Genomic DNA, 71,797 nt, shown 5'->3' with positions numbered 1-71,797 from the left:
TTAACATATAGAACTCAAATTTTGTACCTATTGCAATTTAGTCTTTTTAGCTAAATTGAGCATTCAATCACTAAAATTTCTTAACAAAATTTTTACACAATTATTCTATCATACTGTAGACCTTAAAATAGTAATAAAATAAATATTTCTATTTTAGATTTGTGGTCCCGAAATCACAGTTTCAATTTGACCCAAAAACGTGCTGTTACATCTTTAACTTTTTCAACAAAATTTCAACAGAAGTAGAAGAATTGCCAAAAAGCCTACTATTCCTTTCATACAAAATAAAGTACATAATTGCATTCCATGCAAGTTTGAGTAGGCAAATAAGGAACAACTTACCTTTCAAACAAGAAATTGCCCAGTTAAATTCTTGAAGACACATACCAACAGACCACCTGATACCACATAAACCAAAAACAAGTTGCCACAAACCTCGAGAGTAAGCACACTAAAAGAAAATATGATTTTGAGACTTGGAAGAATCAAAACATAACAGACAACAATGATTAGAAACCATACCATGACTAAACAATTTGTCGCGAGGGGGAAGTCTATTTAAGATAGCTATCCAAGTAATTGTAGAGTGTTTAGGCACATGGAGAGGGAACAAAAAGAGCTTATGCCAAGAGACCTTAGTTGTTTTAACTTGAATAACTTCCCATAGCTTATGAGTTGACACAATTGTCCCAATCAGAAAGTTTCTCAAAGAACTAATAGTAATATCCTTAAGCCACAAAAATCTCATTCAATTCCAACTACTAGCTAAGTTGGCAGCAACGAACCAATAAGAAGCACCTTTTAAAACATATTATTCTACCCAAACAACCCATAAGGAGCCTTCAGAAGCAAGTAAGGCTCAGATATGTTGTAAATACAAGCTTGGTTCCATTCAATAAAAATTTTCAAGCCAAGCATTCCTAAGACATTTGCAAACATAAAATATCCCATTTTACTCTAGCATCAAAAGTAAAAAAGTTACTACCTTTCCATAAAAACCTAGACCACAATTGGTCCACCTGTTAAAGAATGACATTTTGGCAATAAAAACTGTCTACACCAATAGGCCTGCTCACTGAATAGCACTACCTTTATCAGTTGGAGTCCGCCAGCATAACTAAGAAGCAAATGAGACCATTGAAGAATTTTAGCCACAATCTTCTCCACAAGCGGCTTATAATCAACACAAGAGAGCCTCCTAAAGACTAAGGGAATTCCAAGATAACAAACAGGGAGAGTTCCAGACTTACAACCAATAATATTTAAGATGTGAGACACCTCTTCATTAGATATCCTTGCAAAAAAAACTCATTCTTGGAGGCATTAAGCTGAAGACCATAAATAAAGTAGAATTCATCCAGAAGGCACTTTATCCCCAAAACAGAGTCCACATATCCCTTCACAAAAATCAAAAGATCATCTGCAAAAATCAGATGAGTAAATTTAACTTTACTATATTTAGGGTGAAACTTGAAGATACCATGGCGAGCAGCAATCTCCAACAGTCTAGACAACACTTCCATTGCAATAACAAAAAGAAAAAGGGAAAGAGGATCTCCTTGCCGCACTCTATTTTCCCCTTTAAAGTAGCCCACCAAACTGTCATTAAGTGAAATAGAAAAGTAAGGTAAGGTGATGCATGCCTCATGTAACACACCTAACCCTTATCCGTCACCAAAATAGGTTATAAAGCATTACCAGACTTTTTTTATGAAACACAATCATTCCATGACAATTAACAAACATATCTAGAATCAATCATATATCATTTATATTGTCCCTTATATGAGCCCTCAAGGCCCAAAATACACTTTAGAAGTAAGTCAAGACTAAACCGGATACTCAAGAAACTTTTAGCGAAATGACAAAATTTTACTTAAGAGCAAGGGACACACGCCCATGTGGCCAGGCTGTGTGAGCCACACGGCCTGGAGACATACCCATGTCTTAGGCCATGTGGGCATTCAATGTGAGGCACACGGCCGTGTCCCAACCCGTGTCCTTACCCATGTAACTCTCTGACTTGATTTACACGGCCAACCACACACCCGTGTGTTAGGCCATGTGAAAGGTGCAGAGGCCACACAGACAAGTCACACGCCCGTGTGCTAGGTCGTGTGTTAAAACCTAGGCACTCTATTTTGAAATTTCAAGATGTAGGGGACACACGGCCAGACCACACGTCCATGTGCATGGCTATATGTCACACACGGCTGAGACGCACGCCTATGTCTCTACCCATGTGGAAAAAAATAGACCATATTAAGGTCATTTTTCTCACCCTTTTTGATGTCCACCTACACACAACTTTTAAAAACACTAATATATTCCAACCAAACAACTAATACAAGCCAAAATATGTATTAAACATAATATGTTATCCCAAAGCTCAATTGCCTAAACTCATCAAAATAACTCCATTCATTAGTTTACCAAAACCTACTACTAAACATATGCATACAAGCATTTTTGTATATTTATATGTGTCATTCACACCTCTATTTCAAGTTTAGCTCTTTTCCAATCCAACCTTATACATGCCATATAAGCCCTAAAAATGTATAATAAAATCTACCGGGTAATCTGAATAGTTTAGTCTGATGTGTTGATCCGATCTTCTGAACTTCTTGAAAATCTACAAAGAACATTAAATAACATAGGTAAGATTAATAAAGCTTAGTAAGTTCATAGGCTTTAAATATAAATCTTACCAAACATACTAAATATTTCATTTAGACTAAGCATTTCACAAACATTTCCTGCCAATAACAACTTCGATTGATGAATTCAATTGATTGAGCTCAATAACAATAATTACTTAAGTTCTTCCACACTAATTCCATATAATACTTACCAATCATTGTCAAATTAGAGAACGTCTTACGAATTTGAGTACATCGTTTTCTTAAGGCCATAATCCAACTATGGTCTTACACATATATTGTCATGGCATTGCCATGGTCTTACATTCATAATGCCATAACCCAGTTATGGTCTTATCATCTGGATGCCATAGCCCAGCTGTGGTCTTACACATATATATATATAGTGCTATGGTCCAACCATGGTTTGACGTTCACGATGACATAACTCAGTTTTGGTCTTTTCACTAAAATGCCATAGCCTAATTATGGTCTTACATTTAAATATTTCCATGGTCGAACCATGGTCTTATCCGTCAATTCATTTTGTGTCACGGAACGATCATACTCAATCCTGCGTTCTACTTAATTTGAACTTTCAATTCAATTTCCATATTTTTACAATAATCATAATTCAATACCAAAAATATGAAATAATACATTATATCATTTCTAGAATAACAATTAATCATGAAAATCCAACCATATGAACTTACCTGTGCTAATTTGTAGAATTTATTGTAATTCAAGGACTATTCAGCTAATTTTCCTTTTTCACGATTCTTCTTTGGGATCTTGATCTATAATATAAAATTATTCATTCATCAGCATCTAATTCAATCCTAATTCACTTCACAATTTATGCCATTCAATTTTCAAAATTACACATTTACCCCAATTTTATAGTTTTTACAATTTAGTCCCTTATCAATTTTCCGACCAATTGAGCTAATTTTTCTCAATTAGAAATTTCTATAATTATTTTAGGCTACTATACAACTTTTGATATTCATAATTTCGTACTAAACCTTAATTTTTAACCTTTTTACAATTTAGCCCTAAAAATTAATTTATATTAAAATCACTTGATAAAATCACTTGATAAAATTAAAGCTTAAATTCCATGTTAATTCATCATAAAAACCCATAACTTATCAATGGTAACTTTCAAAATTACCCATATAATCAAAAACTAATGAAATAGACAATTGGACCTAATTGTAAAAGTCTTAAAAACACAAAAATTACAAGACTAGAGCAAAAATTGAACTTACATGGTGCAATTATAAGAAAAACCAGCTTAGAGGGACTCTTCAATGGCATTTTTGGCTGAGGAATTGTGAAGAATTGTCTAGATTTCTTTTAATTTGTTGTTTTATTTACTTAGTTTGTAAAATTTCCAATTTTACCCCATTTCTCTTAATTTCAGATTTTTTTCTTGTTAATGCCACCCTATCCATACCGTTTAGGTTAATTTTCTCTTTTAATCCTCCCTCATTTAACACTTGAGCTATTAATCACTTTAGCAAATTTTGCACCTTTTTCAGTTTAGTCCTTATTAATTAATTAACTATCAAAACGTTAAAATTTTCTAAAGAGACTTTAATACTAACTTATTGACACTCTGTAAATATTTATAAAAATATTTACAGCTCAATTTATGAAATCGAGATCTCTATACCTTGTTTTCGAGACTAATTAACCTAATAATTCTTTTAAATCACAAATTTCACTAATTCAAGAATGTTTCTAAAATCACACTTGACTCATAATTATTAAATAATGATAAAATTTCCAAATTCACTCATCAGATTTAGTGATCTTGAACCACTATTTCCGATATCACTGAAAATTGGGTTGTTACACCTCAATCCAATTCCTAAAAATTTCTGGGAATTTTAAAGCCTTCAAAACCAAGAGAAGAAAACACCAATTGACTGAATCAAACTCCTTCTGCAAGTCAATCTTGAGGGCATAACGAGGAGATATATTTTTTCTACCATAACCCCTCATTAGCTCATGAGCCAAAAGGGTGTTGGCAACTATACTTCTACCCCTTACAAAGGCAAACTAGCTCAAAGAAATAATTTCAGGCAAAAAAATAGATAGTCTATTAGCCAGAATCTTAAATATACCTTTACAAATTGTATTGCATCATGAAATTAGCCTAAATTGCTTAATGAGGGAAGGCTGAATACATTTGGGAACAAGGGCAATGGCAGTGGCATTAAAAGTAGGGAGCATTTTAGAGGCGTGAAAAAAATAATGAACCGCTGCGAGAACATCTGGCCCAACAGTACTCCATAAAGACTTATAAAACTTATTTGTAAAGCCATCAAAGCTAGGGGATTTGTCATTCCCTTGACTAAAAATAACTTCTTTAATTTCTTCATCAGTAATAGGTTTGACAAGTCTTGCTACACATGATCGAACAAAGATTGTTGTAAAAGATCAAACAAAAGTTGATCAGAGCAGGAAATAAAAGGATCAACCTCACCCAACAAGCCCTTGAAATAACCCACAACCTCATCAGACAGTTGAGTAAAGGAAGTCAGCTGGTTGCCTTCAGTATCCTATAAAGCCCGAATGGTAAACTTATTATGTCTAACAGCAACAGCTGCATGAAAAAACTGAGTGCTTTGGTCACCCTCAATAAGACACTAGATTTTTTCTTTTTATCTACAAAAGCTAGCCTCTGCCTTCTAAAGCACCCTTAATTCAGCTGAAGAGCCTCAACCTTCTGATGGACCTTAACAGGGCAGTCAACTGAAAGACTGAAAAGTTGTTGTGATTCAAGCTCAGCTCTCTTCTGTTGAACTTTCCTAAAAATATCACCAAAATAAACCTTATTGAAGTCCCTCAACCTCCTTTTACGCCTTTTCAATTTGAGAAAAAGGCACCTCATGGGGTCACCTTAAATTGGAACCTGCCAAGACTCTGCAACAACAGAAAGAAAATCCTCATGCTGAATCTAAAAATTAAAAAAATTTAAAAGGATTTGAGGGTGTAGACAAAGACTTATCAAACCAAGCAATAGAAAAGTACTGATCTGAAACCACAGGCGCTAAGAATTCTGCCTAAGAAAGAGGATAAGCCAACAACCAGACAAGATTTATGAGGACCCTGTCAAGCTTCTTGACAATGAAATTAAGCTGTTGAAGATTTGACCAGGTATAAAAAGGTCCAACATACCCTAAATCTGTAACATCAAGGCTATTAACACAATCTTGAAATTCCCTTATGTCAGAAATGTAACATCCCGAAATAAGGCCTAGTCGGAATAGTCATTTCGGGACCATAAATCTGATATCAAAATATTTATTTTATGATTATTATGAGGCCTAGGATATGAGTATATGCATGTGTTAAAGTTTCATGAAGAAATTCTAAGTATAAAGTGTCCCATTGAAAATTAGGGACTAAATTGAATAAATTTCAAAACTTGGATTCTAGAAGAAATTTGTATGAAATTGCTTTAGATTATGAATTAGAAGGTCTTGGAGAGTAATTTGCCCAAATTCTAAATTTTTGGACAAAAATGGGCTTGCATGGATAAAATTTTAAAGAAAGGGCATAAGGGCATTTTGGTCATTAGGCATTTTAATGAAATAAAAAAGGAAAAATGGAGCAAAAATATGTTCATCTTCTTCCCATAGCTTCTGAAATTTGAAGGACACCATAGCTAGGATTTCTTCAATTTTCAAGCTCAATAGTAAATGCTCCCAAGCCCGCTTTTTCATGTTCTTTGTATTTTTGAAATCCCAGTAACATTTCAACCCATATTTCATGCTAGGGATCATGTTTGAAAATTTACCCATGCATGAGTTGCTTGTATTTTGATGGATTATGGAGGGATATGAAAGATGAATGTGTATTAAACATCTTTTCCTAGTTGATTTTCATGAGAAACCCTTATAAGGACCATTTTGCAAAAGATGTAAATGTGTGGTAGAAATGAGAAAATAATGGATAATGTGGGCTACCATAAGAGATAAAAATGTTCGGCTAGGCTTGAGTGAGATAGAAATTGCATGTGTTTCATTATACGAGCCTAGGGACTAAATCGTAAAAAAATGTCAAAGGTTAGGGGCAAAACGGTCATTTGGATCGGGAGGTAGATATTAAACTTGAAATGTACAATGTGGGGTATTAATGAGTTAATTTTGCTGTTATAGACCCTGAAGAACAAATTCCGAAGGTCGATCGTGGTAAACGTAAGGTTTCGAAGTAACCGAAACACCATCCCGAAAGGAATACCAGGTAAGTTCAGATAACTTAAAGTAAACCTCTAATATGCATAATTGAATGATTTATGAATGCATGATGATTGCATTTATTATTAGCATGAAATATTATCGAAATGCATATTGATGGTAGAATGTGAAAAATGCCTCGGATGAGGTTGACAGAGGGAATTCGATGGATAAACCCTTATTGACATGTGAACTGAGATCCTGCATGTGTTGCAGTAAGGATTTAGAATCTGTGATCTCAAGTATATGAAAAGGATCTAGCCCGAACCGGTGTTCCTTTGGATGATCGAGCCTCCCGAAGAATATATGTGCATTGGATTTAGCTCAGACGGGTAATTCGATTAGGGTCTGAATTTAGCCTAGACTGGTAATTCAAATCCGAGCTCACTAAAGGTGTTTGTTGTTATAAGAGATTTAGTCTGGACTGGTAATCTTGACAATACCTTATGAGTTCATATAATAGAGGATTTAGCTTGGACTGGTAATCCTGCCATATGATGTGAGGTTCGCGGGAATGTATATATGAAATGATCATTCTTGTGAATTGACAGATAATGGGTATTCCATCGAGATTTCCTAGAAACTCAATGAGATTAACATGGGATATATATGTGTGAATGAAATGTCGAATGATGAGCTCATCTAGTTAAGTTACATGATACATGATTATGTGACTAACTTATTGATTGAGTGCATGTGATAGGAAATTATTTCATAATGGATGATTTCATGAATTAAGTATGGATGTATGCTAATTACTCGGTAAGTTTACTTTCCGGTTATTCAAGCTTCTAAGCATGAAAATGTTTACCCCCTCTCTTTTTCCTGTTTTACAGAGCTCGAAGACTCATAAAGATTGGAAGACGGTTGGAGAAGCAACACACTATCAACTAGTCAAGCTTTGGTTTAAAGACACTTCTATTTTGTTAATGGCATGTATAGGGCTCTGAGTATTTTGTCATATGTGTCATTTGAATTTTCGAATGAAGGCATGTAAAGATGCATTCATCTTTTTGTATAAGGCCATGGAAATTGGCATATTTAAAAGTAGGCTATGATCTGCCTATATATGCTTGTTTATGCTCTATTATGATGGGTTGCTGCAAGTGGCAATGAGTTCAAGAACGAGCCAAATTTTGAATGTGCTACAATAACATAAGAACCTATAAATACTAGATGGGAAATAACCTTTTTGTATGAAACCAATGATACGAGGTTTCCATACAACTATTTTCATTAAGATTATTTACAAGCGTAAAATTATGTTTTTTCTCAAACTTGATAACCACTGGGCACAAGTAGTAGAAATGGGTGACTGAAGGCTTGGAAAATAGCCTAATAAAGTCCACATGGTTGGACACACGGGCGTGTGTCTAGGCTGTGTGTGATACACGGTTCCCTCTCATGGGCGTGTGCTATGGCCGTGTGTCCCCTGCACTTAAAATTTTAGCTCAAAATTGTGCACGGGTAGGCCACACGGGCGTGCGCCACGGCCGTGTTAAAATGACAGTTTCGTGCACAGGCAAGCAATACGGGCGTGTTTCATGGCCGTGTTAATAAGCGTGCCCCAAGATACATGGGCGTGTGAGTCTACACGACCCACCTACACGGGCGTGTGTCCCTTTATGTTAAGGAAAATTTTCTGAGGAGCCCAAGGTTAATCGAACGTGCCCGTATTTGACCCACATTGCTTTCCGATATGTTATAGGTCTCGAAGGCCTATACAAGAGACGAGATGTTCATGATTGAAAAGTTTTAAATTCAAATGAAATTTTGTGATCCAAGTTAGTATACTGAAAGTGTAAAGTTCCAGTAATGCCTCGAGCCCTGTTCCGATGTTGGATTCGGGCTAGGGGTGTTACAAGAAAAACTACCTTGAGTACCATTGAAGCTCGAACTTTCAAAAGGTATTCTCTTTATGTATCCTTACTCTTGAAGCCTTTTTTATTAAGATTTTTTTTAGTAAAAAAAATTAAGCCTTGCATAGTGGTGCTATATTCTTAGTATAATTTAAAATTAAATTTTTTTCTTTCAAAACAAGTTTTAAAAATGATTTCAAATAAAATTATCAAAACAAAAAAATTTACAAAATAATCCAAGACTTAGCTTTTAAAAAAAGCTCAATTCATTTTCTAAAATTCATTTTTCAGAAGGTTAAACAAATACAACCTTAACGTTAGTAAAAATTTATTGAAACTTAAATTTTTTATTATTTATTACTCAAAATTTAATAATATTTATGCATTAACTGGTCTACAATGTTTCTATCAATGAGTTCGAAATTGAGTGAAACAAGTAATGCAATCAATACAGATCAAAATTTTCACGGATGCTGAACAAAGAGTTCATTATTTTGTTTTCTACCAAAAAGGTATGTACCGGCCGATATGATCCAACTAGTGCGAAACCAACTACATTGATTAGGCAACCCAATTTTCTTAGCAATTGGTCCATTGATGATCCCGTGCCATTCAGCCCAATTTCCCGCCATCAGCCTGGTCTATTCTAATTCAATTCAGCACAGCCTGGCCCATTCTCATTCAACATTCCAAATTAGTCCTCTGCCTTTCTTGCCGTTTTCTACCAGCAACTCTTTTCAAAAACCCTAAACCCTTACAAAAGTCAGGGTTGGTAGTCGCTGTTTTGATTATTTTAAATTAACGTAAATAAAAATGTTGAGAAGGAACATTCGATTGAGGAGAGAGTATTTGTACAGGAAGAGCTTGGAAGGCAAAGAGCGTTTGCTTTATGAGAAGAAACGGAAGATCAAAGAAGCCCTTGAAGGTACTTTTTTTTTCTCTTTTTTCTTTTCTTTTTTTTAATCAAAATCTAATTTCAATTTTCAATTTTTAGTTTTGGTTTTTTATTTTGCTTCCTTGTAGAGGGAAAACCCATTCCAACTGAACTCCGGAATGAGGAGGCCGCGCTTCGCCAAGAAATTGACCTTGAAGATAATTACACTTCCAGTAATGTTTATTATTTATTTTAATTTTTTTGTAATTTGGATGTTTGTTTTCTTTTGTTATGCTCTGAGCTAAAGAAAAAAAAAACCCTCTTTTGGGATTGGTGTTGATACATGACTGCTTAATTTTGGTATATTTTTAGTTCCCAAAACTCATATTGATGATGAATATGCAAATGCAACTGTACGAGATCCTAAGATTTTGCTGACAACATCTCGTGATCCAAGTGCTCCTCTTATACAGTTTGTTAAGGTTGGGTTCTCCATTTTGGTGATAAATAAATTTTGCCCTGATATTTGCGTGAGAGTTTAACCACTGATTGAATTCCTATGGCATGCTTTTCACTTTCTTGTAGGAATTGAAGTTTGTCTTTCCTAATGCAGAGCGAATGAATCGTGGTGGCCAGGTTAGTGCATCATTGCTTTGTTTGTCCATCTATGCTTTCTTCTTTGGGTTCCTATTGGTTTGCTTATTGTTATGATTCTTGTGCTGAATTGTTGGCAAGTCTTTGTTTTTGATCTTGAGGATTATGATACATATGTATAAGTACTATCGGTTTTGGCACCGGTTTTATTATCAGTAATTGTGGCTAAAGTCGATATTCATTTATTTGACATAGACTTGTATATATAAATAACTGTAGAATTTGTAAGTTGAACATTCCATTTAATCCCTTTTCATTGAACCATTGCACCATTAGACTTCTGGATGCAATTTTCTTACGGCAAGCTTTTGAGCTGCTCTTTTCTCCAAATTGTAATTGATTTGTGACTTTCACCTTTTAATAGAATAACTGCTGAAAGCTTTTTCAGTTTCTACTTTGTTATCGTTGAAATTTTCTACAGCAAGTTATTTATACTGCATAATGTTAATATTTAACAATGCTTTCCTCAGTTCTGCTAGTTATTATCTATATAGTGAACACCGACACCCTTTTTTTGTATGATAAATTTATTAACTTATTTGACGTCAAACTGGTTTTCTAGTGAAAATAAGAAAGTGATTGTCTATGCCATTCTTTTTCTTATTTGCAGGTTATATCTGAAATTATTGAAAGTTGCCGTGCGCATGAGTTTACAGATGTAATTTTGGTTCATGAACATCGGGGTATACCAGATGGTTTGATTATAAGTCATCTACCTTTCGGTCCCACAGCATACTTTGGGTTACTCAATGTGGCAAGTATTTGATGACTCTACCTTGCGTCGGCCTTTATCTCTTCTTCTATTTCTGTTCTTGTTTTCTTAATCTAATATTTCTCTCTAGGTTACAAGACATGACATTAAAGACAAGAAAGCCATCGGAACAATGCCCGAGGCTTACCCTCATTTGATTCTTGATAATTTTAAAACCAAGGTATCCTTGTTGCTTTACCTGTACACTTATAAAGCATATGATTTAGTTGGGTACGATATATTATATATATTGCATACTCGAACCTTTTGGGGTTACTGCTTTTAATGGTTTTACATGTGTGCCACTTATGTCCAATAGTTGGTTATGTAACAAAGCCTGTTCTGTGCTCAAATATCCTTAAAAGGTGTTTCCATCTTGCATCTGTTGCATGTTTCTGTATGTTGATACACAGATTATAAGGATGCGTATGTAGCTTTGATGAAATTCTGTGATTAATAATAATTCTTTCCTTTTTGGCCAAGAGTAATCTTTTTTGTTGCTGACATGCCTTTTCTTTTTTTTTTTTCAATTTATTTTGGCAGCTGGGTGAAAGAACAGCGAACATTCTAAAACATTTATTCCCTGTGCCAAAGCCTGATACAAAACGTATTGTGACTTTTGCTAATCGGTCTGACTATATTTCATTCAGGTTAGTTCTCTTCTGTAGATTTTGTTGTATTCTTTAGCATTAAAAGGGTGATATTCATATCAATATGTGAATAGTAAGGAACCACTGAACTTCATCATGCATGCTTTAGAACTCTCAGTCAATCGCTTCTCAAAACCTCGAAGTGAGTCAACTTGTCAGTTGTAGGTTTAAAGTTATGTAATGGTTTTCACAGTGGCCATCCTCTAATGACAACATAGATTGTTCCACCTCATGCTTCTACATAATGAAATGTTCACTCTCAGTCATTGATATCATGTAAACATGCAGGCATCATATCTATGAGAAGCCTGGAGGTCCTAAATCAGTTGAGTTAAAGGAGATTGGTCCGAGGTTTGAATTGCGGCTTTACCAAGTAATCATTGTGCCATTTCAATAGGTTATTAGCAGTGGGTGCTTCATATTGCAGTTTAAATTCAACTCCTTTGCTTATGTTGCAGGTAAAATTAGGAACAATGGAGCAGAGTGAAGCCCAGATTGAATGGGTTATTAGACCATACATGAACACAACCAAGAAACGCAGCTTCATTGGGAACGAGCCAGAACCAGATGATAAAAGAAAGAGAAATAAAGCTTGAAATTTGTCATATTCTCGTTATTATGTTGTTTTGGTTAGGCTTTCATTTATGTTTTTAAGCTTGTTTGAATTATTAACATTTCATATCAATTTTAATTTACAGAAACAATTATGTTATGAAGGATTACAGGCAACTTCACTCAGTTCTTCCAGGCTAGTTTCCTATGGACCACCAATGCACATTCTCTATATTCATTTGGTAAAAGACAAGTCTAAAACCGTAACGTAACACAACCTCCTGATATGTATTTTGGATTGTATTTTAGTTCTTGTATTGAAAAATTTGGTTGGGTAAATTGGTACTTGTTCGTTGGATGAGTGAGCAAATGTTTTATTTGTAAGCTATAATAACAAATTTAATCTTTAATTTTTTTACTTTTATTCAATTTTATCCCAATCCCTTTAATAATTTTCCAAAACCTGTAATGAATGTTCCAATAAATTTTAGTGATTTTTTCAACAAAAGTATATCACATAATATTTCTTTTAAGATTTTGGAAAAAAAAAACAACCCTACTTAAAACAGGGAAGGAGATGGACGACGAAAATCATAACTGATTATTAATTAAATTATCAATATTTATTTGTAAAATCATGACTTGGGTTCCAAACTTTCCTTTTTTCAAAAAATAGAGATGAAAGGAGTGTTTGCGATTCAGCCCTAAATGGGACCTAAGGCCCATGTTTGGTAGCACAAGCAGCTGAAATCATAGGTGCAGTCAGTATTGGGTGTTGCCATGCATAGTATTTCATGGAATTCTTCCTAACAGTTGTGTGATGCAATAATTGAACTATTATACTAGGATTGAAATGGAGTATAATCAAGAAAATCATTCTCCTTTAGGCCCATCATGTGGACACCCTAATAAATTAGCGCATTTTGATACGCAAGTGTTATTTGTTCAAATATCATTTTCAGAGGCCACTCTTTTACTTGTGAATGACACCTAAAGATGGGAATTAAAAGATAAGTTGATTGGACTAAGCAATTCTCAATAACAGATATTTATCATTCTCAATTTAGTTAACTATAGAAAAGAAATATAAGCGTTTTGAGAAATGGAAGGTATTGTCAAACATAAGATTCCTTGTATCCCATGCCCATCCGATTAAGGGCCAGTTTAGTAAACATTTTGATATATATATAAATAATAATAATAATAATAATAATATTTTTAAGTTTTTCAAAAGTATTTTTAAGATAAAAAAATAATTTGCAAAAGCACTTTTAACCAAAAACAGAAGTAAAAAATTTTAGCTTTTGTTAAAAAGTATTTTTTTGACTGAAAAATACTTTTGAGAAGTAGTGTTAAACTAAGGTTAACTCTTTTGGCAAACTATATACGATGAGGTAATATAGTAAGATATACAAATAAGTTAGTGAATAACTCTATACGGTATTGTAGATTTATAATAAATGGACACGTTACACACACCTAATTTATTATATTATTAATATAAATTGAGCTCCACATCTATTATAATGTTAATATGAATTTTTTTTATTTGTAGGATAGAAATTTTATGTAAATTTAGTTTTAATTTTTTTAAGAAGGAAATTTCATAAATTTTTATTAAAACAATGGGTAAATTGCGCCTAAAGTCATTAAATTATTAGTAAAATTTACGTTTTGGTCACTCAATTTTAAAAAAATTACAAAATGGTCACTTAACTATTCAAAAGTTTTCATTTATGTCATTTAAAAACAACAAAGTGCTAAAATTCATTTGAACACAAAATTAAGGCAAGGTAGTAATACCTAATTCTCCTTTAAGTGTCCAAAATCTTTCTTTATCTAATGTTTTTGTAAAAATATCTGCTAATTGATTTAAGATGTCTACATATTCTAGAACTATTTCTCATTTTTGGACATGACCTCTAATGAAATGATGTCTAATCTCAAGATGCTTAGTTCTAGAATGTTGGATGAGATTTTTAGTGAGACAAATAGCACTAGAATTGCCACACTTGATAGGAATGGTATCTACATCGATTGCATAGTCCATAAGTTATTGTTTCATCCATAAAACTTGAGCACAACAACTACCAACAGAAATATATTCCGCTTCAATGGTGGACAAAACAACACTATTTTGTTTCTTTGAAAACCATGATACAAGCATGTTGCTTAGGAATTGACAAGTACCAGAGATGCTTTTCCTATCTAATTTGCAACCTCCAAAATCTGCATCCGAGAATGCATATAAGCTAAAGGATGAATCTCTAGGATTCCAAAGGTCTAAATTAAGAGTGTTTCTAAGGTATCTTAAGATTCTCTTAAGGGCTTGTAAATGTGATCCTTTAGGACAAGATTGATATCCAGCACACAAGCATACACTAAACATAATGTCGAGTCTACTTGCAGTAAGATAAATTAAAGAGTATATCATTAACCTATACAATTTTAAATCTAGCATTTACCTTCATCTTTTTCATGCTTTGTAGAAAGGCTTATTGGTGTAGCTTGTGGTTTGAGATTGTCTATCCCAAACTTCTTGAGCATTTCCCTTGTGTACTTAGCTTGATTGATGAAGATGTCATTTTTCCTTTGCTTGATTTGGAGTCCCAAGAAGAAGTTTAGTTTTCCCATCCTGTTCATCTTAAATTCACATTGCATTAACTTAAAAATTCTTGACAACGAAGATCATTAGTAGAACAAAAATTAATATCATCAACATAAATTTGAACTACTAATAAATAATTGCCTTTTCTTTTAATAAAAAGTGTTGTGTCAACCTTCCCTGTAACGCCACTAACTCTTATCTGTTGTCGGAACATGGTTATAGAATATAACCAGGATTTACAAATCAGATACAAAAATTTAATATCATTTGTCAATCATATTAGAAATTAATCATATACAATCATATTGTCCCTTATTTAAGCCCTCAAAGCTCAAATTATGCATTAGAAACAAGTCGGGACAAAACTGGGTACTCAGAGAATTTTTCGTAAAATCTTAAAAATTTTCCATATTGCATGGTACACACGTCCGTGTGATCAGGCCGTGTGGCTCACACGGTCAAGAGACACGCCCGTGTCTTAGGCCGTGTGGGTAATTGAAATAGGGCACACGACCGTGTCTCAACTCGTGTCCATACCCGTGTAACTCTCTAACTTAGGTTACACGGCTAAGTCACATGCTCGTGCGCTAGGTCGTTTGTAAGTGCAGGGATCACATGGCCAAGCCACACGCCCATGTACCAGGCTATGTGAAAAATTCTGAGCATTCTGTTTTGAATTTTAATGATGCAAGGGACACACAGCCAAAACACATGCCCATGTACTAGGCCGTATGTCACAAATGGCTGAGACACACGCCCGTATCTCTACCCGTGTGGACAAAATAAGGCTATTTCCTGGCTATATTTCTCACCCAAACTTGTCTTCCATCTACAATAACACTTAAATACATTCACAAATCATATCAAAGCACTTAAAACAAACCAAAACCATGTCTTAAACTTGACATTTTATACATACAACCAATGTGCTTTTAGGCACTCTAATAGGAAAATTATTAATATGTCATTCCAAAATTTATACTTACCTAAATACCAAATGCATATATGCTTAATCAATTTCATACTTCAAATACAAGTCATTCCAATGGTTAATTACAACCAAAACATTTATATGCCAACATTGGCCAAGTTAACCTATACATGCCATTATAACCAAAGTTAATTTACTAAATATACTGAGATGAGCCGATGGATAGTGTGATGATATATCTGCCAAGCTTCCAACCCAACGAGCCTCCGAATTACTATAGAACAAAGGGAAATAAAATAGAGTAAGCATATCATACTTAGTAAGTTCGTATAACGAGAAATTAACTTACCAATCATTTACATTTAAAGTAAGCATGCAAAATTCATCCAAAGTAATTTGACAATTTGCCTAAACACATATAACCTTAAGAAACATGTTAGTCATGTATTTCATATGAACATCAAGAAACAAGGATGAGCTCATCATGTAACAATTTTCATATACATATGCTTTCCACATCATATATCCATATAACATGTACATTTCCATAATAATTCATCTTAAGTTCAGATTATTCCACGTCAGAATTTTGCCCGTTGAATTTATTTGAAATATCGATGGATACACAGGTAGTACACTAGAAGTGTACAAACTATAATACATCAATTCATATTCAGGAATGCTCATTAAAGCACATAATCGAGAAGTTTTCTCTCGAGCCATATAATAGGAAGCTTATTCAGGCTATATAACGGGAAGCTTATAAGAGCCAATAATGGGTAGCTCCAAAAAGCCATTAACGGGAAGCTCCGGATAGCCATATATTAAGAAGTTCAAGCGAGTCATATTAGGAAGCACCGAAGAGCCATTAATTAGGAAGATCACAAAGAGCCATATAACGGGGCGCTCATAAGAGCTACGGTGTGCCCACAACATATACAGGATCACAACCGATCCGGATGCTCCGAAGAGCTATTAACGAAAAACTCGCAGGAACCATATTTCGGAAAGCTCGAGAGATATAATAATGGGACGCTATTTCGAGCTATAGTGTGTTCGCAACATATGCAGGACCACAACCAATTCGGGAACTTTGTATCCATTGAATTTCATTTATTCAAACGGAATTTTATATTTGTCAGACATTATAGGATATGTCATCAATTTCATATATATGACATTTATACCATTCATATCTACAACATTCAAATAAAACATATAAATATACAAAATTTAGTTACACGAAATTACCTCGACAATGTTCGTGAACTTGTATGCTACTAATCTGTTACTTTTTCTTTACCTCGATCTAGCTCCGTATTTGATCTATCCGAATCTATACGAGTAAATTTAGCTCAATTTAATACAATTCATAATCAATTCACAGCCTAGGCAAAATTACCATTTTGCCCTTATTCTTTTAATTAATGACGATTTCGTCTCTAAGCTCGGAAAATGAAATTCATGCAATTTAATCCTTATTCCAAGCCTAATCGATTTTTACATGTAACATTTACAACCCAATTAATTCATAAAATTTAGAATTTTTCCATAAATTTCACATCTTTACAATTTAGTCCCTAAATCACAATTTCATCAAAATTCACTTTACAAAAGTTGTTTATCTATCAACAACCTTTCATTTTCTACTATAAATTTCATAACTCATACATATTCATCCATGGAAAAACCTTAGTACTTTGATAACTTTACAAATTAAGCCCCGAGATAGCTAGATTAAGCTATTACGATCTCGAAAACATAAAAATCATTAAAAACGGGACAAGAATGCTTACCCAATTAGGCCAAATAAGCTTGCTTAAGTTATCTTCTCTTAGTTAGGGTTTCCATAAAAAATAATTTGGAAGAGATGATGAAAATGATGATATTTTATTATTTCAACTTTCCAATTTAGTTCTTTATCAAATTTTCCATGGATGAATCATCATATTTATCTACTAACTCCTCTTAATGGTCTATTTTCCATATAAGGGCCTTCAATTTTTAATTCCATAGCTATTTGATCCTTTTAGCTACTAGAATCCAACTTTTGCATTTTATGCAATTTCTTCCTTTTATCAATTAATCATATAATAGGTAAAATTTTCTTAACGAAACGTTTATACGATATTCCTATCTCAAAATAGACATAAAATAATATTGAAATAAATTTTCTTTCAGACTCGGATTTGTGGTCCTGAAACGGGCTGTTACATTCCCTTTACTAAAATATTTTTCAATAAGAAAATTTGATAACTTTTCATATTAAGCTCTAGCAGCTTGTTTCAAACCATATAAAGTTTTTGAAAGTTTGAAAACATGGTTTGGAAGTTTTGGATCTTCAAAATCGGGTGGTTGTTCAACATACACTTCTTCATTTATAAAATCATTTAGAAAATCATTTTTTACATCCATTTGATATAACTTAAAATTATTAAACCATGCAAAAGCTAAAAGCATCCTAATGGTTTCCATTCTAGTTACGGGAGCATATGTTTCATCATAGTCTATTCCTTCCTCTTGAGTGTAACCTTGAGTAACTAGCCTAGACTTGTTCCTCACTATGTTACCACTCTCATCTAGCTTATTCCTAAAAACCACTTAGTACCTATAGTAGATTTTTTACTAAATCTTTTAACTAGGGTTTATACTTTACTTCTCTCAAATTTATTTAACTCTTCTTACATAGCCAATATCCAATATTCATCATTTAATGCTTCTTTGATATTTTTAGGCTCAATGCATGAGATAAATGCAACATAATTACAAGTATTTCTAAGAGAAGATCTAGTAGTTACCCATTTGGATGAATCTCCTAATATTTTACCATCCTTCACATAGTTGAACTCTCTTGGATGATTGATTTCTCTCTCCTCTATTGTAAGCTCCTTTAGAGTATCTTATGTTTGTTCTTGTTTCTTGTCATTTGATGAAGGATCAACTTTATCATCATTGTGAAAATTTTTTGCAACATCATCATTAATACAATAATCTTTTCTATGAGGAAAGTTAAAATCATCAAAAACAACATGAATAGATTCTTCTATTACTAAAGTTCTTTTGTTAAATATTCTAAAACCTTTATAATTTAAAGAATGACTAGAAAAATTCATTCATCACTTTTTACATCAAATTTACCAATATTATCTTTGTCATTATTTAAAACAAAATACTTGCACCCAAAAGGATAAAAATAACTAATGTTAGGCTTTTTATTTTTGGAAAATTCATATGGAGTTTTCTCTAAAATAGGCCTAATCATTACTGTATTTACAATATAGTAAGCGGTGTTTGAGGCTTCTGCCCAAAAATATTTTAGTAAATTATTTTTACAAAGCATGGTTTTAGCCATTTCTTCTAAAGTTATATTTTTCCTTTCAGCAACTCCATTTTGTTGAGGGGTTCTAGGTGTAGAAAATTATGGCTAATTTCATTTTAGTTCCAAAATTTTTCAAAACCAAGATTTTGAAATTCGGTTCCATGGTCATTTCTAACACTAGTGATAGAATAACCTTTTTCATTTTGATTCATTTATGAAAATGTGATGAATCTTTCTAAAGTTTCATCTTTAGTACTTAATAAAAAAAACCCAAGTAAATCTAGAATAGTCATCAATAAGCACAAAGGCATATTGTTTTCCGCCCAAACTAGTTGTCCTAATCGGGACAAATAAGTCTATGTGAATGAGTTAAAGGACTCTACTAGTTGATACATCATTAATATGTTTAAAGGAAACTCTTTTATATTTACCCTTAATACAGGCATCACAAACTTTATCTAATTCAAAATCAATTTTTGGCAATCCTCTTACTAAGTCATTTTTAGCTAGTTTATGCAATATGATTATTGCTAGCATGCCCTAGTTTTCTATGCCACAGTAAAGAATTGTTTTCATTTTTAGCAACAAGGCATATGAGTGAATCATGCAAGTCATATAAATGCACCATATATATATTTCTTATCCTATGTCTTACAAGCATAATCTTATTAGACACAAAGTCAACTATTTTACATCCATTAAACTCAAAAATGACATTGAAACCACTATCACACCATTGGCTAATATTAAGTAGATTATGCTTAGGACCATTAACATAGAGAAAATTTTCAATAAGAAGTAAAGAGCTTGTACCAATAGAGCCGATTCCTTCTACTTGCCCTTTAGAGTTATCACCAAGTGTAACTACTCCATTTTTTGCTTCAAATTGATGAAGTGACTCTTGTCACCAATCATGTGATTTAAGCATCCACTATCAAGGTATCGTGAGTTTTTGAATAAATCCTCCAACTTGAAGCAATGCTTCTCTTCCTACAAACATAGAATTGAGTTTGGATTTTTGGTACCCAAATTCTTTTAGTCCATAAACATCAATTCCTATAATTTTAGTTCCTTTAGGTATTCATTTTGAAATAATGTCTTTATCTTGAGTACTTATGAGTCCTTTGGGGACCCATACACTTTTAATAAGTTTTCCTTTGTAAAATTTTTGGGGACCTCTATGTTTATAGAAATTAAAACTATTTTTGACGAAGTTTTTTTTTTGAGCTTTCTCCTCTAAAAGATCATTTTGGTAAAACTTTGTTAGAGTAAACTTTTTCACTCTTAAACAACCCAAGTTGCTTTTAATGATCATCATGAACTTTAGAAAGCAAATTATGCAAGTCAAAATTATTTTCCTCAAAATCATTTATAGTAGCTTGCATATCATTTATTTTACTTTCAAGTTCATACTTGACTTTGGAAAGTGAATTATTTTCCTCTTTAAATTTTGAAATGGTTTCTCTATATTTTGAAACCATTAATTTAAACTCCAAACTCATCTCATCATAGGCATCTTATAACTCATCAAAAGAATAACAAGTTAAATTGGATAAGTTAGAAGTCACCTTAGAGTTGTCAATGATCATAAGACAAAGATTGACTATTTATTAATCTTCATTGTCGGATTAATCCTCATCACTCTAAGTAGCAACATGAGCTGTAACACCCCTAACCCGTATCCGTCAACGGAATCGGATTATGAGGCATTACCGGACAATACTGAACATTCACAATCATTTCGTAAACATCGAAACATTATAGATCAAACATCAATATGGAGTCCCATGTATAGGTCATTGAGACCTTAAACATGTATTAGAAAGGGGTCGAGACTAAACCGAACACATATAAAAAAATTTTGAAAGCTTAAAATTTTTCCAAGGTTTACAGGTCACACGCCTGTGTGAACAGGCCGTGCCAAAACTGGAGGGTATCCTGACTTTAATTCGTAGGGTACCCCAGGGGACACACGGTCGTGTAACGTCGCCGTGTGTCGCACACGGCTGAGACACATGCCCGTGTCTCTGCCTGTGTGGACAAAAATAGGCCATTTGAATAGCCAAATTGCCAGCCCAATTAGGTCAAACCTACAAGCACCAAAACTATGCTTAGTACACATACGAAATCATATCAAAAACATATATACAATCACAACCAAAACCAAGACAAATCACATGGCTATATATACATTACATTCATATTGACATAACTCTAGCCTATACATGCCACTTAACCACAAACTCAAAGCTTTTATTTACCGAAACGATAACCAGATAATGTGATGAGATCTCCTGCGACTTCTAACCCGAGCAAGTCTCCGAAACTCTATAAACAAAGGAAAAACACACAGAGTAAGCTTCGAGAGCTTAGTAAGTCATAAGCAATTAAATCTTCACAAAATCATGCATATAGTTCAACTTGATTCAGTCAAAATTTAGTTAACTTCGTACACAAATTCAATTACTTTTCTATATAATCCAACATCGCCACATTAAGTAATTTCGTTACATAACCAACCAAAACATAGTCATTTATTTCATTTCATGCATAAAAATATATAAATTCCTTTTTATACATTTCAAAACCCAAATAACCATATTCCTTTTTTTTTTCATAATTCTCATGTCCAAAACGTAGGACCACAATTTTATATAACAAGCACATTTATAATACATCGTTCCTTTTCATATATTTCACATATCATCATTTGAATCATGCTCACATTTCATATCAGAATTTCATATATACATCCCATATGCCTAAATCATATATGGCAAATCACATTTACAATTCTACCTTTCTCATATAATTCATTTGATCATAGATAACTTACTAATATCTACATCTCGTTTTCACATAGATCATATATTTACTAATCATAATCATACTCGCTTTCATTGCATAAATTTTCATCTACTACATATTTAACATCATCAATCACATAGATTCCGTACATGCCTATACCATTACGTTCTTACCTATCACCTTTATCACTTTAATGCTCGAAGCACTAATTCATTCGATCATCAATGAACATTCAACGAACTCGCACACTTAGTGCCAATTTATTAGCCGAAGCTATAATTATATCGTACACTTAGTGCCATTACATTAAACCAAACTCATATTAGTATTGCACACATAGTGTCATTTACTCAGCCAATGCTGTTATAATCTCGCACACTTAGTGGCATTTTAATAGCCGTAGCTATTTCATTTATCGCACACTTAGTGCCTCAAATTCAGTTCATATTTTACATACTTCAACTTCACATTTATATTCTTTTACAACTTAATTCAGCATATATATATAATGCATATACATTTCAATTTAATAACATTTAATTACTTATGAACTTACCTCATATGGATACGAACGAACCAGAATGGCTATTCGATAATTTTTGACTTTCCCCGATCCAAATCCGATTTTCTCATTTCTTGATATAATTCAATGCAAATTAAACTTATTTAATCATATACTCAATCAAATTCATCTAAAAACACATAAATGGGATACTTACACTTTTGCCTTTGACATTTCACATTTTTCACAATTTAGTCCCTATTTCACAAAACACAAAATATTCCAAATTTGACCACACTCATGCTTGGCCGAATTTTCCTCTAGTCCTTATAAGCTCATATATACAATTTATTTTACATTTTAGTCTCTCAATTTCTCATTTTCACAAATTAGGCCAAAATATTCAAATTCATAAAAAATCCCAATACAAAATATATTTATCTATCATCAAGCTTTCATATTTCACCATTTATCATCACAAAGCTCACAAGATCAACAATGGCATCTCATGAAATCATCATCAAATTCTAAAATTTAAGCATGGGTTTTGTAAAACACGAAGCAACGATCTCAAAAACGTAAAAATTATCAAAAACCGAGCTTAAAACTTACCTAAATCAATCCCCAAATGTGCCGAACCCTTAAAACTCTTTTCTCCTATTCTTTCTTTGCATATCCGGCAGTAATGAAGCAATATGGCCATACTTTTGTATTTGTTTTATTTATTTAATCTATTATTATTCAATTTACCTAACCAACCTTTAAAACTTATTCTATTTACCAATTTTCCAAGCCATGAATTCCACTAACCCTTATAATGGTCTAATTACATTATAAATGCATCATATTATAAGACAAATTCAATTAAACATTCTTACATTTAACTATCAAACGGTAAAATTTCTTTACGAAACTTTCACATATCTCTAATATCATACAGTAGACTTTATTAAAATAATAAATAAATATTTTAACTTTGGATTATGGTATCGAAACCACTATTTTAATTAACCCCAAAAACGGGTTGTTACAACTTTTTCCCCCTTTAGGGATTTTCGTCCTCAAAAATCTTACCAGAAGAAGTTGCTTCCAAATCTTGAATCACTTTCACTAATTTCTCAGGGTCACAAATCGATTTCAGCCTCGCATATATTTTTCCCAAATCCTTAGAACTTTAACACACACTGCTGGAGCATCTTGACAAAATTTTGAATTACTCACTCAGAACGTATAGCTCAGTTGATCTGTCAAATAGGAACTCTGCATATACTGAAACAATCATGCGGATTTTTAGTCAAACAATTAACCACAATACGGATAACATCTCCTTTATAGTGATAATAACAACCTCAATACGAAGTCTATAATGACTCTATCTCTTTATCACACCCGTACCATCACTGACTGTATTAGACCTGAATACACTTGATCTTCGGATTTAACGTGTTGACAAATCAACATCTGAACCCAGAATCAGAAATATTGGGTTTCATATCCATACACCAGAACATTTACTTCATATAACTGTATATTTTATTACTCTCAGATAACAGACAAGCTACTACTGAGCCTCATTCAAAAACTTCTGAAATTCGGAATCGAAAGTCGGTTCACACTGTACCCTTTAGCTTGCAATTCACTAACACCTTTCTGAGCTTTTCAAACTAGAAAAGAAAACATCAATTTAGCTTTTTTAGCTTTTTTTATATAGCTAATATCAAATCATCATCAAATAAGATCGCTCGAGTAACCACTCGCACAAAATAAGTAAAGATCTTTCCATTCTGCATCTGTAACTATATCTACTCTCTGAGAGATTAATCAGTAACCATTTGGAATCTTTCTATATCTCAAGTCATTGACACTGTCTTAATTTCAAATCTTTGTCGGTAACATTAGATACTTTAACCCATTAGGATTCAGGAAGCATATGACATTTTCTGTCGAACACATGATATCATCAAATTCACACCACAGACATAAAAGTGACTGTCTTTAAATCGATAATCGAATAGTTCTCTTTTATTGTGACTTTAACTGTCTGAAAGTACAAACGATTTCTTTACATTCTTGTATTAAAGCTTATTCTAATCTGTTCAATAGTACATCACTGAAATTCATAAATTCTTTACTCAATTCAAACTAAACTTAGAACTAAAGCTTCAGTTAGTAATACTCACAATTGTTTTCAACCTTGCTAACATGCCATAGACTATTCTAGCTTTCGCAAATGTGATAGCTTTATCAATCAGAACAGCTTAACTCGTAATAACATCACTCAATTAGAACAGTCCAATAAGCATATCTCTGAATCATACTTTCTAGAATATAATTCTTTTCATCCAGACTATCCGTCTACATACTGGTGAATGCACAAAATTCATTACCATACCTGAGGATACTTTAAATACACGTAACTCAATTCATACTTCAATTGACTAGTTCACTCTGATAAAACAGCTGTGTTGATCTCAACTATTTGATAATTACTTATCAAAATACCCTTCTCTTCATGCTGATAAAGTAACTCAAACACACAATCTTTCAAATTTCTCTTAACATGCAAATCAAAGATCTTGCAACATAATAGCTCAGAGAAACAAAGATTTTCCGATTAACTTACTGACCTTAGTCATACTCATCCAGGAAAAGAAAACCATTATGCAGTTCAAGCTCGAGCTTCTAATATACATGCCTTCGCCAATGACTATTCCTTACATGAGAATCAGAGAAATTTAGTTACCAAATCCACATTCTTATTATCAAATCCAAAAATACTATCATAATAAACATATTCACCGTAGATTAAAGAATACACTTTAAAGATGCATCCTGTCAAATAATCCACAAAATAAAGAAGATAAGAAAATCCAAATACGACGTCATAACAAAAATCCAAGAACGTAACTCATACGGAAATAAATATAAAGATCAGGGTAATTTTCCAGAGAAAACCAGAAAGAAACCACTGTTTACATGCTATGGAATTCCATTGTAACAGGGATATCATGCTTTCCATATATACACGTAAGTCATATCAACATCTAAAAGAGATAGAAGAAGAACCTCACCTAATTTTTTTTTACCCTCATCTTTACCCCAACATAATAGAATAGAGTCTCAGAGAAATAAGAAAATGTCGATTATAATTCAAACAGACTCATGTGCTTTCATCTAACATACAAATTCAGCCCGTATACTCATACAATGATATTTTCTTCAAAAAACGGACATTCACATGAGCTCCAGAGGATGAATGAATATATATATATAGAATACTCAAAAGAGATCTTCATAATTTATTCAACTACAACCGTTACACACATGCATCTTTACAACTCGATAATTATTTTTTGACTAATTTCGTTATCATGAACTCTGTACTATACCACTTACTAACGAAAACCATTTCAGAAAGAATCTCAGCAACCATATCTTTAGACTTCATACCCGTTTGAGTCAAATAGCTGAGACTAATTTTCTTCTTTAACCATGACATTACATAATCTGTATAATCTTTAAAACAATCTGATATTTCTTCTAAAACTGAGTTCATTTGTTACCCTGTACTCTACTCTGTTTGCATTACTAATTATCTTACCATTAAACTCTTTAATCTCATACTTGTGAACTTATTCAACAAAATTTTCGTAAATTTCATCACAAAAGCAACACGAGTAAGGGGGAGTTGTAAAGCCTCTAACTTGACTATCATAAATACATACATATGACTCAACATTCATCGTCAGTATAATATCATCACAATCACATAGTTCACTCTAAGCAATTTAACATACTGACTTATTTAACAAATGTTTCTGTCATCCACAATTTCAACCAATAAAGTTTACTTACTCGAGCCCAATATCAGTATCTAATTAAATTTTAACATTTAACTTCAATTTTACTTATCAACATTTGTCAAATTAGAGAGTGTCTTACGGGTCTGAGTACGTCGTTTACTTGATGTCATAGTCTAACTATGGTCTTACACAAAATCTCATACACATAATAAGATGCCAATGCCATATCCCAGATATGGTCTACATAGGATCACATATCGACGCCAATAGCCCAACTATGGTCTTACACGATGTCTCATAATGTTGCCATGTCCCAGACTTGGTCTTACACGAAATCACATATCGATCTCGATGCCATGTTCCAGACATGATTTTACACTGGCTCACACGTCGAGGCCGATGCCATGTCCCAGACATAGTCGTACACTAACACACATATCAACGCCGATGCCATGTCCCAGACATGGTTTTATACGGGATCTCATCTCGATGCCAGTGCCATGTCCCAGACATGGTCTTACATGAGACCTCACATGTATTGCCATGGACCAACCATGGTCTTATTCGTTAATTCATCATCGAACAATCGTACCCATTTCCTGCGTTCCACTCAATTTGATCTTTCAATTTAATTCTCATTCTATCATGATATTTATGATTCCATAACAAAGCCATAAAATATACCATTATGATATTTTCAATTTAGCAATTTAAACATAAGAGTCAACCATATGAACATACAGATTAGACATCATTCAATAAGTATACATACGCACACATTCCATCTATGATGTAAATTTTCTTGTCATATTCACGAAATCAAATATGTTGGGCACATAGCATCATATGAACATCAATCAAACATGGATGGGCTTTTCACTATATGATTTTTCATTTCATTCCTCTTTTCCACAGTCCTCAACTCATGATTATCACATTTCTTACATTAGCACCTACATATCATGAACTTCTATTCATACCCTTCCAAGTTCGACACATCATAAGCACATCTCAATCATCTCAATATCATTTTTTTAGCATTACTATAAATAGCTAGGTTGGAGGTCATCTCTATCTTACAAAACAATTTCGTTAGAGCCGGGAGATGTCACACTACCGCAGGTTAACTATGGTATGTACAGCTAGACTCACATATGCTATGGTAGTCCTAGAACCGACTAAACTATAGCTATGATACCACTAAATGTAACACCCCTAACTCGTATCCGTCGCCAGAATCGGGTTATAAGGCGTTACCGGACAATACTGAACATTTACAATCATTTCGTAAACATCGAAACATCATAGATCAAACATCAATATGGAGTCTCATGTATAGGTCATTGAGACCTTAAACATGTATTAGAAAGGGGTCGGGACTAAACTAAACACATATAAAATTTTTTCGAAAGCTTAACATTTTTCCAAAGTTTACAGGTCACACGCCTGTGTGAACAGGCCGTGCCAAAACTAGAGGGTATACTGACTTTAATTCGTAGGGTACACCTGGAGACACACGGCTGTGTAACGTGGTCGTGTGTCGCACACGGCTGAGACACACGCCAATGTCTCTGCTCGTGTGGACAAAAATAGGCCATTTGAATAGCCAATTTTCTACCCCAATTGGGTCAAACCTACAAGCACCAAAACTATGCTTAGTACACATACCAAATCATCTCAAAAACATATATACAATCACAACCAAAACCAAGCGATATCACATGGCTATATATACATTACATTCATATTAACATAACTCTAGCCTATACATGCCACTTAACCACAAACTCAAAGCTTTTATTTACTGAAACGATAACCGGATAGTGTGATGAGATCTTCTGCGACTTTCAACCCGAGTAAGTCTCCGAAACTTTATAAACAAAGGAAAAACACACAGAGTGAGCTTCAAGAGCTTAGTAAGTCATAAGCAATTAAATCTTCACAAAATCATGCATATAGTTCAACTTGCTTAAGTTAAAATTTAGTTAACTTCATACACATATTCAATCACTTTTCTATATAATCCAACATCGCCACATTAAGTAATTTCGTTATATAACCAACCAAAACATAGTATTTATTTCATTTCATGCATAAAAATATATAAATTCCTTTTTAAGCATTTCAAAACCCGAAAAACCATATTCCATTTTTTTTTCATAATTCTCATGTCCAAAACGTAGGACCACAATTTTATATAACAAGCACATCTATAATACATTTTTCCTTTTCATATATTTCACATATCATCATTTGAATCATGCTCACATTTCATATCAGAATTTCATATATACATCCCATTTGCCTGAATCATATATGCCAAATCACATTTACAATTCTACCTTTCTCATATAATTCATTTGATCATAGATAACTTACTAGTATCTACATCTCGTTTTCACATAGATCATATATTTACTAATCATAATCATACTCGTTTTCATTGCATAAATTTTCATCTACTACATATTTAACATCATCAATCACATAGATTCCGTACATACCTGTACCATTACGTTCTTACCTATCACCTTTATCACTTTAATGCTCGAAGCACCAATTCATTCGATCATCAATGAACATTCAACGAACTCGCACACTTAGTGCCAGTTTATTATCCGGAGCTATAATTATATCGCACACTTAGTGCCATTACATTAAACCAAACTCATATCGATATCGCACACATAATGCCATTTACTCAGCCAATGTTGTTATAATCTTGCACACTCAGTGCCATTTTAATAACCGTAGCTATTTCATTTATCGCACACTTAATGCCTCAAATTCAGTTCATATTTTACATACTTTAACTTGACATTTATATTCTTTTACAACTTAATTCAGCATATATATAATGCACATACATTTCAATTTAATAACATTTAATTACTTATGAACTTACCTCATACGGATACGAACGGACCGGAACGACTATTCGATAATTTTCGACTTTCCCCGATCAAAATCCGATTTTCTCATTTCTTGATATAATTCAATGCAAATTCAAATTATTTAATCATATACTCAATCAAATTCATCTAAAAACACATAAATGGGCTAATTACACTTTTTCCACTGACATTTCATATTTTTCACAATTTAGTCCCTATTTCACAAAACACAAAATATTCAAAATTTGACCACACTCATGCTTGGCCGAATTTTCCTCTAGTCCTTATAAGCTCATATATACAATTTATTTCACATTTTAGTCCCTCAATTTCTCATTTTCACAAATTAGCCCAAAATATTCAAATTCATCAAAAATTCCAATACAAAATATATCTATCTATCATCAAGCTTTCATATTTCACCATTTATCATCACAAAGATCACAAAAGAAACAATGTAATCTCATGAAATCATCATCAAATTCTAAAATTTAAGCATGGGTTTTGTAAAACACGAAACAACAATCTCAAACACGTAAAAATTATCAAAAACCGAGCTTAAAACTTACCTAAATCAAGCCCCAAATGTACCTAACCCTTAAAACTCTTTTCTCCTATTCTTTCTTTGCATATTTGGCAGTAATGAAGCAATATGGCCATACTTTTGTATTTGTTTTATTTATTTAATCTATTATTATTCAATTTACCTAACCAACCTTTAAAACTTATTCTATTTACCAATTTTCCAAGCCATGAATTCCACTAACCCTTATAATGGTCTAATTACATTATAAAGACAAATTCAATTAAACATTCTCACATTTAACTATCAAATTTTTCTTTTTACGCGATTAGGCCTTTTTTACCGAATTAACCACTCAAACGGTAAAATTTCTTTGCGAAAATTTCACATATATCTAATATCATACCGTAGACTTTATTAAAATAATAAAATAAATATTTTAACTTTGGATTATGGTCTCGAAACCACTGTTCCGATTAACCCCAAAAACAGGTTGTTACATGAGCCTTACGTTTTTATTTTTTTGACCCCCTTTTCTTCCATTGAGGACAATCAAACTTGATATGTTCCGGCTTTTTACATTCATAGAATATGATGAGGTCCTTCTCCATGGTATATTTAATCTTGACTTCATCCTTCTTTTGGAATTTTCTTCTTTTATTGGATCTCATAAGCCTCTTGAATCTTCTTGCAAACATGGCCGTCTTTTGATCCTCACCCACATCATCACTAAAATTACCTTTTTCTATTGTGGACTTGAGGGAAATACCAACCTTCTTTTCAACTTTTTCTTCTCCATTATTCACTCATTTGAGCCTCATTTCATGAGTGAGAAAAGAACCAATTAGCTTATCTAATGAAAAAGTCTCCAATTTTTTACTTCCTCTATGGTTGTGACTTTGGCATCTCAAGACATTAGCAAGCTTCTAAGCATTTTACGTACTACTTCTTCATCAAGATTGGTCTTCCCATAGGACTTGACCTCATTGATGATGATAGTGAATCTATAGGACATAGTTTTGATGTCCTTCTCGAGCTTCATCATGAACGTCTCATAATTGAGGTTGAGAATTCCTACTTTTGATTTCTTGACTTGATTGGTACTCTCATGAGTGACCTCCAATTTGTCCTAAATTCCCTTGGCATTGGCATATAATGATACCCTACTATATTATTCTAGACCAAATGCACAAAAGAGAGTGTGCATGGCCTTGGCGTTGAGTTGTATACTTCTCCTATCTTCCTCGTTCCATTCTTTCTTACTCGTTGGAACTAAGATCTCTCCTTCTTGCTTTTGAGGTAATGATGGACCATCCATGATGATGTCCCATACGACAAGATCTTTAGCTTGTACGAGCATCATTCTAGTCTTCCAATAGGAATAATTGACATAATTGAAATAAGGAGGTTTATTAATGAATTAAGACTCACCAACAATAAAGAAGCTGGAAGTAGACGTCATCTTGTGTGGTTTGAATAGATGAAAGTTAAGCTACCTTAAGGATCTTCTCTTGATTGTTAGACCGTCTTTTAGAGGCTAGCTCTAATACTAATTGTTAGCTTGATTGATCAAACCGAAATCGCCAAAAGGAGGTAAATTGACTTTTAAAAATTTAGAAAAGTTAAAATATACATATATATATATATAGAACAAAGAACAAAAAATTTAGAGTGGTTCAACTCCAGTTGCCTACTACACTAACCTTAGCTTTCCACAACTAAGGATTTTCCCAAATTCACTAATTTGTACAACCTTTGAGGATAAAGTTTAACCTTACAAAGAATTACAAAGAAGCAAACAAAAAAAATAATCATTTCAAGATCATAATGTTTGCCAATTAAGCACAAATAGACAATAATACACTTGAGCTAAAGAAAAACAATAAAAGCTCACTAGTGTGTACAGAAAATTTGGAAGTATTGGGCACAAAGGTTGTTTGATTGATATTTTTGCTTGAATATGCTTTCTTGTTATTGTAGGATCTTTAGAAGCTGGTATTTATACTCCCTAAATGATTTCCAATCGTTGGGGTTGTTGTGGTAGTTAATAAAGTTGTTGGGATGTGAAAACCAGGACATTTAATACACCTGCAATACTGAGTATCGATATCAAATAAAAAGGTATCTATACTTTTTGTAATAAATGCTAAATTCAGTGATCGTTGGAGTTGAAATATCGATGCCAGGAAGATTTTATCGATACCATATAAAAGGTATCGATATCGAATCAATACTTAGCTAAATTTGTGAAAGCCAGAATGCCATTTTGGTATCGTTTGTTTCAAGGGGTATCATATTTTGAAAATATCGATACTTGGCATACCTTTTTGGCCTGGAACAATTCTGACTTGTTTGAAAAATAATTTGTCTAGTTGAAAAAGCCCATACTTAGAAGATTTGTTTAAACTAAATAAGAATTGTAAATTTTATCTCTTAGACTTCTTTTGAAAAATCATTTATCCAATTTTGTTTAATATTAAATTTTATTCAAAAGTCCTTTAATTTATTATATCAAAATATATTTTCAAATAAAGCTTGGTTTTAACACATACATTAGCCCTTATATATTTTCAATTACATGTGAAAAAACTATCTTATTTCTTTTTTTTTAATGTATAAAATCTCACTTTAGTGGAATTAGCATAAATATTTTTGAAAAAGCTATATTTATTTTCAGATATCACATGTAAATTAAATTAAAATTTATGACTATATTTTTAATATAAAATAATTAAATAAAATATATTATACATTTACAATCATGTGAAAAAAATTAAGTATTATTATAAAACATTTTATAATCCATAAGTATTAACAACATTAGTATATATTAATACTCATTTAAAATTTTTACTATCATAGTTTATTAATTTTAAATTTACAATAAATTTTTATATAATATTTTTAAATAATGAACTTTTGTTTCTCTTTCAATTTTTTAAATAATATATCATCATTATTTAAATTTTAATATACTATTAGAAATAATAAATATTAATTTAAGTTTATTTTAAATGTGAAATTTTTTTACTCTTAACTTATATTTATCATGGTACAAATGATTCTACAAATCAATTATTTATATTGTTTTGTTTTTATCTCAAATATTATATACTACATTTTAGGTATAATGACTTATTTGACCTTTTAATTTTATAAAAAAAAGAAGAAGCTATTTTAGCCCTCCATTAATATTTTAGCACCTTTTAGCCCTTAAACTTACGATATTTGTCTAATCACTCCAAAATAAATGTAAAAGTTAACATTTGTTAATTTTGTTGACGTAACATATACGTGGATTGTCATGTGGTCACATTAGCAATTAATTATCTTTTTAAAATTTTAAAAATTCAAAAAAAATCATAAAAATATTTTAAATTTCAATAGTATAAAAAAATATTTTTTTATTTCTTAAAATTAATTAATTGTTAATGTGACATCCACGTGGATGCCTAGGTTACAAACGTAAACTTTTCTATCCATTTTTGTGGTGATTTGACAAATAATATAAATTCAATGATTAAAAGAAGCAAAAAATTAAATACAAGGCTAAAATAATTTTTTATTGTAAAGTTTAAGGACCAAATAAGTTATTATATATACATTTTAAGTGATATATATGATTAAACCCTTACATTGCACGAGATAAAAAAACTAGTAACAATATACTAAAGTAAGGTATATATTGTGAAAATACTAACAAGTGGGATAACATTTATATCAGTAATGGAGTGAAGTCATGTTATGTGTTTTTGGGTTAGAGATTTATTGATGCAATTTTGGATGGGGATGAGATTTGAATGTCTTGGAGTGAATAGGATATGATTTGTTGCTAGTGATGATGTTGCACAAGGTGAAAAAGGAGATGGTTGATTAGTGTTAATATGGCAACATACATAATTTTCGTATTTGGATGTATTAGCTGCGTTTGAAGATCTAAGTAACTCAAAACTGATGAATGTCGGTGACTCTAAATCCAAGGTGATAGCATGTTAGGTCCCAGTTAATTTCAATGTTCCTTGTTAGCATATTATTGAGAAGATTATATATACGATTTTATGCAATGCTAAGATCTGAAATCTATTTTAAAATTGTAACTTCTATTTTTTTTTAATAATATTAAGCCCAGGAAAAAAGAATTATGGTTGGTTCTCTGGTAACTCTAGAGACAAACATACTGTTTTAAAAGGGATAATGTGTTGACTAAGTGAGTTGGTTTTCATGTGTTGCATGTGAAAAGTAGCTCATTTAGCCAATTCTAATTGATTACCTTCTCCCAAGTCCCATGCACAGTGTTATAAAAAAGTTTTACCTGGTTTTTTTCTTTTTTTTTTTTGGGGGGGTGGTGGAGGGGGGGAGGGGGGGGATAAATAGCACCCCACTAGCGTTGTCTCCTTTTTATTCTATGAAACTTGAGCCACATTCTTCTCTTTTCTCCCAACGTCCATTCACAGTCTCTAATGGTATCTATTCAAGCTATCAGCTTTGTCATCTTTTCATGTATATGTTTAGCCAATGCAAATGCAAATGGCAATAGTTTTCAGAGAAAAAAAGCAGCTTTGAGAGGAGAAAACAAGAGATGAATTGTAATATGTACCAAGGTAAGTGGGTGTACGATAACTCCTATCCTCTCTACAACTCAACAGACTGTCCCTTCATCCGCAAAGAATTCGATTGCCTCAAGTATGGCCGCCCCGATCACCTCTACCTTAAATATAGATGGCAGCCAACCAATTGTCACTTACCAAGGTACTTTGCTTCCTATCTATATATTATTTTTTTTCATGAAATATCGGTCTATATTTGTCATTTGCAGATTCTCTTTTGTTATTGTTATTAATGTTGTGAACTACAGTTTTGAAGAATAAGCTGCATATTCATTTTGTTGTTTACTGTGCTCTTTAATTTCTGCATTAATTTCACTAAAATCAATTAAATCAAATTGAATGTTTAGTATTTTGGAGGAGAAATTAACTCTCCAAAAAATACAGCCTGCTATGAGTTGTAAGATATGAAAGGTCAGATACTGATGGAAATGATTGAAAAGACAATTAGAATAAAGTACATATGAAAGCAGAGAAATAGTCAACAACTTTTGTCTAATCATGGCAAAGAAATATTTTGCTAATGGTTAATAGTAATACACATGAGGGGAACATGCATTTTGGGGGGGGGGGGACAGGAATATGTTACAAAAACATTTTATGTTGTTTCTGACATTTTATGTTGTTTTTAATTAATTCTATATATTAGTGTCCCTGTTTGGATTCCAACATCTTATGAATGACAGGTTTAATGGAGAGTATTTTCTGAAGAGATTCAAAGGAAAGAAGATCATGTTCATTGGGGATTCTCTAAGTCTCAACATATGGCAATCATTGATATGCATGCTTCATGCTGCAGTGCCAAATTCCAGAATAATCAAACAGGAGTTGAATAACAACACCATTTCGGCAGTCACATTCCAGGTATCTGTAATAAAAAAAGTTAAACATGAATTCAGTTCACGAGAGGTATGTAAAGGAACTGTGATTAGAAAAAGGTTTTCACGGGGTTGGTTAATTTGTTAGGATTACAAGATATCCGTGATGCTATTTCATTCACTGTACTTGGTGGATGTTGATGAGGAAAGAATTGGCAGAGTTTTGAAGTTGAATTCAATGAGGAATGGCGATCAATGGAAGAACAATGATGTTTTAGTTTTCAACACTTGGCTATGGTGGTACCGCAGAGGATTGAAGCAACAGTAATACAATAAGCTCTACATTACATTGATTAATGAGCTAAACATATATATAATGGCATATGTTGTTGTTGAACTGCAGATGGGATTATGTGAATGATGAAGGGAGGATTACGAAAGATATTGATCGTATGACTGCATTTCGGACAGCTTTAACAACATTGGCCAAATGGGTTGATTCAGATGTGGATACTAACAGAACTAAAGTTATATTTCAAGGAATCTCTCCATCACACTACAAGTGAGACCAGCTTTTGCTTTGAAAACTGTATCGGCTAAACCATATAATAATCTGTTCACTGACTCTATTTTCATATGAAACAATGTTTCAGTGGCACGGAATGGAATGAGCCAGGGGTGAGAAATTGCTTCAAGGAGATGGAACCATTCAATGGATCATCAGCTTATCCAGTTGGGTTGCCTGAGGCAGCATATGTGGTTAAAGATGTGATAAGTAAGATCAAGAAACCTGTTCATTTGTTGGATATTACAGCTTTATCTCAGCTAAGAAAAGACGCACACCCTAGCTCTTACAATGCCTTCAAGGGGATGGATTGCACCCATTGGTGTGTTGTTGGCCTTACTGATACTTGGAATCAACTTTTGTACGCAGCTCTCCTTAGTTAAACAAAGAAATTAGGGAAGAAATAGAAGCATATATAAACCCTAAACCTAGTATTCGAGAATTTATTCTACTAATTTATTATTGGAAATTATTAAAAAAATAAAACCTAATCATTCTCGTCTAAATTTATTATTCTACAAAACCTTGGCTATATTATCACTCCCTCCAATGACAACAATAAAGGTTATCAACAACGAAATTACAATAGAGGGCCTTGTTATATACATGTATACATAAGAATATAATAGTGTATGTCCTATTTATTGTATACATGCATATTTATTCTATATACCTAAAAGGGCAGTTGTCTTATAATGATAGTAATAACAACAGTAATAATAAAACTAAAACAAAAAATAATAACCACTAGTAGTTCAAGAACATTAGAAAAATTTTAAGTACTTTCTCACAGTTTGATTATCAATACATAAACCTATATATATGTATATATATGGGCTGCAGTTAACTTATCCATTTGAAGGTAAAGCGTGACTAACTGTTACAAGGGAAGGAAAAATCAAGGAGCCAATTCTGTAATGATGATATTAGCAAACAGGCGCCATAGTACTCGGGTGAATATCATGCGAACAAGGAGTAAAATAGCGACGACTTCTACGTTTGTTCGTAGAAAAGAACATATGCTTGGTCATGTAACACCTTGCTTGTCCCAATGGCTGTGACAGAGGCATCATCAAACGCAGCCATTGGCCGTTGGGGTATCGAGCATCAGCCTATAATGCACTTCTTCGTCAGCAATCAGATGGCCTATATGACATATCGAATGGACTAGAAAGAGCAAGTTAGCTAAGCAGCATTGACTAAAAAGCTGCTCCATAATTCACAATAAAAACTCGCAAATACAAAATAATCCAATACAAATGTATTTAAACAAGCTTATGAAGAGAAGTTATACCTCGGTGGATGAGGAAACAAGTAGTTCCCGACCCAATACCAGCTCAAGAGGGAAGTGTACAGGCTTATGCAGCTTGGTACTCCCCTGGCTACCATAGCTAAAACGCATCAGGTGCAAAATCATTATCTTCGAAAGTGTCTGTATCTTGACAGATTTTTTGGCAGTGACAACACCAGCCTGACACTAACAGCCATAAAAGCATAAGAACATCCAGTTTATCACTAATAACATCTAAACATTATCGAAAAGCTGATACATACAATACAAACACACACACCCAAAGTATAAGACCTATAAAGGTAGATATAGTGGCCAATAGCCAAAAGGAAACAATCAAAAGAAATAAATACCTTCCCAGCAGTCGATGCACGATAACCCTCAAGAAACTCTGGTGCCGAGAACAAGTGAAGTGCATCCTCAATAGTATGAACAGCTTCAGGATGGATATCAAGGTGCAGCAATAGAAATGGTTGAACAGTAGCAGAAGCTTTATTTCCTGCCACAAAAAGCAAATTATGACAAAGAAATGATTATAATGTTAATAAATGGTACTATGGTCAGATATCAGGGTTCAAAATCCACCCAATAAACACAAACTAACATCTGAATATGACAGGTGAAGACAACCAATTCAGAGTAAGTATCAACATTTCCACTTGGTTTACAGATCAAAATTTACAAGCATAAATTGCTGGTATTATCCAGTTGACTTCTCTACGTCCAGTGTTTTAGCTTGTTTTGAGCATGTTATTGGTGGCTACAGTTGTAAAGTAAAAAAGGAAGCAAAAAAAAAAAAAAAAAGGGTTGGCCAACCACATAAAAATATGTATTCATACAAATAACCCCATCAATTGGCTATTTTTCACATCATCCAATATACTTTGCAGCCATAGCAAATGTGCTTACCTATTGCCTTCACCACACTTCTTAACTGTCCTCCAAAAATATCACTCAACTCTGAAGGAAGGAAGCTTTGAGTTCTAGTGACTGCAGATTTGTTTTTTGGTCCAACTGTCTCCCATTCATCATCTTCTGCATACGAAACTAGTGATGATCTGACCCCATTTGAGCTACTGGACTGCCCTTGAAGCTTAACCAATTCATCATGCATTTGATCCATGATAAAACTTAAAAACTCCTGAGCATCTTCCTGCCTGAAAACGATGATAAATAAAAAAATCATCAAAATGTCGTTACATGTGAATATTGTACATAGTTATATCTGTTTATCATTCTGATTTCAAGCATATACAAACATTTCAAAGTTAAAACCAATCATCATATTTCTTTCAATAAAATGCTGATGAGGTAGCTGTAGCAAGTTCGCACTAAATTACTATACAATTGACACCAAATGCAAGGAGAAAGGGATTCCTAGGTAAGATAATTAAGCTCTAAAAAATTTTCAGCATTTCAGAAAGCGTTAAAAAGAAATCAAGAGGGCCAGGACAAGCATATATAATGTTTGATTTTGATCATGGATGGTGATGTTTCAATATCAGCTGGCCATGTTCTGTTATTTTAATAGAAATGGTCTATGCAAGGAACATCACTTGAGACTGGTAAAAAGAATAAATATTGAAATAAAACTGATGTAGAAAGCATACAAACCTTGGCCTACCAGATATGCTATTTGGCACATCAGGAGTAAAACTTTTAAGTACAGATTCAAACATGACAGGGCTGAAAGGTCTTCCAATCTCAAGAACTGCTGTATCCTTTTTCTTCAATTTAGAATCACTGGATGGGACATCGAAGTCAGATACAAACTCTGCAAACGAAGTTAATATTGGATAGCCAACCTATCAAATCAAAGTCAAATGAAAGTGACAGTTAGTATAAATATATTCACAGGTTCATATTTACTCACCTTGAGAAGATGATTTATTAGTACATAACTAAGTAAACAACATAAGCATACAACAAACCTTGGGTATATTACGAAGTTTAAGTTGCTGCAAGAGCTGGACAAAAGGAGAACATGACAATAGAGCCTGTAAAGTGGCATTCAGAAAACATAAATTTCCAGAGTTAATCAAGCCTCGTGGTACTAAGTTTTTAACAACTTTAATTGGATCCTTCTCTTCTTTTGCAATGTCTCCTCGAACAGAGCCTCCTAATGAAGTATCAACAGTCCCGTTCTGATCTCTATTCTCTATAATTTCGCTCTCAAGGACATGAAATTTTGAACTCTGAGAATCACTCAAGGGATTGAGTTCATTTATGGATAAGTGAACTGAAGTTACATCAATGCCTTTTGCATTCAGCTGTTTTACACCATTACTGAGGCTACAACTACTGCTGGAACTATTTGCACTTCCAGCTTCTTTTGGAGTTTGAAGCGTGTTCAAGGAATGATCTGTTGTTGTTTTTCTACTTTTTCCATCTTCTATTCGAGAAGTTGAGGATAAAAATTCAATTGACCCATTTGTGGAACTTGGCTTGTTGCTTAAATTACCATTGGCACTGCCCAAAGATCCTCCAGCTGCAACATTGAAAGAACCAATTTGCAATTCCTTAGTTGCTACAGGCTTTTCAGAATTCCCAGATGACTGCTTTGACAGCAATGACCTTGTTTCATCTTCAGTGAAGGACCCAAAAACGAATACCTGCTCAAAATCAGGGAAAACAATGGTTCCACAATTCTGATTAGAGACCCAAGCAGCATTACTAAAACAAATAAAGGCTTGTCTTAGAAAAGGGAAAAGACAAAACCTCTTATTCATCATTCATAATAATCCAATTTCAACCAAATCGTATTTTTCATGTACAGAACCTCAGCTAACAATCATCAATCCAAAAAAAACACAAATTCTAACAAAGAAAGAGGGCTAAACCCAATCCTGAAATTTAATATTGTGCACATTTAACAAAAATCCAGATGTAAAAGAAACACGAAAAAATTGAAATCATACAAGGCAGCGAAGGGAAGGGGAGAAACCTTAGAATCAGTCATGTTTTATACAAAGGAGAAGATTGAGAGTAAAGGAAAGGTATAGAGCAAAGATGAAAGCCTAGGGCTTGAGAAGACCCTGAATGAGCAAAGAATAAAGAGGGTGTGATTGAAGAAGACATGAAAGAGGAAGCAACTTCGAAGGGGAGATACAGAGAGAGCATTTATTGGAAGCACCCCCTCTCTGATCCTCTTCTACTCCACCAAAACTAAGCATCGACGGCTTCAGTATCCCACTCCCACGATGTCTTCTTAATCCTTTACTTGTTGGGAATCTTGTTGTTTTGGATTTCTAGGGTTAGGTTTTTATTTTATTTTATTTTAATGGCAGAGGGAGAAGGGGACTGCTTGTAATTGCGGATGGCGGTGCTGTTAGTGTTTTGGAAGGTCTACGACTTCTAGGTTTAAAAATATCCCACCTTTCGCCCTCAAGTGAATTTACTAAAATAAAATTACTACTTAAGTAATTGGATTAGTAATTTTGACATTTTATGAAAAATTATATACTTGCTAAAATATTATTGTTTAATTAACATCAATTTGATTAAATAATTATTTTATAAAATAAATTATATTATTTTAGATTTTTTTTTTACATTAAGAATAGAAAAATACCCAAGTAAGAAGATTTAAACTTAAATCGATATAATTTTTGTCATGTTTATCTTACCATTTCGACAAAAATCTTATTTAGTAATAGACATCTGCTACTGTATTTTTTTTTAACATTTCATTATCACAAATTTTGCTACCCAGTAAGAAATAAGAAATATTTAAAACTAAAAATAAATAAAATAATAGCTAAATCAAGATCATTTGTAGAGTTCAAATTTTTGTCCAATTGAGATAATAATCTTAAACATATTCCACATTTGGGAATAGGCAATCGGGTGATAATGGATCAAGAGCAATCATTTCATAACCCTGCCAGCACAAAAGATGCATATAAATATAATAATCTCTGCATTCATTACTTTGAGAAACGTGGAAGAGTTTGGTTTGAGTACAACAAACAAAAGGGTGTATTAAGAGCCAAAACTGATTATATTGACACCAAATTTGAGAAACAGTGAACTGCAACAACATCATTGTTTGATTTAAAGACCACACAGACACTGCATTGTGCATATTTGGACCTAGCAGCAGAGAGAAGCAAAAACAAGCAAGCTGAGCTGGTAGATGCAGCCAGACCCCTGCTGATAACCTGTTAAGCTCAATGGCGCAAGAGGGAACCTTTCCTGCAGACTCTGGTGTTTAGATAATCAGGAAAATGGTGTTTAGACTCTGCTGATAATATGTACTGGCCTTCGATTCTTTATCTAGATAGCAGGGTGGAACCCTTTGCTTTTAATTTAGATTCCAGGCCAAAGAACTTGAGTCCCGAGAGCACAAGGTCCGCAGCTTTCTTCTCCATATATTCGATCAATAGTTCATCATATATAATTACATTAGCTTCGGTTAGAAGTTTGCGTGTTCTTAAATTAGCAAATACCTTCCTTGCCTCTTCTATGGTCCTGTACTTACACATGCCAGATATAATTGCAGAGCATATAATGTTATCTGGAGGCAAACCTTCTTGCATCATTTCATTCAACACTTCCATCACTTTCTCAGCACCTGATTTACAGGCAGGAAGAACAGTAAGTGCGTATTTAAATTCCATGGGTCCATTTGTAACATTACCTAAGCAATCACGAACAAGCTCCATAGCTGCATCTATCTCACCAATTTTGCAGAGACCATTAGTAAGAGAATAGTAAGCATCAATGGAAGGAACACGTGACATCTCTATGATTTTGTTATGGCAGATGCAAGCTTCCTTGATATTCTCATCTTCAACATAACATATAATCGCATTACTATATGTAGAGGAGTCGGGCTCAAAATTCAAATCCTTCATTTCTTGAAAGAGTGATAATGCTTGTTTCACCTTCCCAGTCTTGTGGAGAGCCCCCATTAGAATATTGTAAATCAGAACACTACCGTAACCTTTCACTTTTAATTCATTGAACACTCGTACAGCCATTATTGTTCTTTCCCCCTTCTCGACCACAAATGAGAAGAACTTAGAAAGATCATCATTAACAGAAAATCCTAACTTCTGCATCTGCTCTAGCAACTTGCAAAAGTCAGACATTCGTCTCATCTCTGCAAACACCAGCAGCATGGGCTTCACGGTTGCAAATCCTGGCTCTAAACCCTCTTGAACTGTTACCTGAAAAAGCTTGTATGCTCTATCAATCAGCTTCACATCACACATGCCCTCAATAAGAGAATTATATATCCCTAAATCAGCACGGTATCCAGAATCTATCAAATCCTTCAACAAACCACAAGCAGATCCCACCTTCCCATCCTTCACGAACCCTTCTATTAAAACACCATACATTACCCTCTCAATCAATATCCCTTTCTTTTTCATCTCCTTAAACAACTCATACCCTCTCTGCACCCTTCCTCCCTTACACAACCCTGCAACTAATGTCACATAAGCCATTACATCCGGTTCCACCCCATCTCTCTGCATCTCCTCCCAAACACGCAAGCATCCGTCCAAGTTTCCTTTAGAAACCAAGATCTTAATCATAGCTGTATAGGCAAAAACATCCGGCTTATAGGACATCTCCCTCATCCTCCGCAAAACCTCTAGCATTTCAGCTACCTTCCCTGCCTTACATAAACCCTTGATCAAAATCATGAATGTAATGCTTTCCTCCACCAAACCATCACCTCTAAAATCCTCATACACAGACAATGCTAAATCTAAATAACCTGTTTTGACTAACGCATCCATTATTCGATTATACAAAAACACACGCGGCTTTATTCCAAAATTCTTCATTTTCTGATACACATAATAAACCCTTTGTCCTCTATTCTTATCAGCATGCATGCGTATTAAAATTTCAAACTGTTTTTCAGTAGGAGGCTTCCCTTGGGAATCCATTAGTTCTGGCAACTGATCAGCCACTCGAAAACGACCATTTCTATTGAGGCAATAAGCTAATGCATTATAAGAAGCGAAATTATGCTTAAACCCTTTCTGCTTACCAGCCCAATGAAAAAACTTGGAAGCCAGAATGGGATCATCTTGGACTTTGAGCACTTCCGCTACAAGTGATGCAGTAACACGACGGAGCTTATTGAGTTCAAAGACAACACTTGGTCCCCAACTGTACTGGCTCTTGCGAAAGGCATCAATGATGAACCGGGCTATTGGTGATAGCTTTAAGTGTTGGTGTGGTGTGGAAATGGGTGGTGGCGATGGGTTCTGAGAGAGGTGATGTGGATCCCATTTACGGAGATCAAAGGGTGGTGAAGGCGGTAGAGGAGATTGGGGAGGTTTGAGGACTTGGCGGTTGGAAAAGAGGCCACCATAAACAACGGGGCGGTTTTGGGAGGGTTTCCGGTGGCCATAGAAAAAGTAGGGTTTGGAGGGTTTAGCCGGGAGTGGGACGGACTTGGGTGGCATTTTGGATGCTTTTGACTTTTTGATGTCGTTTAACTTGCTGGCTCCAGCAGTCCGGCTACTGATAAGGATTGCTTAAGCCATCTACACACCCCGTATAACAAAGATATCCCAGATGGCTGCTTTGACAGCAATGACCTGGTTTAGTCTTCAGTGAAGAACCCAAAAACGAAAACCTGTTCAAAATCAGGGAAAACAATGGTTCCACAATTCTGATTACAGACCTAGGCAGCATTCCCAAAACAAATAAAGGCTTGTCTTAGAAAAGGGAAAAAACAAAATCTCGTTTTCATCATCCATAATAATCCAATTTCAACCAAATCATATTTTTCCTTTGCACAAACTCAGCTTACAATCATCAATCCAATGAAAGACATCAATTCTAACAAAGAAAGAGGGCATGTTGTGTACATTTAACAAAAATCCAGATGTAAAAGAAACACGAAAATTTTGAAATCATACCAGGCGTCAAAGGGGAAGGGGACAAACCTTCGAATCAGTCATGTTTTATACAAAGGAGAAGATTGAGAGCACAGAAAAGGCATAGTGCAAAGATGAAAGCCTAGGGCTTGAGAAGACCCTGAATGAGCAAAGAATAAAGAGGGTGTGATTGAAGAAGACATGAAAAAGGAAGCAACTTCGAAGGGGAGATACAGAGAGAGCGTTTATTGGAAGAACCCCCTCTTTGATCCTCTTCTCCTCCACCAAAACTAAGCATCGACGGATTCAATATCCCACTCCCACGATATCTTCTTAATCCTTTACTTGTTCAGGCTCTTGTTTTCTTGGTTTTCTTGGATTTCTAGGATTTCCACGATATCCTCTTGGTTTTTATTTTTTATTTTCTAATGGCAGAGGGAGAAGGGCACTGCTTGTAATTGCGGACGGCAGTGCTGCAAGTGTTTTGGAAGGTCTACGACTTTTAGGTTTAAAAATATCCCACCTTTCGCCTGAGGTGAAATGAGAGGGGTTAAAAAAATTATTTATTGCTATAGTTTAGAATTCAATTGAGATGAGTTGAGTTGAATCGAGTAAAAAAAATTTTAGTTAATTGAGTTGTTGAATATTATTTTAGTAATCGAAATTAATTTGATTTTTTTTTAATTCGAATAGAATTGAGTCAAAAAAATTTCAAGTCGAGTTAACAAATCTATTATTTATACTCAATATTGTGTTTACATAAACCGATTATTTAACTAGTAGACGAAGTATGTCTTTTAACTTAAAAGAGTAAACATTTATCAAAACGATTTTTTTTAATGTAATGGTTTTGACTTTTAATTTTAGAAAAAGTTAACATTTAACAAAATCATGTAATTTTATCTTTTCTTATTCGAATTTTTAGATAACTCAAATTGTATAATTCATATTCGATTTAAGTCGAAAAACTTAAATTTTTATTCGAGCTATTCAAATAACTTGATTAACTCAAATAACTCAAATTATTTGATACAAAATTTTAAATTTTATCGAATTTTTTCGAATCGAATCGGATTTTATTCACTCCTAATCGCATTATATCTATTTAAAATATTTTAGATAGTTAAATTTTTTACATTAAATTTTACATATATGGTGTATATAAATAGATTATAAAATATAAAAATTGCATTGTTAAAAACTAATGATATAAATAGTTATAAAATTACATAAAACTATTTTAATTTTTACTAGGTGTAATATAAAAAGAATATAATCTTAGCGTTTACCGCCCTTAAATAATACTTTAAACATGATCAGGAAACATAAAAAATAAGACTATGTCTTTTGGTCATCTTGCATCCATGGTAGACATGGTTAGGCCGTTCAATGAGTAAATTTCCACCTCTTTGTTCCCTATATTTGTTTCTACAATCCTTCTTCCAGTGGAAAATGCAGGCTGTTTTGGCAATGCCAATTGCATCTCTCCATTTAGCACAGAGATAACATCAGACATCGTTGGCCTATCCAATGGATTATCTTCCACGCATAGCAGACCCAATGTAATGCATCTTAAAACTTGGTATTGTTTAAAACATAAATCACTTAAAGCTAGATCCATTAATTCTAATGCTCCACCATGTTTCCATAGTTCCCATGCCTGCAGACATCAATCATGGTGTTAAAAAAATATGGTGTTTGCTCTATATCGGTAAAGCTTAGTCTATGCTAACTACTGCAAGAATATGATATGAACTTACGTATCCAACCAGGTTAAGTGGACGATCAAAGTCAAAATGGCTGCTATTTTTCCGACCACTGACAACTTCCAAAACCATAACTCCAAAACTGTATACATCAGATTTTTCAGAGAATATGCCTTCCATTGCATATTCTGGAGACATGTAACCACTGCATTGATTCATCAACAGTACAGTTAATAACCATATTCTTTCGTTGGACGAGACATGGAAACAGGAAGTGTGTACTTACTATGTGCCGACAATTCGATTCGTATTTGATCCAGCTTCATTGGTTTTGTATATCCTGGCCAACCCAAAATCTGATATCTTGGGGTTCATGTTTTCGTCAAGCAATATGTTACTCAACTTCAAATCTCTGTGAATGATTCTCAATCTAGAGTATTTATGAAGATAAAGTAGCCCTTGAGCTATCCCTTCAATAATGCTAAAACGCTTATCCCAATTTAATAGCTTCCTTTTGGAGTCATCTGTTAGAAAGAAAAAAACAAAAGACAATGTAAACATAGAAATTGGCATCTACAGTTGAAATAACTAAAGAGTTGGTACCGACCAAAGATAAAAGTGTCCAAGCTTTTATTAGGCATGTACTCGTAGACCAGCATTTTCTCTTCTCCTTGAACGCAAAAGCCTAAGAGCCGCACTAGGTTTGTGTGTTGCAGTTTGGCTATAAGTATAAGCTCATTTTTGAACTCCACTAGCCCTTGGCTTGATCCGCTTGATAATCTCTTTATTGCAACTTCTTGTCCATCATCCAATGCTCCCTAACGATTTAACAAGTTTTCAAGTGTTAAGAGGCAGATTGATGAAATCATTATCGCTAATTCACTTATGGGGGGAATGGCAAACACCTTGAAAACGGGTCCAAAGCCACCTTTTCCAAGCAAATTTTCTGGTGAGAAGCCATTTGTAGCAGACATGATTAAGGCTGCTGTATATATGTTTAGATTACGACCATTGTTTCCAGTTTGAAGCTCTGATACGTCACTTGCAGCTTCTGAGGTCATTAAGTCAAGCAGGTACTCTTCTGTTCAAAACAAAGTTGAATCATACATTAAAAAAAAAAAGAATACTACTGAAACATCAATTGATTGAGAATTTGAGATTCCCCTCCATTTTAGTACCTTCCTTTCTAATTTGCCTTCGCCTTCTCAAATAAAACAGAGTGGAAAGCAGTACTATGATCATTAGAGCCATTGCTATAGAGATTAAAATCCATATCCAAGTTTTCGACTCTGCAATCAATGTACACAACAAGAGGGGTATTCATGAATTTGATCGGCTTTATACTATACTACCGAATCAAAACAAGTTCAAAGATTAGAACATGAGCGAGCAATATTAAACTTACTTGGACGGTTGCGATTTATTACTTCAAACGAATCTCCATACGACACACCTTCTTCATAATACCCTAAAAGAAACCGACAACCAAGGTCCTGCACTGCAACTCCCAAACATTTGCAGTCTTCCCAACATATGTCCTTACAATCTTTCAAGGAAAGATTGGTGTTTCCATATAATGTGTTGTTTAAAGAATCTTTATGTGTAGGTCGTATGGTTCTTAATTCATACTTATCACCTTTCTTTCGGCACTTTGGTCCTTCCCATCTCTCGCAACCATTCTCTGTGCTATTACTATCACAGAGTTGTAAATTGATTGTATAGATGTCTCCAAGTTGTAAATCCCCATCGTCCTGCAACACTAACCTAGCGTTTTTCCTTCGCTCTTCAAGAGTATATTGACTAATTACAAGAGTGTAATAAACGTACTTCTCATTTGGATTAGAAACATTAGTGAAATTATAATTCATGTTGAATGAATCCAAGGAGCCAAAATTTTCAAAATTTTCACCACTTGTCCACAAAATCCTCTCTCTAAGCCGAACTACTAATCGATTTCGTGCAGGATCCCATTCCATTGTAAACGATCCAGACGCGGGGATTGAACCAGTCAACCAAGATGTAAGTGAGAAGCTTCTCCCATGGCTGACCCCCAATTTCATCCCAGGTAGAAAACTATCAGTTGGATAATCAAAGCTTTGCCACAATACTACGTTTTCCCCATTTTCCTCATTTGCACCTTGCAAAATAAGATTCCCCGAATCTTGTAAGACCACCTTCATATTGGAAGTGTTGATGGTGATAGAGGTAGATTGAAGTGAGAAAAGTTGGATAGGATTCCCAACGATGCGTGTAATTTTCAGTCCAGTATCAGCTAGGACAAGAACTCCCGAATCGTCTGCCATGGGATCATCTCGGTTAGCTAACCAAATCGAATGGTTGTATGACGTGCCTTGGGCGTACCACATAGCCAAATAATATCCAAAGCTTTTGCCATTCCAAGTCTGACGGTACTCTTGTCTGAAGAAGCCTAAGGTAACATTCCCAATTGGGGATACAAGATTATCGGATGAATTGGAACTAAGCTTATCACCTGGGTTTAGGGTATCTCTTGCAGCTTCAGTTAACAGAAGGCATCCCAAGATAAGCACCACAACTCGGAAACTGAACATGTTTTAGTCAAGACAAGGACGATGAATGAGGAAGCAATGTCCTAAGCTAATGGCAGCTATTAATTGATTCAGTTAGGTTTGAATTTTCTGATCTCTGACTTTTGTTTGTTTAACTTGTCTATGTTATCATATGTTCAATTGAATCACGTCTGTGAACTTTCTGCAAAGTTAGAGGATCGAAGATATGGAGAAGTAATCCATCTGCTGTTGCTTTGAATCTGTGGTACACATAGATGGAGGGAGATATTAGTTTTACACATCAAGATATTAAATCCTTCATATTGCTGTTGCAACCTATTCTCAGTAGCGTTCCAAATATTGGTCAAAGGTAGGAAGATTATTTTGAAATTTAATCTTCCAAACTAATTATTATTTTGGAATTGTATTGGATTTGTAAGCCGAATTTTGACCATTTCTTTAGGTTTAAGAGAAACATACGTTTGAGTACTATAAGGGAAGACTAGATTCACCGAATACTCTCCTTTCACTGTTCCCTTATTTGAATCGGTAAAATTATGTTGATTAGTAAGAATTAGATTAGATTTTATTTTTTTATTTAATAAATGAGAAAATTATTTTTGATACATTAGATTAAAATTATGATAAAAATTTTATCCATTTATGCTATTAAAAATTGATCCTGTACGTCAAATTGAGGTACACGTAGTACGTCATATGTCACTATTTTAATTATTCCATCAAACTACGCGAGTTAACAATAGAAATGAAAAAAAAATTAACAAAAATAACTAAATACAAATGGAAAAAAAATTTAACAGAAATGACCAATTTGCTCTTTAATTTAATGTACGAAGACTAGTTTAATCATTTTTTTAAAAGGGATAAAACACAATCTGATTCATAGTAAAAAACCCTCTATAATACTTTTACTTATGACTCAAATGCGTTACATCTTAATATATAATAAGTAATTGATAATCCCCTACAAAAACTAAAGGGTTTTTAGTAAAAATATAAAAAAATCAAATAAATTTTTTTTATTTAAAAAAATCATCTTATTGAGTCTAAAAAAAGAAACAATTGAAGAGACTCTTTTATTAACAGATATCGTCAATTGATTTGATTTGACCGTTAACGATACTAACGTGGTGGACAATAGTCATCAAAAGATGACATGTAACATGCGGGATGATGACCTAGCAAACCACGTTAGCAAAAATAAATTAAAAATAAAAAATAAAAAATTTTGATTAAAAATTTACATTGAGAATAAACCTTGATAAACTGATATACAAATTCTTTGAATTTGAATAATCAAATATCCAAATTCTGCAAAGCAATAAAAATATTAGAAATTATAAAAAACATTAATAAATAATAAATATTATAAAATAATTTTAACATGAAAAAGCTCAAAAAATTAATAATAATTTATAAAAAAAATTAATAAAACATACATCAGAAATAAATCTAGACAAATGGATATCTAAATTTATTTGTATTGAATAACTTTATGTCCAAATTGAATACTATAAAATTATAGAAATTTTAAAAATTATAAAAAATTTATAGAAACACTATAATAATTATAAAATATATTAATAATTATTAGTAAAAACTACATAAAATGTATTTATATAAGATTATACTTATAAAAAATACAAAATATAACATACACAAGCACAATATGTACATTTCTTGTCTCTCTAGTTTGTTCGGTGTTAATTTTCTTTCTTTATTGCTTCATATCAAAAGTAAAAAAAAAAAATTAATTGAAAATATATAATACCCTTAAATCCCTTAGCAACATGGTGGCCGGTTTCGCACTGATTATAGTCATATTAGTAGGTGTGCACTACTCTAGTAATAAATTAGAATAATTAATTTTTTTTTTACACCAGTGAAAATTTCAATCTGCAGCAATAGCACTAACTCATTTCGCCTAATGCTGACCACACTGATTAAAACACGGTACATCGACTAGTATATGAATAATACTAAAATTATATAAAAAAATTTAACTTTTTACTATTATGGTAATTGTTGAGGCAATTTATAAGAGTACCAAGGAGCAGCGCCATTGGTGTTTGGCACTGCTCAACTATAAACTTGCCACACTTAGTGTTGGTCAATTTTGGTAAACAAGGTTTTTGGGTTTTGATATTTGCTAACATTATGGAATTGGCAAGAGCATCTATGATATCTAAACCTTTTATAGCAACATAAATTAAAGATTGATTTAGATTAGATTAAAGAAATTGATTTCCCTGTTTTGAAGAGATTGTATCAGATTAGATAAACTTGAAAGCATATCCTAAAGAATCAAGACTTATTTTGAACGTATTGAAAAGATTCTTAGAGCTTTTTATCATGTTTTTCTATTGGGAATATTTATTCTAATTGATTTAGTATGTTATCAAGTCTAAATTCCTTATAAATTAAGGAGACATGGAATGAACTGATCTGAGAGCACTTATTTCTGTTCAGTGAGGAACATTTATTTAGAGTGCATTGATTGTAAAATAAAAAATGTTACTTGGTTTTTATCCTATTTTTCTGTAACACCCCTCGCTTAACTCGATCACCGGATTCGAGCTACAAGATGTCATATTTGTTGCCGGAGCAACTACCGCCAGTTATACAATAAATATTATTCAAACATGCAAATGAATATCAAACACGTTTACTTCATATTATACAATCAAATTTGAGCCCTAATCAAGCTTACAAAAACTCTTTTGTTGACCCGAGCATGAAGTATAACCAAATTGCATAGTTTTAAAATCTTAAAACCATACATAAACTTTGGTCTAATGTGTAATTTTATAAATGAACTTTGTTTTTGTGTAATTTTATACATTAAATTTTAATTTTATCTAATTCTCACAAATTATCAACACAATTATTGATATAATTTTTTTTTATATATTGCATACACAAATAATTATATTTTCCAATATAAAAATAGTTTGATGTATTTATTTCTTTAAATGTGTATGTTTTAATTAACATTAAAGTTTCATGTATGTGTTTGAGCCATAATCAAAATTTTATATGTGCAAAATCAAAATTCATGTACCAAATTGCATATTAAATCAAAATTCATTTATAATTTTGAGATTTATCCTAATTTTTAGATATAGCCATATTATCACAATTGATATGGAAAAAGTATAGTTATTTATAAGTGAAATCATATTATCACAATTGATATATATTTTCCATATAAATGGAGGTACTTTGATATAAATTTATATATAATTGATTTTTTTATAATTAAAATTGATATTATTCTCTATATTTATTACAAATGCATTTATATTGCAAATGTCAGAATTTGAAGTTGCCATGTATCAAAATTTAGGCCTCCACGTATAATAATTTCCTTTCGATTTTAAATATTATATATAAGATAAATAATAAATATTTTAATTTTTAATTTTTGGAAAGTTACCCTTGATTTATATAGCCTTTTTTTATATATATTTTAAAATTTGTATAGACTTTTTATTAATTAATTTGTATTCAATTAATTGATTTTTTAATGTTTTTCATGAATCCTTTTGAAACATGTTGTGATGAGAATAAAAGTTGGACTTAACTAGTTCGGGAGAAGAATTTCAACCATACAAAACAATCTCAAATTCACACACGCTTATTTAAACTACCATATAGATAGGTGTAGCTTGTGAATGATCCTGTGACTTTGGAGAGACGATAAATCTCCTTTTGTCAATGGGTCAAATGTTAAAAGTTGAGTTAATTTTGAGTATTTAAATTTAAATTACAAATGTTGGGATTAACCCAAATAAACAATGAAACGGAAAAATAAAGAAATTGAACACACGAATTTTACGTGAAAAACTCTTTTAAAGAGGACAAAAATCACGGGTAAAAGAGGCTTCGGCTTTTCACTAAATAAGTAAACAAACGACAGTACAATGTGAAGAAAATAAACCTAAATGTGCTAAACGTACAAACTCAAATCTCGAAAACAAAACTCTAAATCTCATATAGTTCTCTCAAAAGAGGTGCAAAATGCTCTAAATAGTTACCGTGAAAACTCTCACAAAAACTCATCTACGACTATATCTTGTCGCCCCCAAAAGAAAAGTCTTATAGTACTACATCTTTAACTATCTTGTCGAAACAATGATACAATACCCCTTTAAATAGGCTAAGTTAATCATACTAAAATATCCCTTGAGTGATTAGAGTTCGAATGGAAGAAATAATCAAAATTTAACCAGGAGAGGAAAACTCGATTTATGGGGGAACACGTCACCACGTCATGACGTCGTATGTCGCCTCATCGGGAAGTCATGTGTTGTGTCGTCGGGACGGAAATTCTTCCTCGTAGCGACGTTGACTCTATTTGGTCCGAAAATACGAGACACACTCCACACAAACAACATAAGGGGTTGTGTTTTTTTTTTGGCTATTTGAAGGAGGCAAACCACTTTCTTTATTGTACTATTCTATGAGCTAAATCAGTTCTATGGAGGAACATTTTTGTTGGGTTATATTCTTTGTATTCTACACTAGATTGTTAGTGTAAGTTTTTCCTTGATGGTGTGTGAGAGAGTTTGAAAGAAAAAGTACGACAGTGATGCTATAGTTATTGGATTAAGTTGAAATGTTCCTTTTGTGTTGGTTCTTGTAATCATAGACCCACACCAACCTGTTCAATTCAATCAATGCTTTTGATGCACAAAAGCTAAAAAGTTATAAGGTGGCAGTTTCCAACTTCACTATCCTGTTGCAAAAAAGAAAGGGATATGAGTTACTCCATGCAGGCAATTAGATGTTGTTGCTTAGTAAAATGCCTGTTTTGGATCAACCATCATGGATCAAGTATAAAGCCTGAAAGAACATGTGCTAATGCTTGGGTTCCCACTTTCAATCTTTTTAAGCAAGCGTGGAAACTATGTCGTCCTAGTCCAAGCACGGTCAAAGTTGGCAAGCTTCTAACTTACAAAATGGATGGCTCTCAAAAGTTTTCATGACGGGGCTTGATGTCCAAGCCCTAATGAATTTTGGGAGTCAATAATGACTGCTCCCTACTTTCGCACTTTGGCTTGAATCCATTTTCTCGTGTATTTCAAGAGCCAATATATATATATATCTGAGGGGAATTGAGTCTCAAATTTATGAGAGATATATTAGTATTATTAAAAATATTAATTATATATTTGTGCTTATGAGGGATTAAACCATCAACTAATGCCTTATATACTTTATCTTAATTTATATGGTAGTGTTCTTACTCTTTAAGAGCTTGAGTTTGAGGTCAAAATTAAAAAATATTTCCTTTATGGACCTAAACATTTTCCATGAACCCCTTTGAGATCTTCTCGAAGTTAGGAAACAAAATTTCAAAATTAGAATCGAGTATAAACACTTCAAGTATAGTATTTCTATTATTTAAAATCTAAATTGACTGTTCAAAAAAGGACACTTTAAATACTTTTACTAAAAAAAGAGAGTCAGTGTCTCTCAAAAATACCTATATCTAAATATGCATTAAATATTAATATCAAATAGGAGTATCTCAAAGAAATGAAGAGTGAGTAGCAAAAACTAGTGGGTATTCATTTAGTGAATAGTGATAACAATAATTTAGGTAATACAAAAGAGCATGTGAAAGCCATGTTGTTAACATTTGTTAGATCTGCATTTTCCACTCACTATAATCCACAATAAATTCACCTTAATTAGTACTTTATGTACTAACCCCATCCTCTGATTGCAGACATATATATAATTGGGTGTATGATTATAATTGACAAAAATCTGGATCATGCTTTAAGTTAAATTATATACAAGTTCAGCTTAAAATAGTCCATTATATAGCTGAAGTCTTAACAGAAGAAATAAAATAATGGTTTATAGTGGAAGAGGAGAGAGGCTGAAAAGGAAAGAGAATTATTCTTGTTCTTTTGATGAAAGAAGTTATGAGTATGATGCTACAGACCATTACAAGTGATGGGTGGATTCCTTCATTCTTTCAACATTTGGGCCCTTTCACAGCTGTCATTCCCTCCACAGCTCAAGGCTGCTCTGTTTTCTTCTAAATTCTCTCATCCCAACAATCCATAATCCCCCCACTTTCCACAATAATTCTGGTTTGTATGTCATATGTATATGTTGGTGTCTTCATATATATATATATTTGGAATAATAGTTTGAATACAGTAGTGTTCGTATTCAAATAAAGTTTTCTTAATAATATTATTTTTAATATTCGAATTTGATTTAAATGTTAAGAGAAGAAGTTCACTTTCACTTCTTTAAATTAATATACTCTTCATTTTTCTTAGAAATATATAATTTTATATATATTTGGATCTGAAAATAATATTTTAATATATATATTTATATTTGACATTCATTTATGTTCAAGTAACATTTTTTTTAATATATGCATATATAATAAGGTGAATGTATTTGAGAGATCCCTCTATTATACGGTCTTGATTAAATTAGTCCCATTACGATTAGATGGATCAATTTAATTTGTACTATTAAAAAAATAAAATAAGAACAAATGAGAATAAAGCTAATATTTATTATTTAAAAAATATCATTCATTGCTTAATAGAGTTAATATTTTTTAAAGTTTTATGGTTTTGTAAATAAAATCTTTTATTTGGAATTGAATTACAATTGAAAAAAATCAAGATATTTTTATATAATAAATGTTTTTTTTAATAATTCTGATCATATCTGCATTAGTTTGAGACAATGCCTAGAATCAACCATAGCACCTCTCCAATCCTTAACTAGGAAGATAATACGCTTCAATCTTCCTGTATTGACAACAATACTTATGCCAATCAAACTAAAACTTAATTAACTATACAATAAATATTAACTCTATTACAATTTAAATTTATATAATTCTTTTTAATAATACAATGATTAAAATAATTAATTTAATAATAAAGGTACCTATAACATAGGTACCACCCATATATTTTAACTTATATAATAGTATCCCAGTGTACTACTTGTGCTTTAAGGCAATGGTCCATATGTTTCTAAAAAGAAGGATGAGTTTCCTTTGAGGGCAAAGTGAAAGTATATCACATCATGCCCTTACTCTTATCAAGAGAAGGGCAAAACTCAAGGTGTTAATTAGGAAAACATTTTAGGTTTTTCATGTATAATTTCAACCAAAGTATTTAGATATAGTCTTAAAAATTTTTTTAATTTAAACTGATACAGCAAATCATATTATTGAATTAAAATTTCACGGAATAATTTTTTAAGTATAGATACAATTTTTTAATTTTTTTTAAAAAATATTAATATATTTATATTAAATATATTTATATACAAATTTAAATTGAAAATTTAGGTTAAATTCTATACCCATGGGAAGCATAGCAAGTTTAGTAATCTTATCTCAAAACTCAACCCCAATGTTAAAGAAAAGGGAATAAGTGAAGGGATAAGAAAGTAATTTCCTTCCCAACAGACATGTTCAAATGTCTGTTAGGACTCGAGAAAAAGTGGGGAGTTGGAGAAGGATGGAAAGGCCCCATGCCATGAAGCTCAGACAGTGAGACTTTCTCATAATTCATTGAGAGTTCCCTCCATGAAATACTGTATAGCTTAGCTTTATTTTTATTTTTATTAGTCATACAGTGGTTGCTTGGAAGGCCCACAACTTTGAACAGATGAAACTCATCATGAAGGAAAACTATGAATCCTTGGACAGATCTTTATTTGTACATGGCTAGATTTTAATCAAACTTTTGGGTGTCTGTGGCTTCAGTTTCTCAAGGAAATATTTTGGGGTTTCTTCAGTATATGTGATCAAGTCCCCCACTTTTCTTGGTTGTAATAAACAATGGTTGATCTAAATCCCCGGCAATCCTATCCAAGTTTTTTTGAAGCGGTGATTCCTGTTTGACTCTCCGGATCACGGGATTTTAGGAAATGGGTAAGAATTCACTGCACCTTTCCAAAGCGGTCTTCTTTATATTATGCTTCATCTTGTACATTTTCTCCATTTTCAGCTGCATTAAGTTTCAGAATTACTGAAAATAACTTGAAAAAGAAACCTTTTTTTTTTACTGCAGTGAAAGATCTACAATGGCTAAGAAAAAGAGCTGGTTCAGTCTAGTGAAGAAGTTTTTTCTCTTTGAGACAATTGCAAGAACAGAGAAGGTAACGTTTTTTTTTTGCTATTTACTGCTGTTTCCCAGGTTTTTTTTTTCTTTTTCTTTATCCTTTATGAATGGATGTTATCTATTTGTCAGAAGGAGAAAAAAAGGAAATGGATGTTTGGAAGGTTAAGGACCAAGAGGTTGACAGCACCACCAAAGGACGTGACAAAGGATGAGCATGTAACTGTGGCTATTACCACACCTGCTGCCCCCGAAGCAGGTGTTGCAGCCGCTCAGGTTGCGGCCGAGATTGTTCCACCCTATGGTACCCTTCATTCTAACCATATATGTGATGGAAAAACAGATGAACGAGCCCTGGATGTTCAAGAACTTGCTGCCACAAAAATCCAAGCTACCTTTCGGGGCTACCTGGTAAGTTCATCACTCTACTGAACTTCCTTCTTTCCCTTGGCTATTTTTTTTAGTGATTTGTCGTTCTAGTTTCTTGTAAGAAAACTGAGCTGAGAATTTGGCTAACTATTATGAACAAAAATTTGCATCGATGATGAAGTTGATATTGGAGAAACTTGTAGGCAAGGAAAGCTTTGCGGGCGCTGAAGGGGATAGTGAGGCTTCAAGCAATCATCCGCGGATCGGCTGTGAGACGACAAGCAATGAATACTCTAAAATGCTTACAATCAATTGTGAATATTCAGTCTCAGGTTAGTGCAATGAGATTCCAAATGGCAGAAGGTACTTGGCAATATGATGAGACCAAACAGTTGGTGACATTGGAAGACATGATTATTAAGGTATATGTCAAACTCCTATATCGCGATTGAGGATTTCCATGTCATGATTTTGACATAAATGTTCAAAAAATTGCAGGTGGACATAAACAGTCAAAGAAGATGGGATGATAGCATTTTGACAAAGGAAGAGGCAGAAGCGATGGTTTTAAGCAGGAAAGAAGCTGCAATCAAAAGAGAACGGATAAAGGAATACTCATATGTTCATAGGGTAAACCCTCTTTGGCTTCAAGAATCTTTTTCTTTCCTAGTGCATTGTTCTGATGAGTTTGAAATATTTTTTGCAGAAGTCAGCTGAATCAGAACTAAACAAAGGTAATGGACGATTAAAGTACTGGTTAGACGAATGGGTGGATACTCAAGTCACTAAAAGTAAAGAACTTGAAGATTTGGACTCGGTATGGACCTCGAATCGCAAGCCCATGGAGGAAAGCAGAGCTAAACATCTAAGGCTGAAGACTTCTCCGAGACCATATCATTATAATTCGGAAGGATTGGAGTCTCCGGTAGTACCAGTTCCACGAAGATCGTTTCATAAGAAGCAGTGTTCTTTGGGAGAAGACAATTCTTTTCCAACCTCTCCTGTAGTTCCACCTTACATGGCTGCTACACAATCAGCAAGGGCAAAGGTAAGATCATTGAGTTCACCAAAGGTAAGGCCTGGAAGTTTTGAAACTCAGTCTGAAAGCTACTCGCCATATAAGAACAAACTGTGTCTTATATCTTCTATTACAAGTGAAGTGCCAAGCAGTTATAAGATGAGTGGCAGCAGAAGTAGTGCTTATCAGCAGAGATCCCCGAGCCTAAAGGGTGTGCCGGGTCCTGTCAAATCGAAGCGAACCTTAAAGGATCTTAGCTTTAACTCTGAGTGTTCGTTGCCTAATTGGGTGCAAGAAAGCACCTTTAGATGATTGATTCTTCCATTCTGGTTATTAGCTTGTGGTAGCCATTTGTACGGTTGTCGAAAATCGAAAATAATATCTACTGGAAGAAGATGAATTTGTAGAAAATGACAAGTAAGATCCTGATAATAATTTTATTTTTTTAACAAACAAGTAACATAAAAATAAATGAGAAGATTTAGAATTAAACACTAAAATTAAAAGTAAAATAAAATAAGAAAATAAAATATAAGAAAATGAACGAGGAAAAACTCTAGTCAAAGTAAATTATCAAATTAATTTAAGGGTTTTATCGTTGATATAAAGATAAATGTCGATGTTCTTTAATAAATTGGTTATAATCATCGATTATCTCCTAGTAACGTAAACTCTTCTTAAGTTCTTGCTAAGTAAGACAACGTTACTAATTACTTCTTTTATTGATAAACAACCCTATAATAATCACAATCAAAATTTATTTAAGTTAAATTGCGTGCTTACACTACACAAATAATTATGCAATTATCACAAATATTAGAAACCAATCAATTGACCACTTATCTAATTGATAAAGCAATTATTCTAAGCTATCAGATAGCTGTAGGTATTTAACAAACTTGAACAATTGTAATTAAACCAGAAGACATGTAAATACTAAAAAAAAAAAGTAATGATTAAGATTAATTTGATCTCACACAAATATGTAGAATCAAACTTTAAATATTGCTTCAACTAGAAAAGAGAGTTTAAAATTCATACAATAAAGAAAACAAAATAAAACTAAGAATTGCTTGGCCTGAGTCTCCTTAATCTTAACTTAATCATGCCTATCTATATGACAAAAATAATATAATAGAGAAAATACAAAAGTATTGTTAATGAAATAGAGTTTTTTTTTTAGGTTTTTAAGCTATTTTAGCATCAAACTTTCAGATCAACTTTGAATGACATTTTTGGGCTACATCCGTGCAACAATTCTAGATAGATCTTTTGATTCACTTTGAATCGATATATTATGGGCATAAAACAAAAGTCTGTAACTCAAGTTATGGTCAAAATCAATAATACATAAAATATAAATATAAATAGTATTATAACCCACATAAATAATATAATTCAAGACAAGAATAAATAGAAAATTACGCACTTAACACCATTCCTAGTTGTTGTGTTGGTTTTGAACACTAGATGCTAATTGAATGAATGAATCCAATTTCATGTATGAGCTAATTGCATCTACCCATACCAAGAATGTAACAGCCTAACAGGGCCACCCTATGAGCCCATCTCCATGACCCAAAAGAGTATTTGTGGTTTGTCATACTAGTAGTAGCACTTGATAACCCAAAATTAAGCAAAAGAAGGGCCTGAGAGACCTACATAAGAAAATATTACGTATGCATACATACATTATGAACATAATATTATGAATGGAACATTCACATCCTTAGAAGAGAAGAGAGGCCTACCTAAGTCAAGTGAAAACCAGTCAAATTCAGAAAGTGCAGAGAAAAATATGGCCCATCATTCCTCAACATCCATTTCATCACTGAAAGTGAAAGAATTGACTGTTTTGGCATTTCAAAGCAACTCAGAATGTGGAAACAAAGAGAGCCTACTTAAAAACAGTAATGATTAAACATACCTCACTTTGGAATACTGTTCCTATATAAATTTTCTCCTCCTCCTTTAACAACTAAAACTGTGGGTAGCTATCACCAGGAAAATCAATGGAGGATCACAGTTTGTCAAATTGTTTTTGTTTCTTTCTCTTAATTTCTAACCAAAATTTCAACTCATTATAGCAAAAACCCTGCTGGTGGTATATATATAAAACTAAAGCAATAATGAACAGTTAGACTGTACCAAAATAAAAAACCATATCTAGTGCATCTATATATCAATACTTTGAAAATAAAGTAGCATCATGGAATCCTTGATTAACAGTTCTATTCAAAGAAATGCTTGATAACTCAACAACTGAAGCTGTTCATTTCCATTGAAACAGAAACATAAATCATGGAACCCTTTCCATCACTGCTAAACTAGAGAGAAGTACTATTAGTTGGTGGAGCAGCTGCATACTGTCTATCCACGACATTGATGAGCTTGTTGGCTATGGCACAAGCATAAACCGAAGAGCCTTCGTATATCTGCATCGCGGACAGAAGCGATGGAATTATGACCATTCCAACAAAAATGTACTCAAAATTGTCAAACATACATATGCTGGATAAAACAATATGTATGTGTAAGAGAGATGTTTACCTTGGTGTTGAAGAGAAAGCTGTAATAGTCACCAATATTGCCACCAGCAACATGTTGGAGGTCCAACTGAAGCTCATCAAGGAGTCTGGACACAAACAGCAAGCAGTTGATCTTCTTTCTTTGAACAAGTTTGATGGTAACTTCATCATCAACGATGCGTACATCAACCTCAGAATCCTTAGACTTCCTTTGAAGCCAAGAACTCCTCAAGGAAGTATTATAGCATTGGTCTGGATCACCTAAAGGCTTGCACTCCACATCCCCTGCATCAGCAGCACTAGCCGCATCTTCAGTCTTAAGCCTTTTGCTCCTTTCTTGGCCGCATCTCTTTTTGTCCACCAGTATTTGAAGCTCACGAACAGTTCCAAGAAGTTCCTTGATGTACTTAATAGCATCGTCAACTATGGATGCTCTATCATTCTTGGTTATAGGCAATGAAATTTATGTTTCCCCCACCACCAAAGAAACATATTAACAAACACCAAAAGAATGAAACATTGTTAGTGCAATTGTCATAAAAGAAACAGGCTGTTTAAGGATGAAGTGGTTGGTGATGTACCTTGGTGGGACTAGGGACCATTGTCCTTAAAGCCTGGTACTTGTCATTTAGATGTACTCTCCTTTCCCTCTCAGTGGCAAAGTGTTTGGTGGTTTTGCCAGCTTTATCCCTGTCTTTGGCACGGCCTGCCATAGAGATGTCCCTGGTGAACTGAATTATGCCATTGTCCCCATCATGATAAAGTCCTCCAACCCCAGCGGCATCTTTGTCATCAGCTGGAACGGTGTAGCCATGCGGCAGAGACTGCAGCAGCTCCCTGAAAACAGGGGGTTGAGGAGGCAGGTTGAGATGGAAAAGTGGGTCGTACACAACAGAAGGGGAGCCAGGTGTGGTTTCAAAGGAAATGGAGGGATTAGGGAGGAAAGAGCATCTAGGTAAATGGAAAAGGCTGAGAAGGTCAGGTGTAGTAGTGTAAGCACCGGCGGCAGCGGTGGCGGCAGCATCAGCTTCTGGGGATGAAGATGGCAGCACATTGAAACTTTCCCAATGGGACTGATCATAAGGAAGGTCCTGAGTTAGATAGGGAATCAAATGGGAATGACTGTTGGTAGTATTATCAAGCAAGTAGTGTTGGTGGGGTTCCATATCCAAGGCGGCGGAGGCATCCTCATGGTGATGGTGATTGTAAGAAGAGACATTAAGGGTGTCTTCCAAACTGTTGTGACAGTTGGTGGGGGTGGGCCCTGGCAACCCCATCAGTTCCTGACAATCTGGGATGGAGTGAGGATCAAAGCAACCACTCTCCTCGTACACCTTCATTGTTGTTCTTCTTTCTGGTCTCAAAGTATCCCTTTAGAAAACAAGATGAATTAGTATAAGAAGAAAAGAAGAAACATTGTATATGTTGGATTGCTGCAGAATAGATACAAACCTTTGAAAGGGAAGAAATGGGTTCAAAAATGGGTGGTAATGATAGTGAAAGAGGGAGAAAGGAAGAGAGAGGATGGATGGCTTTGATTGTTTCCTGCGTGCCTGACTGCCTGCCTGTCAGCCAGCCAGCCTTGTGGGATATATCGTGCCCGACTCTAGTTTGTTAGTTTAGTTATCAATGGATTTCAGCAAGTCTCTCCTTGTAACTGTCAAATTTTTCCCCCTTTAATATATCATTTTTTACTTAACTAGAAAACATTTGAGTTTAATTTAATTAATTAATCGTTATTAATTTTTTAAAAACATCATTTAATAATTTTTAATATTTAAAATTTCAACAAATCTTTATATTAAATTAATTCTAATAGTAATTATTCCGACATGTATTATTCGTGATTAAATATATTCCATATCTACTGTTTTTTTTTTTATCTCTCTCCCATGCAAACGGCTCGCCCCAACTAACTCACCCCCAATCAGTTAGCCTTCATTTTCAACCTCCATGATTATTTCTTTTAATAAGTTTGTCTATGTAATAGTATTATTGGAAATTAGGGTTATTAGATTTCATAAAAAAAAATTACTTTGATATACATACACATAAAACAATAATTAAAAAAAGTACTAAATTGAAAAAAATTAGACATTACATTGTTTTAATTAAAAGAAAAGTTGAGCATCGGTCTATAAAATACGAAATGTATTAATATAAAGAGAGTAGAGCATTATATGGTACTACCTTCTTCCCTTTCCAATCAGTTCATGCAAAGTTTGTGCCAACATTTTTAATACAAAACATTAACATAAAAGGATATGCACTTTTAAATAATATATATTAACCAACCATCAATGCTAAAAATTGTAACCCTACCCTACTACAATTTTAACATCTTAATACTCTAGTTATTATTTACATTATTCATAAATTGTATTTGTATTAAAAATATTTTAATTTATAAATAATAATTTATCATAATACAAAAGTTTAAAAAAACGTGTGGTAATTAAAAAGTTAAAAAAAAAACTAAACCATATAAACATTCTTCATTTATATTTTATTAATTGTGGGTGCTAATTAATATTTTTATTATTTAAAGAAATTTTTTTATATCTGTATTATCAATGCATTAAATGCAATTTTATAAATATAGATATTATTATAAAACTAAAAACAGAATACAAAGATTGAGAGAAAAAAAAAAGACAAAGAAATGAAATTACGATTCAACTTTCACTTGGCATATTAAAAAAGGTTATAACTATCCTCTATTTATAGCGCCTCAATCACCATAGGTTACAAACATACAATTAACATAACCTATAAATTTTTAAGGATTACAAGAAAATGAATTCTCGAGGATTATGGGAGTTATATGGACATCCATTTTACAACACTCCTCCTTCAATGTCCATCAATGAAAGTGTGCCTCGTTAAAACCTTATTAGGAAAAATTCTGTCAGATAAAAACCTAATGAAGGAAAAAGAGTACACAATCTCTTATTACAATTTGTCTCATTAAAAACCTTTATTAGAAAAACCCAATGGGGCAAAACCTTAGTTAAAATAAAAGAGTGCAACGTGTATTTGACTCTCCCAAATGACAACATCACATTACATCTTTGAGTCGACGCATTCCAATGTCTACGTGTTGGAGAAGAACTAAATCTTACTAACAAGCTTACAACGAAAGCAATATCAAGTCTTCTGTTGTTTGCAAGATACATCAATACCCTTATGGTATTTAGATATGGTGCTTCAAGACTAAGAAGCTCTTCATCATTCTCACAAGGACAAAATTTATCTTTATTCACATCTAACGATCATATAACCATCAGGGTATTCAAGAGATGTGCTTTATCTATGTAAAATTTCTTTAATATATTTTTTGTATAAATGGACTAATGGAAATGAATTCCATATGTTAAATGCTCGATTTGCAGGCAAAGACAAAACTTTGTTTTTCCAAAATCTTTCATCTTAAATTCTTTCTTTAAATAATTTACTACATTTTAAAGCTATTCAGGAGTTCCAATAATATTTAGTTAATCAACATAAACAACAATTATCACAAAATTTAATCCGGACATTTTTATAAAAACACATGGATAAATTGGACGATTTTTATAACCTTTTTTTAACAAATATTCACTAAGACTATTTTACCACATACGTCCAAATTATTTTAATCCATATAAATTTTTCTTTAATCTGATCGAACAATTTTTTTGAGAAACTCTATATCTTTCTAGGATTTTAAATCCTTTAGGGATTTTCATATAAATTTCATTATTAAGTGTACCACACAAATAGGCTGTAACAACATCCATTAGACGCATGTCAAGTTTTTCATGTGCTACCATACTAATAAGGTATCTAAACATGATTGTATCCACCACAGGAGAATATGCCTCTTCGTAATCAAGTTGAGCCTTTTGTAAAAATCCTTGTGCTATAAGTTGTGCTTTATATCTTATAACTTCATTTTTCTCATTTCGTTTTCGCACAAATACTCATTTATATCCTACCAAATTTAAATCTTTATGTGTTTGAACTACATGTCCAAAAACCTCACGTTTAGAAAGTGAATTCAATTCTACTTGAATTGTGTCTTTCCATTTTGGCCAATCCTTTTTATTTCTACATTCCTCAATAGATCTAAGCTCAAGATCCTTGTTTTCTTTTGATATTTCAATAGAAACATTATAAGCAAATTTGTTATCGACAACTATATATTTTCAGTTCTATTTTTTTCTTGAAGTAATATAATTTATCTAGATCTCTTCGTTATCACCATTTTCAGGTACTTGAATCTCTTTTGGGTTATTATTATTAGTTATATCTTTAGCCTTTTATTGGGCACTTGTCTTCACAATATGACCATCTTGAATATTTTCTCTTTTCCTTTTACGAGAACTTTTATCTTTGGAATCGACTGATCTTTCTTGCTTTAGGCGTGGATTACTTTCTTTTACACTAACAGTTTACCCTATTGGGACATCAATTTGTATTGGAGCATTTTCAGCTGGTATGTGAGATTTTGTAATTCTCTTTAGGTAAGTAAATGAATCTGATAGCTTTTTTGTAAAATAAATTATCTACTGAACTTCTAGTTCACATTGCTTTTTACAAGGATTTTAGATAATGATAATTCATTCTAAGTATTTTTTTCATCCAGTTTTTTACTCTCTCCCCCTAATGTTGGGAAAACTATCTCATAATAATTGGCAACTTATGTCATAACTAAATCTCCAATTAATATCTCAAAGATATTTATTAACAGAAGGAGATTTATATCAATGTACATTCCCAACCTTCTATGAGGACTCAATCATCTTTGTGCGTTTTGGTGGAGCAATTGAAACATATACCGTACATTCAAAAATTCTAAGATGAGAACTATTTGGCTCATGACCAAAAGCCAATTGTAATAGGGGGTATTTATTATAATTTGTTGGCTTGATGCGCACAAGTACTGCTGCATGCAAAATAGCATATCCCTAAGTTGTAATAGGGAGTTTTGTTCTCATAAGTAATGGCCTAGCTATTAGTTGGCGGCGTTTAATAAACAATTTAGCTAAATCGTTTTATGCGTGAACATAAGCTACAGGATGTTCAACTTTTATCTTAATCAACATATAATAATCATTGAAAACTTGGGACATAAACTCACCAACATTAGCAAAATGAATTGTATGAAATTAATTATTTAAAGAAACAATCTTGCAAATTATAGTTTGTGAGTTGATATCACATATGTGATTATTTTGTAGATACATCTACCAAAATCATATACTATCAAAACCATCCACATGGTGGATGAATGAGCCCATATTCATTTAAGAAATGCAAGACATTAAATCTCAACTTTAGCTAGTGAGTTTTTAATAATCAATTTTCATTAAGAACAAGCAACACATGAGAATTCTTTTAAATTAAAGAATCTTTTGGTTCTTTAATGAAAATCCATATGAATTCTTGATTAATTTTCTCACCATATATTATCTGAGATGACCTAACCAATCATGACAAAAATAAAAGTATGGGGTTTTACAAACTTCTGGTTTATAGCAACATGTGTCTTAATTTCACTAATATGTGTATAATATAAACCTGATGAAAAAACAGGTAGTCTTCCCAAATCATATTTCTTTTCACATTCAATATATAGATACTCAATATATTTTTTTCTCATTTATCCTTGATATGGTATCTATTTCAGCAAATATCTATAAAGCTAAATTTATTTGAGACTTAGATGAAAACAATGCATCACCTGTAATATATTTTACCCCTGAAATAATATTATCATAGCTCTTCTAGAGCCTTTTATTACTTTAGTTTAGTATTTAGCTAATATGATATTAAATGAGAATAACCTTTTACCTTTAAAAATGGAATATGTTGTAGCAAAATCTACGTGACATATGTCTTTGTTCTTGAGTTTAACGAAAGAATAAAAAAAATCATATTTTTCTTTAAAGGAAAACATTGTTTAAAAAATATTACAAATAGTCATAAAAAATAAATAAAACTATTTCTTATGAATGAAAATTAAAAACATACAAACGAGCTATACCGTTAAGGCCTTTAAAATCATCATCCTTGTATACATGGTTAGCTTTAGCATCATAATAAAAATTTTCATCTTTTGTCGAAAAATTGTTATCCATTTCATCATTTTGGATAACAAAGTTTGTCTCTATATTGTTTCTCTTCTTTTTTTAATGGATTCTTTGATAAAATTTCACTAGATGTTTAAAAGTAGGACAGGTATGTGACCAACGCATTTTCATACTACATTGGTAACATGGATTTTCAATAACCTTCAAATATTTTGACCACAATTTTCTTGTTTTTCATTAGTATTCTTTTTTCTAGTGGTTAGAAGTACCACTATTATAACCACCATGATAATAGTTATTAGTACGACTCCAACCACATCCTCAATTACAACGAAAATCACGATCTCTATGTTTTCATTTTTCATAATTGTTATGTACTACTACATTTACTTCGGGGAATGGAGCAAAACTAAGGGAAGAATTTCATGGTTTTTTATCAATAACTTATTATTTTACTTAGCCACTAGAAGGTATAAGATCGTTTCAAAACATTTTTTAAAGTCTTTTTCATAATATTGTTATTGTAGGAGCACATTATATATTTCAATCATATAAGTGTAATGTATTCCTCTGGGGAATATATATAATACAAATACACAAGTATCTCATGTTATTTCTATATATGATTTTAATGTAAAACACATAAATGTTTCCTTCAATATATATCTTCTTAATCTGAAAAATAATATTATATTTTAAAAAATTTTGCATCACAAAGAGGTAAAATATTAGCTCTTAAAAAGCATTTTACAGTTTGATGCAATATTATTTGCTCTTTAGAAGCATCTAATCATTTTATTATATAACCTTAATGAATGTTTAATTTTATTTTAAATAATATACAATTTTGTCCTTCTTTTCAACATAAACGATAAAATTTTCTGATATTCAAAAACTTTATTTATTCATGTAAAAAATAAAATGAATAGGTATAAAAAATATATATATTAAACATAACAAATAATAAATTCATGTTACTAATAAATCACCATAATTAGATAATATTTTTTTATATACCATAATGCAACAGAATACAAAATATTATAATGTCTGATTAAAGTAAATTTACAACTATAAAAGTTTAAATATAAGCATTTTCTAACCTCCACCTCTTATGGCATAATTTTATTTCAAATTTTACAATAATCATGAAAATATCCAAACAGGGTGAATATCTCAAAATTCATAACAAGTTAAAACTTTTACCCCCATTCCACAATAATCATATATCTTAATCAAAATTAAAATTAAACCAATCAATTCTATTAAAAATGAACAAAAAAATAAAAAATATTTAGCTCCACATAAAAATCCCAATAACTAAATACGTGAAAGGTTTTATAAATTCATAGAGATACGAATAGAGAATTATATAAATTGAAATTTTTAACAAAAATCAAATCAAATTCCAAAAGAAGTTGATTAAACTTCTTACATTACTATGGATAAGTAGTAGTGATTATAAGCATCCTTTGTAACGAAGAGAAAGAGATCATTCCCAAACAAATATCAAATAGAGAGATCATTCCCAAACAAATATCAAATAGCCATGGTTCTAATGATCCTTAAACCAAACAATTAAATTTCAATATACTTAATTAGATTCTAACAAAATTTTGACACAAACTAAGAACATATTACTCTCGAATTAAACCGTACTGACAATACGTATTATAAAACTTAAAGAAGAATACAAATATAAGAGAGAAAGAAAGACAAAGAAATGAAAGGATGATTCAACTTTCACTTGTGCTATCAAAAAGTTTATACATGACCTCTATTTATAGAGCCTCAATCACCATAGGTTACAAATATATAATTAAGGTACCCTATAAATTTTTAGGGTTGCAAGAGTAACAAGAAAAAAAAATTCTTAAAGGTTATGGAAGTTATATAGACATCCATTTTACAATATATATATGTATATATATTAATTTGAGGATTTTTATTTTAAATAAGAAATTGCACATTCGTCAATTTCTCAACAACTCTTTAATTAACCGGAAATGCTCGAAACATTAAGAACCCAATGACCACTATTTATTTCTCTATTTGTTTTGCTTCTTATAATCTTTTTTTTCTTTGGTTAAAATATCTCATAGATCCTTGTATTCTTCATAAATTTAGACTTTATTTATTTTATTTTTATTTTTAAAAATTTAGTCTCTTTGCTTTTTTAATTTCAAGAATTCAGGTCTAATTGCTAACACTATTAATTTTTTGTTAAATTTATTGTTGTGACATTTTTTTAAATAAAATACTCACTTGGTAACAATATAACTAAAAAATGACGTTTTAATGAACCTAAATTTAACAAAATAATTTTAACACTATTAGCAATTAGATCTAAATTTTAAAATCTAAAAAATAGAGTGATTAAATTTCTAAAAATAAAAAAATAGAGACTATATTTTAAATTTATTAAGAGTCTAGGGACTTATTTTTACCTATTGCTTTTAGTTAGTTAGTTTGGGAAGGAAAGCAAACCAAGAAATCATTGATTGAAGCAAACGTATGTATTGCACATATACAAAATATATTGTCGGTATCCAATCCTTAAGGAAAATTGGGAAGAACAAAAAACAAGTACATATATAATCGAGATTTCGTGTAAGTTAAAAATTATTACCAATTACCTATATTTCTGAAATTTAAAAAAATATTAATCTATTATATATTATGTGATATAAATTTTTTTAATTAAATTAATGTTGAATTAACTTGTGACATGAATAAAAATAAACCTAAAAGTTATCTAAGAGGCAAATAATAGCCTTACCCAAAAAACTGTAAAATTACTTTACAAATCCTTTAAAAAATTACAAATTAATATAATAGTAAATTTGTATTTTACTTCCCCTATAATTGAATTCTGCTACCCACTTAATTTTTTTCCGGTTGTGTGGGTGAAAAGAATAAAAATATTTAAGCAATTATTTTTTTGGAAAAGAGTAATATTATCAATAATAAAAAATAAATAATTTTGTTAATTGTATTTTAATTGTGTTGAAAAGGTTGAGACAGTTGGCTCTTGAGGTGCCAAAGTTTAAATCTAGAGTGAAAATTTTTTTTAAAAGGTTAAATTACCTAAATAATCTTACTAATATAAATTTAGTTGTTTGTTTTATTTTAATTCAATTGGTGTAATGAGATCTCTAATTAACTTAGTATTATGAGTTAATCAGGTAATAATTAAGTCAAGAAATGACTTAAAAAATTATTCTTTTTACAAATTAAGTTATATTTGTTAATGGCAGTTTTACCTATCAATTACGATGCCAACAGTAACTACAGACATAGCTGGTAATATGATAACATTTATCTTATTTGTTGGTATTTTTGACCAAAGTATCCTGGTTATTTATTTCCAGACCATAAAATAATGAAAACAAAATCATATAATGTAGAAAATACAAAAGTGTCCTTAATAAAGTAGAGTTTTTTTTAAGGTTTTTTAGTTATTTTCGCCTTAAACTTTTAGACCATTTTTAAACGTCTTCTTCTGTAAAAATAACTTTAGATAGATCTTTTAATTTTCTTCGAATCAGTATATCATAGGTCCAACACGGAAGTCCGTAACTCAAGTTATGACCAAAATCAATAATAAATTAAATATACATATAAATAATATAATTTAAGATAAGAAATATCATATTACTTACCACCTTTCCTAGTTGTTGTGTTGGTTTTGAACACTAGATGCTACGTAAACAATTGAATGAATGAATTTAGTTTCGTGTATTGTCTAATTGCATTCACCCATACCAAGAATGTAACAAGGCCATCCTATGAGCTCATCTCAGAGTATTTGTGGTTTGATAATCCGAAATTAAGCAAAAGAAGGGCCAGAGAGACGTACCTAAGAAAATATTATGTATGCATACTGTAAAGGCCCAAATTTGCCTGGCTCGCCAAAAAACCAAAATAGAAAATAAACAAAAAAAGTCCAAATCTTAAATGTCCAGTTACAAATTACAAGCCTAAAAAATAATTAAAATTACAACCCAAAAAAATTGAAGTCCCAGTGACCCAAAATGTTTAAACATTTTCGAAAAAGCCTAACCCTAGCTCCTTTTTGGTCTCCGCACTCCATGCGTCTCCGTCAACGTGCCCACAGCCCGAGGACTACCTCTTTGCACCAGAATGACAAAATCTGCCTCCGTTGACCCTAGTACCTGCAAAGAAAATAGACAGAAAACAGAGCAAAGGAAACAAACAGAAAATAGTGGCTAAGCAGTTGTAAACTGGCTATAAAAGCCTTCACCAAATTGTAATATGGACAAAAAGATACAAAAAAATACAGAGAAGAAATTGATCATATTTTCAAGAGGTGATTTGTTTCTTTATTTTTTATTTTTATTTTTTAGGCATAAAAATACAAAAAAAGAAGAAAACTTACTAGTATGTTCTGAATCCCACCGCTACGAGTGGAAGAGGTCATCGTTCCCGATGATGGACGGTTCTCTTTGGTAAAACGAAAGAGAAACCAAAGGGATTCTTTTGGATTTTTCTCTTTTTGGTTGAGTTTTTGCGAAAAACAACCCCAGATCCGGGCTTTACGTGTCAGAGCGCTCAAAATGGGGGGTTTTTGGTGAACTCCACGGCGGCCACCATCTCCGACGGCCGGTGGCCACAGCGGTGTTTGATGACTGAACCTAGTGGCTTTGAGAGAAAGGGGAATAAACTTTTAGAGCTTTTTTTAAACAAGGTTAAAATGAAAATTTAAAAAAAAAAACTTTGATTTAAATAGCAGTTGTGAAACGATGCCGTTTTACTTAGGCCCTTTAACGCCAAAACGGCGTTGTTTTGGGGGCAGACCCGAGACCTGATCCGCATGGCTAGTATCCACGTGTTTTCTAGCTTATGGGGTTATTTGTATGGTCGGCCCTTCCACTTTTTTGCCCATTTTCAATTTAATCATGCTTTTTTTTGCTTTTTAATTTTACCCTGTGATTTTTGCATTGTTTCATTTTAGTCCATATTGGAACTGTGCGTTTTGAAAGACAGGGAATATTTTCCATTTTGGTCCTTCCTTTTTATTAGTGCATTACGATGAGGTCCTTCACCTATTCCTCCCCTAAAATTTTGTTTGGCTTTCAATTTCAGTCCTTATTTTATTTTATTTTATTTTTTAAAATACTTTTACATTTTTATATTTTATATTTTATTATTTAAAATTTTGCTTTTAAGTTCACTTTAATCTTGATTTAATCCTTAAATCTATTTTATTTCAACCTTTCCACAAACTTTTTATTTTATTTATTATTATTTCTTCTTCCTTTTACATTAAAAAAATAGATTATTCATACTTTTTTTTAATTATGCATTTTTATTATTGTTGTTATTATTTTAATTCTAATGTTTTTGTTGTTCTTGTTGTTTTATTATTTCTTTTATTATTTCTAATATCTTCATGTTATGTTTATTTATCTTTTTTAAATTCTACATTTTCTATTTTCATTTTTATTTTAAGTTACTTTATTTATCTTATTATTGCGATTTGATTATTAATATTATTACCATTATTATAATCAATTCATGTCACATTAATTTTTACTTGATACATAAAAAGGAAATTTTCAAAATTAAGGCAATGTTCCATATTTGGAAATCTAAGAAGTCGTGCCCTAACTTACGGGATTCGACTTTCTCTTTGAACCAAGACAACTGAATATTTTTTTTAAAGCATA

General features: G+C 32.5%; 7 protein-coding genes across 13 annotated transcripts; 3 read left to right on the top strand and 4 right to left on the bottom strand.

Annotated features, from left to right (window-relative positions):
* The first annotated feature begins 9,424 nt into the window (after window positions 1-9,424).
* LOC107962090 (U3 small nucleolar ribonucleoprotein protein IMP4) lies at window positions 9,425-12,395 on the top strand. The gene is made up of 9 exons (XM_016898327.2): window positions 9,425-9,679; window positions 9,778-9,861; window positions 10,001-10,110; window positions 10,214-10,264; window positions 10,893-11,036; window positions 11,125-11,214; window positions 11,577-11,683; window positions 11,972-12,056; window positions 12,142-12,395. The coding sequence occupies exons 1-9, from the start codon at window positions 9,568-9,570 to the stop codon at window positions 12,277-12,279; spliced, it is 921 nt and encodes a 306-aa protein (XP_016753816.1). The 5' UTR covers window positions 9,425-9,567; the 3' UTR covers window positions 12,280-12,395.
* A 21,566-nt stretch (window positions 12,396-33,961) lies between these two features.
* LOC121230717 (protein trichome birefringence-like 38) lies at window positions 33,962-36,683 on the top strand. Its single transcript, XM_041116020.1, has 5 exons — window positions 33,962-34,372; window positions 34,914-35,091; window positions 35,194-35,369; window positions 35,449-35,607; window positions 35,699-36,683. The coding sequence occupies exons 1-5, from the start codon at window positions 34,203-34,205 to the stop codon at window positions 35,991-35,993; spliced, it is 978 nt and encodes a 325-aa protein (XP_040971954.1). The 5' UTR covers window positions 33,962-34,202; the 3' UTR covers window positions 35,994-36,683.
* On the bottom strand, window positions 36,365-40,282 carry LOC107962091 (ubiquitin carboxyl-terminal hydrolase 24). Of its 2 annotated transcripts, none has more exons than XM_041116018.1 (6): window positions 39,846-40,282; window positions 38,833-39,513; window positions 38,516-38,706; window positions 37,811-38,058; window positions 37,255-37,400; window positions 36,365-37,087 (listed from the first exon to the last, which is right to left on the bottom strand). In XM_041116018.1, exons 1-6 carry the CDS (start codon window positions 39,858-39,860, stop codon window positions 36,899-36,901), a joined length of 1,470 nt encoding a protein of 489 aa, XP_040971952.1. In that variant the 5' UTR covers window positions 39,861-40,282; the 3' UTR covers window positions 36,365-36,898. The 2 variants fall into 2 exon arrangements, with proteins under 2 accessions (XP_040971952.1, XP_040971953.1); XM_041116019.1 differs by having other exon boundaries at window positions 36,365-37,081.
* Window positions 40,283-40,803: 521 nt separating this feature from the next.
* On the bottom strand, window positions 40,804-44,273 carry LOC107962094 (pentatricopeptide repeat-containing protein At4g20740). 5 transcript variants are annotated; one of them, XM_016898331.2, is made up of 2 exons: window positions 43,816-44,273; window positions 40,804-43,502 (listed from the first exon to the last, which is right to left on the bottom strand). In XM_016898331.2, exon 2 carries the CDS (start codon window positions 43,327-43,329, stop codon window positions 41,173-41,175), a length of 2,157 nt encoding a protein of 718 aa, XP_016753820.1. In that variant the 5' UTR covers window positions 43,330-43,502; window positions 43,816-44,273; the 3' UTR covers window positions 40,804-41,172. The 5 variants fall into 5 exon arrangements, with proteins under 5 accessions (XP_016753820.1, XP_016753823.1, XP_040971951.1 ...); XM_016898334.2 differs by having other exon boundaries at window positions 43,789-44,256; XM_041116017.1 differs by having other exon boundaries at window positions 40,804-43,474; window positions 43,789-44,256.
* Window positions 44,274-45,005: 732 nt separating this feature from the next.
* Window positions 45,006-48,022, bottom strand: LOC107962096 (G-type lectin S-receptor-like serine/threonine-protein kinase At1g67520). Its single transcript, XM_041116016.1, has 7 exons — window positions 46,858-48,022; window positions 46,631-46,741; window positions 46,358-46,533; window positions 46,060-46,270; window positions 45,739-45,976; window positions 45,507-45,657; window positions 45,006-45,406 (listed from the first exon to the last, which is right to left on the bottom strand). Exons 1-7 carry the CDS (start codon window positions 48,020-48,022, stop codon window positions 45,098-45,100), a joined length of 2,361 nt encoding a protein of 786 aa, XP_040971950.1. The 3' UTR covers window positions 45,006-45,097.
* Window positions 48,023-55,341: 7,319 nt separating this feature from the next.
* LOC107962097 (protein IQ-DOMAIN 14) lies at window positions 55,342-57,977 on the top strand. Of its 2 annotated transcripts, none has more exons than XM_016898338.2 (6): window positions 55,342-55,931; window positions 56,071-56,158; window positions 56,251-56,529; window positions 56,691-56,909; window positions 56,986-57,117; window positions 57,194-57,977. In XM_016898338.2, the coding sequence occupies exons 2-6, from the start codon at window positions 56,084-56,086 to the stop codon at window positions 57,815-57,817; spliced, it is 1,329 nt and encodes a 442-aa protein (XP_016753827.2). In that variant the 5' UTR covers window positions 55,342-55,931; window positions 56,071-56,083; the 3' UTR covers window positions 57,818-57,977. The 2 variants fall into 2 exon arrangements, with proteins under 2 accessions (XP_016753827.2, XP_016753828.2); XM_016898339.2 differs by having other exon boundaries at window positions 55,493-55,931; window positions 56,254-56,529.
* Window positions 57,978-59,658: 1,681 nt separating this feature from the next.
* Window positions 59,659-61,645, bottom strand: LOC107962098 (transcription factor bHLH91). The gene is made up of 4 exons (XM_041116015.1): window positions 61,486-61,645; window positions 60,615-61,404; window positions 60,056-60,475; window positions 59,659-59,940 (listed from the first exon to the last, which is right to left on the bottom strand). Exons 2-4 carry the CDS (start codon window positions 61,371-61,373, stop codon window positions 59,833-59,835), a joined length of 1,287 nt encoding a protein of 428 aa, XP_040971949.1. The 5' UTR covers window positions 61,374-61,404; window positions 61,486-61,645; the 3' UTR covers window positions 59,659-59,832.
* Between the last annotated feature and the right edge of the window lie 10,152 nt (window positions 61,646-71,797).

This window comes from Gossypium hirsutum, chromosome A06 (genome assembly GCF_007990345.1).
Source record: "Gossypium hirsutum isolate 1008001.06 chromosome A06, Gossypium_hirsutum_v2.1, whole genome shotgun sequence".
In the NCBI taxonomy this organism is placed as follows: Eukaryota; Viridiplantae; Streptophyta; class Magnoliopsida; order Malvales; family Malvaceae; genus Gossypium; species Gossypium hirsutum.
The sequence above is the reverse complement of the archived record's forward strand: the minus strand, read 5'-3'. Positions and strand labels throughout refer to the sequence as shown.

Excerpts from the sequence above, each read along its gene's own strand:
- LOC107962094 (XM_016898331.2), bottom strand. The coding sequence starts at position 43,329 with ATGCCACCCAAGTCCGTCCCACTCCCGGCTAAACCCTCCAAACCCTAC.
- LOC107962096 (XM_041116016.1), bottom strand. The coding sequence starts at position 48,022 with ATGTTCAGTTTCCGAGTTGTGGTGCTTATCTTGGGATGCCTTCTGTTA. Across the intron at positions 46,534-46,630 it reads AAGGCAAATTAGAAAGGAAG|AAGAGTACCTGCTTGACTTA; the intron begins GTACTAAAATGG and ends TGTTTTGAACAG. Across the intron at positions 45,407-45,506 it reads CACTTAACCTGGTTGGATAC|GCATGGGAACTATGGAAACA; the intron begins GTAAGTTCATAT and ends TGATGTCTGCAG.
- LOC121230717 (XM_041116020.1), top strand. The coding sequence starts at position 34,203 with ATGAATTGTAATATGTACCAAGGTAAGTGGGTGTACGATAACTCCTAT. Across the intron at positions 34,373-34,913 it reads ACCAATTGTCACTTACCAAG|GTTTAATGGAGAGTATTTTC; the intron begins GTACTTTGCTTC and ends TATGAATGACAG. Across the intron at positions 35,092-35,193 it reads TTTCGGCAGTCACATTCCAG|GATTACAAGATATCCGTGAT; the intron begins GTATCTGTAATA and ends TTAATTTGTTAG.
- LOC107962097 (XM_016898338.2), top strand. The coding sequence starts at position 56,084 with ATGGCTAAGAAAAAGAGCTGGTTCAGTCTAGTGAAGAAGTTTTTTCTC. Across the intron at positions 56,159-56,250 it reads CAATTGCAAGAACAGAGAAG|AAGGAGAAAAAAAGGAAATG; the intron begins GTAACGTTTTTT and ends TCTATTTGTCAG. Across the intron at positions 56,530-56,690 it reads CTACCTTTCGGGGCTACCTG|GCAAGGAAAGCTTTGCGGGC; the intron begins GTAAGTTCATCA and ends AGAAACTTGTAG.
- LOC107962098 (XM_041116015.1), bottom strand. The coding sequence starts at position 61,373 with ATGAAGGTGTACGAGGAGAGTGGTTGCTTTGATCCTCACTCCATCCCA. Across the intron at positions 60,476-60,614 it reads TGGTCCCTAGTCCCACCAAG|AATGATAGAGCATCCATAGT; the intron begins GTACATCACCAA and ends CCTATAACCAAG. Across the intron at positions 59,941-60,055 it reads GCTTTCTCTTCAACACCAAG|ATATACGAAGGCTCTTCGGT; the intron begins GTAAACATCTCT and ends TCCGCGATGCAG.
- LOC107962091 (XM_041116018.1), bottom strand. Across the intron at positions 38,707-38,832 it reads AACTTCGTAATATACCCAAG|GTTGGCTATCCAATATTAAC; the intron begins GTTTGTTGTATG and ends TTGATTTGATAG. Across the intron at positions 38,059-38,515 it reads AGCATATCTGGTAGGCCAAG|GCAGGAAGATGCTCAGGAGT; the intron begins GTTTGTATGCTT and ends CATCGTTTTCAG.
- LOC107962090 (XM_016898327.2), top strand. The coding sequence starts at position 9,568 with ATGTTGAGAAGGAACATTCGATTGAGGAGAGAGTATTTGTACAGGAAG. Across the intron at positions 10,111-10,213 it reads CTCTTATACAGTTTGTTAAG|GAATTGAAGTTTGTCTTTCC; the intron begins GTTGGGTTCTCC and ends ACTTTCTTGTAG. Across the intron at positions 11,684-11,971 it reads TCTGACTATATTTCATTCAG|GCATCATATCTATGAGAAGC; the intron begins GTTAGTTCTCTT and ends GTAAACATGCAG.